At 32.6% G+C, this 72,089-nt stretch overlaps 1 protein-coding gene and 1 pseudogene across 1 annotated transcript; one reads left to right on the forward strand and one right to left on the reverse strand.

Annotated features, from left to right (window-relative positions):
* Positions 1 to 10,131: 10,131 nt before the first annotated feature.
* On the reverse strand, positions 10,132 to 17,011 carry LOC150031903 (zinc finger BED domain-containing protein RICESLEEPER 2-like; annotated as a pseudogene).
* An 11,195-nt stretch (positions 17,012 to 28,206) lies between these two features.
* LOC120092825 (glycosyltransferase BC10-like) lies at positions 28,207 to 30,413 on the forward strand. The gene is made up of 2 exons (XM_039051032.2): positions 28,207 to 28,928; positions 29,673 to 30,413. The coding sequence occupies exons 1-2, from the start codon at positions 28,443 to 28,445 to the stop codon at positions 30,321 to 30,323; spliced, it is 1,137 nt and encodes a 378-aa protein (XP_038906960.1). The 5' UTR covers positions 28,207 to 28,442; the 3' UTR covers positions 30,324 to 30,413.
* Positions 30,414 to 72,089: the final 41,676 nt, after the last annotated feature.

The following is a 72,089-nucleotide window of genomic DNA, read 5'->3' on the forward strand; positions in this document are numbered from 1 at the left end:
TGGACTATAGATTATTTGCTTATTAGAGGGATCGATAGTACCTAATAAGTTAAAATGTAACTACCCAGTTGTAGTTATGAGCAATTTATGAAGGGTCAACTTACTGTTGATTGGTTAAATGCATAGACACATAAATATATTTACAATGTGAAGAGTATAAATGTGGAGAGACCAACGATTAATGAATGTTGATTAATCTAATTAAAGAGTTTAATTGATTAATCTCGTATCATTGGAGCTTCTAATTTGTAGATCCATAAGGTTCTCTTGTTAGTTCATTAAGGATAAAAACAAAGAAATTTGTTTTTGAAATAATTTGAAATGTTCAAATTATTTAAGAAAATTTAAATTATTGATTAATATGACTAATATAAAATATAATGTATATCGATACATTATAATATATAGTTAATTATAAATATGATTTATAATTAAAACTATATAATATGCAAGAGATAAATATTTGAATGAGATTCAAATATTATTTATATAAATACTATAAGTTAAAATTTAATGTGAATCTGATTCATATTAAAACTATAGATTATAAGAGAGAGGTGCCATTTTAATATGATTAAAATGCATATAATATAATCAATTAATTAAGTTAATTATTTATTCAGTTATATTATGAAGTTTGTTATATAATAATATAATTATTATATTATAAAATTAATAATTCCCCACTACAAGGAAGTTATTCTTCACTTTGATGAGAATTAGCGTAACTTCCATCCCCTCCATTTCGAGATTTGTATTGAAAAGACAGATATTGTGTGGTTATTTTCTTTGTACAGAATGTAAAAAAGAAAAACTCTAATTCTCTCATCTCCTCTATACTCATTCCCTTCTTTGCAAAAACCAAAAAGATTTTTGCACATCCAATATCTTGTTAAAATTTTGTCAAGATAAACCAATATCCACATAATTTTTCAAATATTTTCGCAAAAAATTATCTTTCAAAAAAAAAAAGAAAAAAAGAAAAGACACTGCAAGATCCAATTTAAAAATCCATTTGAAAATTTAAAATTTCATATAATTGAAATAGAAATTGAGTGAAAGATTTAAAATTTTTAATATGATTTGGTAAAAATAACATAATTTGAAGAAAATTTGAAAATAGGTAAGATTTGGTATAAATTTTGGAAAGATTAAGTAATATTTAGAAAATTAGGATGATCTTCATTTCGCACTAGATTTTACCAGGAAAACCCAAAACAACCGATAAGATAAAAGGTTAACTTTTTATTCAAATCTTAGTGGTCAATCTTGGCCGAGATGTATTGAGAAAAACTATTTCAACGAGTTTTCAAAAAGGGTTCTAGTTTTGAAAGATGATAACTCGTGAGTGCTATTTCTAATAATTTTTCCTTACGAGCAATGCCAAATTTTGAGCTTGTTAAAGGATGATTGGACTTTGGCTTGTTGATCGAGTTGGATCGGGCCTTGGCTTGTTGATTTAGCTGAATTGGCCTTTGGCCTTTTGGATTTGGAAGTTGTCTGTTACTTAAAGTTTCAAGAGAGTTGTATTATTTAGAGCTTTCAATTTTTCGGTCTTCATATCTTTAGAACTTCAATCTTCAAGTCTTTAGAGCTTTTGGAGAGTTATGTTCTTTAAAGTTTCAATCTTTGGAATTTGAGATATTATGAGCTTTGAAGCTTCGATCTATAGAGCCCATAACTTCAAAGCTTCAAATCTTTGACCTTTAGTTCTTCTAACCTTCCCAAACGAAGAGGTGAGACCTCTATGTATTAAGGTTTCTCACGGGTCTTATATGGACTTGGTCCCAATGTGTTGTTGACCTTGGGCTAATGTTGGACTTGGGCCAATCTTTTTCTTGGCTCAAATTTTCATCGTAGTGGACCGAGTGACTTTAATTACTTAGCCCGATCCAACTTATAATTTTAGGCCCAACTGAGCTTCTAGCCAAATTAATCTATCGTTGTCCAGGCTCAATCATCATTGAATTGGTAAGGCTATCGTATTTTCCAAAAAAAAAAAAAAAAGAGCCTATCATTGCGATCAACTAATCATATTGAAGACACATGACAACTTTTAATTTGCCATTTGTTTTCTTCGAGCTTTTAATTTAAAGGCACAATAATTCTTAATTTACCATGAATTTAATAAAATGAGCATCCCTTGTGAAGACACAATGACTTGTAATTAACCTTATTTTTCATTATAAAAGTACAATTGGAAAAATATAATATTAGAAGGCATCATCATTATAACACAAAAAAAGTTCAAACTTCATAATGTATACATATCTAGAGTTAATTTTGACTTATATATAAATAATTATTAAAAAAATTATAATGATAGAATGGTATGTAGATTATGTTTTTAATTTGTCAATTTTATCATTTACTTTGTCATCAAAGTCTTTAAGTAATTTTTTAATTATTATTATCATATGCTTTCAAATTGTATCTTTTGTAACCCAATTTCTGGGTCTGATATTTAATGATAAATTTATGGTTGATGATAAAATTTGAAAATATTTTTAAAAATTAATAATTAAAAACCATCAATTTATAATCAAGAATTGCATGCAAACATAGGATCATAGAATAGTTAATTAATTTTAAATTGGTTAAAATTAATTAGACATAAGATCACTTTAATTCTAATAGGATTGGAGTTATTTCTTACTTAGTTTTAAAATAGTTTTAATGAACTAAGTAGGAAAAGCATTACTATGATTATAAGGAAACTCTACCAGTTAGGTTTTGTCTTGGCTGGAGGTATTTAAGTTGACAGTTTACGGAATATCTTCTACCTAAGAACTGACCTGGAACTTGAGTTGAATTAATCATAGTTTAATGTTAGCATGCAATGTCACTAAGTTAATTAAAGTAGTCTAGTTCATCTATAACATTGGAAAAAGACCTTATTAAAAAGAGTTATAATAGGCATAGACTTAGATAGATTGACTTAGCCGAATTTATCTAAGTTAAATAACCCAAAAATGCGGTAGGACACTTTAGTGGGAGAAAAATTACAAAACGAGATATTTATATCAAGTTGTGCTCTTACATCCCTATATTTACACCGTGAGATCCATGCCCGGCTTTGTGTCGCCTTGGCGACGGCCTTCCTTGGGAAAGTGTTTGCATGGGTCAATAACAAGGTGAATGGGGAAAGTGTCCATAATAAGTGGGAGCAGAACGGGTGTCAACATATCCTTTGGTCTCCACTCCTAAGTCGCACCGTGAAATTCTTATGATCTGCCTGCGTGTCGTCCTGAAGCGACCATCCCTTCAGAGGGACTGATCCTAGGTTTTAGAACACCGCGAACTCCTAAAAAGGATATGATCACTTAGGTTAATTACCAATAGTTGTCTTTCCTAACAGTAACTTGTTGGTGCGTACTTCTGGGATCTGAAAGTAGGAGGGTTACACTTATGGGGATGAGTTAAGAGTTAACGAATCCTTAACTGAACAATGGTGGCTAATATCTATAGGAATATAAGTTATTCTAACATTAGAGTTAGTTGAGAATTGTCTCATTTTAGAGGAGTAGCTTATTACTCTTCGGTGGTTGTTGCTCTAAACCTCTGAAGCATCGTTGCAAAAACTAAATCAATAGTTTATTAGAGTTTCTATGATTTATTTATTTATTTTTCTAAATGACTGGATTCCTTACAATTTGTTTGCTTGTGTGATGGGTTAAGGCAAAAATAGCTAATACAGTCATTGTTTATTTAGATTAACAATGTCTTCCTCAATTATCACATTGCTTGAAAAGTTAACCGACGAAAATTACTCTATATGGAATTCCAACATGAATTCGATAATAGTTGTTGATGATCTACATTCATCTTATTAGAGGAATGTCCTTCGGCCCCTACTCATAGCACATCCCAGGCTACGAGGGATGCTTATGACCGATGGATAAAGACCAACGAAAATGCCCGCGCCTACATCTTGACAAGCTTAACTGAAGTCTTGTCCAAGAAGCATGAGACCATGAAAACAACAAAGAAGATTATGGAAACTCTACGGGAGATGTTTGGACAATTGTCCTATCACCTCCACGATGATGCTTTCAAATACATTTACGACTGTCGAATGAAAGAGGGTCAATCTATTTGGGAACATGTCCTGAACATGATGGTCCAATTTAATGTGACAGCGGGAAATGGAGCGGTCATAGACTTGCGTAGTCAGGTTACGTTCATCATGGAATCTCTTCCGAAGAGTTTCCTACAATTTCGCAAAAATGCGATGATGACAAAAATTCAGCTACAGATTTACCGATCTCTTATGAAAAATAAGGGTCCAATTGAAGGAGAGAAAATGTTGCCCATTCCAAAAGGAAGATTCAGAAGCGTTCATCATCTGAAACTAAGTCTATTCCTCAGTCTTCTGCTTCGAAGAAGATTCAGAAGAAGAGAGGAGATAAGGGGAAGACTCCCACCACTATTGTTTGAGTCAAGGGAAAGGCCAAAGTTGTGGCTGACAAGGGTAGGTCCACTACAACGTGGATGGACATTCGAAGAGGAACTGCCCTAAATACCTCGCCGAGAAAAAGAAAAAGAAAGAAGGTAAATTTGATTTACTTGTTTTAGAAATATGTCTTGTTAAACATGATGAGTTTGCCTAGACACTTGATTTAGGAGCAACTTATCATGTTTGCTCTTCTTTACAGGAAAATAGTTCCTTTCAGCAGTTAGAAGAAGATGAAATGATGCTTAGAGTCAGAACAGGACACACAATTTCAACCCGTGTAATGGGAGCTGCAAAGTTATTTTTGGAGATAAATTTATTTTTCTTAAGGATTTGTTCATTATACATAGAATTAAGAGAAAATTCAATTTCTATCTCCTGTCTAATCGAACAATCTTACACTATTTCCTTTAAAAGTAATGAAGTGTTCATTTTCAAGAATGGTGTTTTTATATGTTCAGCTAGATTAGAACATAACTAATATGTATTAAGATCAACTGAAGCAAAATATATTTTAAATAATGAGATGTTTAAAATTGTTGAAACTCAAAGTAAAAGGCAACACATTTCTCTTATAAGTAACAACACCTATCTTTGGCACTTAAGACTAGGTTACATAAACCTTGATAGGACCGGGCGTTTGGTAAAGAATGGACTTTTAAATGAGTTAAAAAGATGATTCATTACCAACATGTAAATCGTGTCTTGAAGGAAAAATAACCAAAAGTCCTTTTAGTGGAAAAGGTTGTAGGACTAAAGAACCCTTAAAGTTAATACATTCAGATATTTGTGGTCTAATGAATGTAAAAGCTTAAAGAGGATACGAATATTTCATCTCTTTTATAGATGAGTATTCAAGGTATGGTTACTTATACCTAATGGAGCATAAGTTCGAAGCTTTTGAAAAATTCAAGGAATTCAAGGAGGAGGTTGAAAACCTATTAAGTAAAACTATTAAAACACTTCGATCTAATTGAGGTGGAGAGTATATGGATAAAAAAATTCCAGGACTATATGATAGAATATGAAATCTAGTCCCAACTCTCAGTTTCTGGTATACCTCAGCAAAACGGTGTATCAGAAATAATAAATAGAACCTTATTAGATGGTTCGTTCGATGATGGGCTATGCTTAGTTTCGTAACTCATTTTAGGGGTATGCAGTAGAGACTACGGCTCATATCCTGAACAATGTTCCCTCGAAAAGTGTTTTTGAAATACCTTTCGAGTTATGGAAGGGTGTAAACCTAGTTTGCACTACTTTAGGATCTGGGGTTGTCTAACATACGTGTTTGTGACATATCCTAAGAAATTGGAACCTTGTTCAAAGCAGTACCAATTTGTTGGTTACCCAAAAGAAACGAGATGTGGTTTTTTTCTATGACCCACAATAAAATAAAGCATTTGTATCAACAAACGCTACTTTCTTGGAGGAAGACCACATGAGGGATCACAAAACACATAGTAAGTTAGTATTAGAAGAAGCCACTGAAAAGTCAATAGGAGTTGTTGATGAAGCTGATCCTTCAGCAAGAGTTAATGAAGGAGTTAGTTCTTCAAGTCTGTCTCGTCCTTCTCAATCGTTGAGAGTGCCTCGATGCAGTGGAAGGGTTGTATCACAACTTGACCGCTACTTTGGTCTAGCCGAAACTCAGATCGTCATACCTAATGATGGCGTTAAGGATCCATTGTCATGTAGACAAACAATGAATGACGTAGTCAAGGACCAATGGGTCAAAACCATGGACCTTGAAATAGAGTTAATGTACTTCAACTCAGTATGGAAACTTGTAGATCTACCTAAAGGGGTAAAACCCATAGGGTGCAAATGAATCTATACGAGAAAGGGAGATGTAGTTGGGAAGGTACGAACCTTCAAAGCTGGACTCATAGCAAAGGGTTACACCTAGAGAGAATGGATTGACTATGAGGAAATCTTTTCTCCCGTTGCTATGTTAAAGTCTATAAGATTTCTCTTGTACATACCACATAATATGACTATGAGATATGGCAAATAGACGTCAAGAATGCCTTTTTGAATGGTAACCTTGAAAATAATATCTTTATGTCTCAGTCTAAGAGGTTCATAGCCCAAGGTCAGGAGCAAAAGATTTTGTGAGCTGAGTCAATCCATTTATGGGTTGAAATAGGCTTCCAGATCTTGGAATATTAGATTTGATACTGCGATAAAAAATTTTGGTTTTTCAAAAATGTTGATGAGCCTTGTGTATACAAGAAAATCAACAAGAATGAAGTAGCTTTTCTAGTACTTTATGTGGGCGATATTCACACATTAGGAATGATGTAGGGTACCTCATTGATATAAAGAACTGGCTAGTGGCTCAATTCCAAATGAAGATTTGGGAGAGGCGTAGTATGTCCTTAGGATTCAGATAATTATGGATCGTACGAACAAAGCGCTAGCATTGTCTCAGGCAACATATATCGACAAAATGTTAATTCGATATTTGACGCAGAATTTTAAGAAGGATTTATTACCTTTTAGGCACAGGGGTTCACTTGTCTAAAGAACAATATCCTAAAATACCTCAAGAAGTTAAGGATATAAGACTCATTCCTTACGCCTTAGCTGTGGGCATCTTAATGTATATTATGCTCTGCACTAGGCTTGATATTTGTTATGGAGAGAGAATAGTCAGTAGGTACCAGTCCAATCTAGGGTTAGACCACTAGACAACGATTAAAAATATCTTTAAGTATCTTTGGAGAACGAGGGGCTACATGCTGGTGTATGGGGCTAAGCATTTGATCCTTACAGGATACACTGATTCTGACTTTCAGACTGACAAGGATTTTAAGAAATCCACGTCAAGCTCAGTGTTTAACCTTAACAAGGGAACTATAGTTGGAGAAGCATTAAGTAAGGATGTATAGTAGATTCTACTATGGAGGCTGAGTATGTAGCTGTTTGCGGAACAACTAAGGAAGTCGTTTGGCTTAAGAAGTTCCTTACAGATTTAGAAGTTGTTCCAAATATGGACTTGCCCATTGCATTATACCGTGACAATAATGGGGCTATAGCCAACTCAAAAGAACCTTGCAACCACAAACGAGAAAAGAATATAGAGAGGAAGTATCACCTAATACGGGAGATAGTGCAACGAGGAGACGTGATCGTCATAAGAGTCGCTTCGGAGCATAACATCGTTGATCCATTTACGAAGGCTCTCTTGACTAAAGTGTTTGAGGGTCATCTAGAGAGTCTAGGTCTACAAGACAGGTATATAGTATAATCTAGGGCAAGCGGGAGATGTGTAATGGGTATAAGGATGCCCTAGTTTATTGTATTTGTATATTTACTTTTTCATGCAATGTACTTATACATTTGACTTCCAGCTTTGGATTATTTGTTGTGTATAGATCCCACTAACTACAGTTTTATTTCACGTGGGAGTTTGTTGGGTTTTATGCCCTAAACCTCGTAAATAGCAAATGTAACATTTAAGCGATCATTAGTAAAGTATTATTAATGTTTATTACAATAAATAGTAATTGTTTATCTTGTATTTATCTTAACTAAATAACCCTAATCCAATAAACTAACATCCTAGACTGTTATATGAGTCTTGAACTGTATGTGGAGGCAAAGGGGATCAATGTTCAAGATACAACCTAAAGGATCTACAGTATATGGATAAGGCTAGGTACCTTATTCTGGTGATACTATGGATACGACCCACTTTGTATTTGATACAAATGCAATGATCCAACGTGTTTGTGTAGAGGACATGCAAGTGAAGACATCCTATGTAATGAGTTTGCATAAGATCGGACTGCAAAATAGTAACCGCTAGATGTAACACTGTTGACTAGTTAGGTTTCTATTTCACTAGGATGACCTAGGTAGTTTAGTCTTAATCTTGAGGGAGTTATGGACTCATGTTCATGAGAGATTGTCCTTTGATTTGTATGGGTGAAAGTGACCAGTTCGCCAACTCAATAAGCCTACAATTTTTGGGATAAGACCGAATGGAGAGCTAGAAACATAATTTCATGAGATGGAATTCACTCCTTCCCGACTTTATGGTAAATAGATGAGTGTTCTCTTAAGTGGTGTCACCGATCTTGAACAAAGTGCCCTATCCTTTTATTGGCCCAAAGTTTCTGTTTAATGGTAGAACCATAAACAAGTTGTTCATTAAAGAAGTACTGGTACTTAAGAATGTAGAGGTAACCTAGGGGTAAGACACTAATTTGACCCAGCTGGCGTTATAAACACTTGTAAAGGAAAAACTTGCTATTATTAGTCATTATCCATGAACACAGAAATTTGCAGTGAGAAGAGTGCAACTGTGGGTCCATAGTGGAGTGTACCCCAATTAACGAATATTGATTAACTTGGTTAATGAGTTTAGCCAATTAATCTCATATCATTGAAGCTTCTGATCTGTAGGTCCATTAGGTCCCACATGTAGCTCATAAAGGGTATTGAGGTCATTATAGTAATTTGAATGTTCAAATTTACTAAGGGAAATAATATAATGTTTAGAGATACATTATAATATAAAGTTTATATTTTAATTAAACTTTCTAATATAAATCTATTTTGAATTTGGTTCAAAAATTAATTTAAGGGAGAACTAAATATTTGAAGGAGTTCATATATTAATTTTAATACGAAGTGAGTTCATATTAAAACTATAGGTTAAAATTAATACGCATTATATATACATTAAAACTATATGATATGAGAGAAAGATAATTGAATGTCATTCAATTATAGGATTAAATTAAATATATGATATTCAATTTAATAACTAATAAATTAGAGAATTAATTAATTAGTTAGTTTAAATTAAATAAATTGAATCAAAACTATGGGTTATGTAGGAGTTGTTCATTTAAATATGATACAAAATGAAATAGTTAATTAAATATTGATTTAATTAATTAATTAAATTTATTTACTTAAATTAAATTAATGATCAGTTAAAGTAGAGGTGATCATCAGCCGGTCGGAGTCGGTTTTCCGACCAGACCGACCTTGAACCGACCAGGATCGGTTTGGAATATATCCAAACCGGTCTCGCCCGACAAATGAGCTAAAACACGACCGGCCGACCGGTCAATCGATCGGTCGGTTTTGTCGGGTTAGAGGTATCTATATATATATATATATATATATTTGCCTTTTTTCTTCCTTTAAAAGAAGTTATATTTATTTATTAAAATTCTAAGAAAAATTGCAATTATAAATTATAAATTGTTATAAATTTGTTTGGCTATTAAGTTGAAGTCGTTATAAATAGAAATTTTTAATAATAAAAAAAAATCAACTATTTATTAACTTTCTTATCAATCATGTTTAGTTTTCTCTTTTAATTTGTGATTGTGAGTCAAAATTCAAGATACTATTTCACATTTTATTTTTTTAATACTTATGGAATAGAGCTAGTCTAGAGGTATTAAAAATAAGATATTGTTGATATAATTTGATTTGACAACCCGTAATATTTAACAATTAATATGTATATTATTTGGGATTGTGTTACTGCTTGCTTCGCTTAACTGCTTATAGAACCTTTAATACATATTACATATATAATTGAAAACAAAACTAATATGAGAGTCGAGAGTGTACGTCACAAATAGAAATGTCACATGACACATAATCACACTCACATATAATATAATCAAACTAGAAATTACAACATAAAGTCAATTGTCAAATACAAGCCAATTACAATAAAACATAAAGTGAATTGTTAAATACAACCCAACTATAATAAAATCAAATGATAAATGCTTAATGTTAATGGACAACTTTGCAAAATCTGGAAGGTCTTAAATGTCTTTTTCATTGTCCATAACCGCTCTGAATCCTATATAATTAAGATTAAGAAGAGAAAGACAACCTCATTAAGATTTTAATCTAACAAGTTACAACTACAAAATACAAATGATGAATAAATACCTTCTTCAAATAATGAAGCTTCTTCCATGTCATGCTGAACTTCAAGATCTATTGGACCAGAATTTAGCCAATTTTGAGTACCAATGAGAGCCTCCACTGTTTTTGGAGCCAATGAACAACGTGATGAATCAACAATACGTCCTCCTGTACTAAAAGCCGACTCAGACGCTATAGTAGATATTGGAATTGCCAAAATATCTCTAGCCATACGATTAAGAACCTCAAACCGATGACTGTTCCTCTTCTACCATTGAAGTATGTCAAAATCACCTTCATTCTTAACATTCGCTTCCAAAAAATAAATATCAATCTCTGACCCCTGTTCGAAAGGTGTAGTCTCATCGCCTTCAAAATCAAGATCAATTGTATCATAGACAAAATCTTCACCCACCTTTTCAGTTGGATCACAATCAATCATGGTCTCCAAGGCTGGGACAATTGGTGTATTAGTAGCAATACTACCACTCCCACTCCCACTCTGAGTATGAGTAGTACTGTACTCATGAAAGAGACATCTACAACATTGTTCCACTACATTTCCCATAGATTTGGCAACCTCTGGCCCAAAAAAAATTTTAAGACAAAAAGATACAAACCTTAGCTTTTTTCGAGGATTTAGCAAAATAGAAACATACAACAACAGATTATTTTTTTCATTGTTCCCTCAATACTTCTCAAATTTGGCCTTCATGCTATTGGTCATTCCAACTAGCATTGCATTTGCACTACTAGCGTTCAAACGTATATAATTCTGAACCACTGTAATCTGATGAAAAACCATATTCGAAGTGGTGTACAAAGACCCTAAAATTTTCAATGTCACATCATAAAAGACCTTTAAAAACCTAATCAACATCTTAGCATTTGTTCAATCTTCCTTTTTTGGTGACAAATCGTGTCTATAAGAAGCATTTTCATCTTCTAATCTATCAAAAGACTTTTTTAAACTTTACAGCTGCCTCAAGCATCAAATATGTAGAGTTCCATCTAGTGGGAACATCAAGACACACATAACTTTTACAAGAAAAATTTTCAATTTCAATGCACTTTTTAAATTTCAAAAAACGTGCAGGAGAAGATCTTATAAACCGTACAACATATCGAATCCTTTCAATGCAATCATTATGTTTCTTAAAAGCATCACATACTATGAGATTTAATATATGAGCATAACAACGAACATGCAGAAATTCTCCACCAAACAATAATCCCTTATTGACTCTTTTCAAAAGATAAGCAATGGCAATATCATTTGAGCTTGCATTATTAACAGTCAAAGTCATTACCCTTTCAATGCCCTAATCCTTCAAATTATTTTTGATGGTTTTACAATAGTATCGCCTTTATGATTCTCAATTGGACAAAAACTATGTATTCTTTTATGTAATCTCCAATCAGAATCTATGAAATGGGCAGTTAGGACCATGTAATTTATATTTTGTCGCGATGTCCAACAATCCGTAGTAAGAGAAACTCTACTTCCTATTCACAAACATGTCTTTCAAACGCTTTTTCTCATTAACATACAACTTAAGCACATTTCTAGCCATAGTAAACCGAGACGGAACAACAAATCTAGGTTGACTTGTACATGTTAATCAATCGACAAATTTCTTAAATCCTTTACCCTCCACAAACTTGAATGGCAATTCGTCAACAATTACCATTTTCACCAACGCTTCTCGACAACTCTCTAAACTATATGACTCACATACAAGTTGTGACATATTATCCCCAATATTGTCTTTGGCTCTAGTTTTGAAAGATAATGTCATTTGGGTTGGATCTCTCTTTTTCTGGTAAGGGCATTTTTTATAATTTTCCAAATGATTCTTCATAGTCCCAGTACCATGACGTTTGAAATGACATACATAGATAACTCCACAGTACTTACATTGAGCATGAGGGTCTTTAGGATCACCTTTTAGCTTCTCAAAATGATCCCAAACCATGGATTTTTTCACCGCCTTCCTTCTTTTCGATGGATTTAGAAAATCTGATGTCTCATTTGCTGAATCAACATCAATGATATTTGTATTGGCATCCATTCCTTCTGCATCTCGTTCATTTTTTGAAGCATCAGTTGCAGTTCCATCAAACTCCATATCCATTGAATCCATGTAGCTGAACCATAACATGACAGACGTCGTCACTCGTTAGTATCACACAATTCACAAAAATTCAAAGGATTTCAGCTTTACATAAGCATCAGTTTTAGTTCCATCAAACTTCATATCCGCTGCTCTATTTACAATTTTTTTAATAGTTATACATTTGATTATTAAAATGTTACTTATTGTAATTCCATTTTTTAAAAATTAAGCTAATGTGTCAAATTGGTTAATACTGTTGCATATAATATTTGAGAGTAAAAGAAATCTATTCTACAGTTTTGTTTTTTTTTCTTGAGACTTTCTAGACACACAAAAGATCCTATATGTAGGGATATAGTTTTCTATGCCATATATATTATATATATATATATATATATATATATATATATATATATATATATATATATAATTTTCATATTTATTAGGTAAATCTTCCAATTTCATATTTATTAGGTAAATCTTCCAATTCTTAGTTCAATCTCTATAAAATTAGAATACATTACAAAATGTATTGCAAATCGATAATGAAAACGGACTTGCAGTTGCAAAAAAAAAAAGGACCTGAGGCTGAAAATCGAAAACGGCTATGAAGGTCTCTGCCAAATCGAAACGGCTACAAAGGTTCAATAAGTAAAAGTAGTTCTAAGAGACTCTCTGGGACTAAACTGAATTGAAAACGACGAGCAAGGAAGAACCGAAGAGGACAGCGAGCAAGGAAGAGCCAAATCGGACGGTTGCCTAAAATCGAAAACAGATAAACGGACCTGGGACTGAACTGAAGCACACACGATTGCCTAAAATTGGACGTCGGAAGAAGACGACGAGTAAGAGCCGAAGAGGAACAGAAGAAGGAAGAAGAAGAAGCGGCGTGCAAACTGCGAAGAAACCCTTAAAGTAAAAAGAAACCCTATACAATATACATTATCTAATATATTAAACAATAAATTTAATATTGTTTTATTTTTTTTAAAATGTCGGTCGGGTCGGGTCTTGGTGCCCAACCGAAACCTAAATCGGCGATATTTAACCAAACTGACCCCCGCCCGATTCGTTTGAATTTCCGATCGGCCGACCCTATTTTGGCCGATTTAGGTCGGTTTATTGGTCTACCATGCTTGCCTTTAAGTTAAAGTAACTGATATTTCACACGTGGAAGGTTGAACTTTGTCTTCTCTCTCCCTAACCAAATGCCACACGTTGAGGGAAGTTTTCTTTATTATTCTTTCATTATTGTCGTGAAGGGGGTGGATCTAAAAGGGATCAACTCTGAGTTTTTAATTCTCTCAATGGTTTTTCTTTCTAAAAAAAAAAAGAGTTTTTTTTTCTTCCAATAGAAGACTCCCACAAGTCTTATACTTTCAACCCCAAGAGAATACCAGTGAAACCATAGTGATGATGTTGCTTGGATTGAAGAGATCGTGATCTTGATGCTTTGTTGAGAAAAATTGGTGAAGCCCTCAAGAGTCACAACTGGTTTGTTTCGCAGTTCCTATTCTCTGTAGATTTATTCATTTTTTTGTAGCATATTTTAGCCTATGTTTTTATGGTAGATTTATCTGAAATACTGTAAAATTTGCCAGTATATAGGTATTTTATTTATTAATTAAAAATGAGGTTTGGTTCTATGATTATCTTCCGTTGCGTAGGGCTTTAAACCCTATAAACCACTACCTAAATTCACTTGTGGAACTTGTCCTCCATATGTCTTTGTGCACCTAATATACAATTTATAAGCATACATTCGTCTATACACTCTTTGCAACAAAAATGCAGCCAACTCAAATGCATATGCTATATGTACGTATATCAGAAAGATTTACATAGTTACACATTAGTGGTTCCCATTTCGAAACTACCTCTGTCCTTATTATGTACATGGAAGATTAATTTAGAACAAACAAACTTAACCACCTAGGTTTTTTCAACTTTTGTTCTACTTTAGGCTCTGAACTTTGTGTGGTAGACTGATCAGCTAGGCTCTGGGGGGTTGACCATTACCTTGGAAAAGAGGGAAACATCGGAAAGGGTGAACTAAATACCCAGTGAGTGACTTTTAAAAATGAAACATGCTATTTAATAACTATGGTATGAGAACAAAAGATTTCAATAACGTAAAATTCTTAATCTCAGGGTTAAGCAACATTAAAAGCAAATAGAAACATAATATCTTGAAAATGCTTTTAGATACTCAGCAAAACTCGAATAATGTTCTATTATTTGAAACCCATCATTCTCTGGCCTTAGTTGAGGGAGAGCCCTTTTACTCGATCTCTCAACATTGAATTTCTTAGCTGACATAGAGTAATCTTAATACGTTCAACGTTGAAATTATAGAACCTACGTGCACGTGGTCAAGCCCTAAAGGCTACTTATATGCCTTGGATACCATCATTTATTTGGTATTAAGGGATCCAGATACCTTCATACCTTTAGTATTGGGTTTCCTCGATAAATCATTGTAAAACCTATTTAAGTAAAACTCAATATCCTCAAGCAATAAGCATTCCAGTAGACATATACCATAAGCATATAAATTATTGAATAATAGCTTAACTCATGGAATACTAGTTAATTCACGATCTCATGCATCTAAACTTGAGTATGCTTCATAAACCCCTTTTAAAGTTTGTCATACATAGGCTTTAAGTTTGGGTTTGAAAACTAGATTAAGCATACTTTAAAACTCACAGTAAAACTGATTAAGCCATGCTTCATTTCACATAAAACCTTAAAGCTTTTAAAAGAAAGGGGCTATGTATCCATACATCAACCTCTAAGCTTAAGCATACATTGGGAAAACTTCTTAATGGAATTCATGTTCTGAAAATTAGACATCATCGTAAAGTAAACAACCATGCAAAAAAAATTCATTAAAACTATGTCTTAACCCATGGAAAGCAATTCAAGTTCAACTTAGTGAAAACTAGTCACTCATTGTCTTTAAGTTTCTTCTTCAGAGGGTTGTAGGCTTCCCCTATATTTGTTTGCCCTGTGACAATAATAGGAATCCTTGGTTAATGCTTCTAGCTCCCTCTTGAGCTTAACTACAACATTTAATCTTAATATTACACATAAAACTTACTCACAATACTCTAACGTCTAGACCTAGCTCAACGCATCACCATATTTAGCCAAATCCAACGCATCACCACTCTTAACCAAATTTACATTACAACTAGATGGAGTGGTGGCCGCACGTACACAGGCGTTCACTAGGCGCTAAGACACACCTATCTTGCTTAGGCGTTGGGCGTGCTCCAATGCGGCTCCTTAGCATGCCCTACTCGTTGGCTTCTTCCTCACGCATAGTCATGTGCCCACTCTACGACCAACTCTTGATACATCACATGCTCTTGCCATTGTGCGCTCGTCTATGCACAGCCCCATCCGGCCAGCTGCCTGCTTCTTCTGGTGTTGCAGCTACCTGCTTGTTTATCCAGCCAAATTTCCAGATTCAACTTTCTGCATCAATAACTAATATTCTAAACATTTTCTCACAAAACTTCCTTCTAAGAACCTATTTCTAAATATCTTAACTATATTACCTTAAAATTTGGGCCTATAACTCTTCTTGGTGAGCTTGGAATGCTTCAATCCTCCTAACCTGCCCGAACAATCCGAAAACCTTGGAAACTTGTGGAATTCTTCAATTTCCAACTCCCATCTGTGTGAATTTTCTCTTGGTAGCCTAGGATCGCCTTTGCACTAATGAATTTTTAGACTGGCAGAAATTCTTTCCCTTTTGCACGAGAGAAATGACCAAATTGAGCTATTCTTCCCCAATTTCCCTTTTATACTAAGAATTGCATGATCAGTTGGCCTATTAGGGTGAAACGTTTGCTTAAGGCCTAATCAGGACACTTAACCCACTAATCGGATGACTAAGCTAGGTGTTTCAATGTTACTCTCAACGCATAGGCTGGTGTCCTTTCAAGCCTTCCTCCTCAATCAACGCCTCATCAATGCTCACTTAACCTCTAAGGCTCGCCTTAGTGTTCTACATGTCAACGTCTGGGCTTTTGGCCGCCACACTTCTAACCTCTAAGTCTTTCAGCCAATGTACATCTTGTTGTTGCCTATCATTTTAGCATAACTCCTTCGATGCATTACCTTATGTCTCGTTCTATGCCCACATTAAACCTCTTTGGCATCACTTGGTGCCTTTTGAGTGCCACTCGCCCATGCTTTTTCCTAAACCTTTAGGCAGCCTCCTTAGCGTTTCATAGGCGCTCACCATGGCGCCTGGTAGCTCGTGTGCCACCCGTCTTAGGCCCACTAACCTTTAATGAAACCAACATGCACTTCTTTGCTAGCCACGACCAGCACCTCACTCGACAGGCACCTACCACTCGTCTTAGGCCACACTAACCTTCAATGAAACCAACATACACTTCTTTGCTAGCCACGACCAGCACTTCACTCGACAGGCACCACTTGCCTCCACATGGCCCTTCAATGCATGCCTTAAGCCACAATTAGCCAAATTTCCCCTTTGAATCCTTGGGCGCATAATATGGTCAAACCTCCATTTCCAAGTTGTTCTATATTCTCCTAAGTGCCAAGACTTCCAATTCTCTCGAGAGCCTCAAGTACCATCCTTGAAGAATTTCCTTCCATCTTAGACTTAACTCCATGTCTAGCTTCCTTCGTGTCTACATCTCAAAATCTCACTTAGTGTGGAATGCCTCTTCATAGTACCCGAGAGCATGTTCGCCTTAGTACTTAGAAAAGTTCATCTCCTTCTCAACACTCCTAAGTATTCATATTACCTACACATAGCATGCAACTAGGTTAACAGACATAACATCACATAATAGCTATAAATGCTTAATAAAGTAAATTTTAGGGTTTACAATAACTAAGTGTTCATTAGAGGGATTGATAGTACTTAAGGAGTTAGATGTAACTATAGGCGCAAAACGGTAATTTTGGCCCAGTTGTACTTACGAGCAATTTGTGAAGAGTCAACCTACTATTGATTGATTATATCCAATGGACACATAAATATATCTATAATGTGAAGAGTGCAGTTGTCGATCTTTAGTGGAGCGAGACAGTTAATGAAAGTTGATTAATTTAATTAAAGAGTCCAAATAATTAATCAAATATCATTGAAGCTTCAATCTATAGGTCCATAAGGTCCCCTCATTACTCAATTAGGATTATTGAGAATCAAATTAATTTTGAATTAATTTGAATTGTTCAAATTAATTTAAGGGAATTAATTATATGAGATATAATTAATATAATGTATATGATACATTATAATATAAAGTTTTAATGAGAGAAATAAATATTTGAATATGCTTCAAATATATTAATTATATGAATACGATTCATATAAAAAGTATAAGTTAAAATTAATATGAAGATGATTCACATTATTACTATAGGTTAATTGAGAGATTAATAAATTATAGGTTATATTATATGTGATATAATATAAAGTATAGGTTATATGTTATATATGATATAACATATGGTTGAATATTAATATATAATAAAGTTGGTTATTATATATTTTATTTAAAATTCAAATTATGGTTTTTAATTTATTTTGAATTTTAAATTTGAGAGAGAGTTATTTTAGAACTTCTCCCTTTAATCTCTCAATCTAAAGGACGTGAAAGGAGTTCCACGTTTTTGTTTCACAAAGTGGTTTTGATTCTTCATCTTCTTCTTCCTCATAGGTTTAACTTTGAGTGTGAAAAACTCTCTGAAGACCGTGATTCTCTCATCAAAATTCTCTCCATTTCCCTTCTCTCAAATTTGATCTATAGCGAGCCCACAACTCCGCTTTGCTTCTAATCCTAAAGAATAACAAGGAAGCCCTCATGCTGGTGTTCAGGTTCTTTGTTGTTGTTGTGTCTTTGTGTTGCTAAGATCGGGGAAGGATCGATCTCGTGCTGTGAATCGAGAGAGAAAGTGAGAAGAATGTAATTCTTCAAGGGTGAGTAGAATTCTCTTTCTTTTCTCCTCTTTATGCATATTGTTTTTTAGAATGTTTATCTCGTGAATTTAGCTTCGTGTTCTTCTCTGTATTTTTGTTTTAAAATCAAATTAAAATTGAATGGTACGACTTTTACGTGTTTCTGCTTAGGATTTAATTCCTTCAGTTTGGTTCAAGGAGTAGGAGTTAAGAGGAGTGAAGTTGTTAATTCTACTCAATATTTAGCCCAAAGATTTCTTAAATTCACTGTGGACCAACGACTTACAAACATCAATTTCATGGCTTATTGACTCTTTATATTGCACGAGAAAGAAAGGGAAAAAAAACTTTACATTGTGGGTCCAATCCCCCCAAATGTTCCTAAAGAAAATGTTTGAATTAAGGGTGTTTGAAATTTCTAATGCATAAATGCTATTGCAAAACTAATGCTCTTCAAAGTAACTAGGTACATATTTGGTATGCAATCTGAAAATATAAATTTGAAGATAACAGATTTAATGAAAACAAAGTTGTGTTTCATGTTTTCAGACGTGTTTTGTAGCTAATTTAGAAGTTAAATTCCAATTTAAATAATTGTTTAGAATATGTTTGATAATATATTATATTAATAAATGGGAGATTTTCAAAAATAGAAAACTAAGGGAAATTATTTACATAGAATAGCAAAATTTAATCATCTTTCTCCTCCATAAGTGATAGACACTAAGTCTATCAGTGTATATTAGTGATAGAAACTGATAAAAGTCTATTATTGATAGAGGCTGATAGAAGTCTATCAATGTCTATCAGTGATAGAAACGGATAGAAGTCTATTATTGATACAAGTCAATCACTGATAGATGCTGATAAAAGTCTATCAGTATCTATCAGTATTTTTTTTTTTTTGCTATATCTGTAAATAGTTTGACATTTTTTCCATTTTTAAAAATTTTCCATTGTTAAACCATAAAATTAATTTAATTACTCACTTGAATATAAACTACTATTAGTTTATTTATGAATTTGGTTTATGTTAAAAAATTCATATAAATTAATATTTTGTAATATCATATAATTTATGATATATTATATAATACATTAAACAAAAATAATCGAGTAGTTTATTATATAAAATATTGTATTGGTTAATCTTTTTATTTTTTAAACATAATTATGCATTTTAAATTCTCAAATTCAAAATCTAAACAAAAGCATAAATATATTATTTTGAGATTTCAGATAGTTATATTTACGGTCGACAAAGTGGAAGTCTTGGACTAAACCATGATGTTAAAAGATCACCAATGAATCTAACAAAAGACCCTCAATAACATAACAAGTTTTTCAAGTTAAGAGATTCTAAAAAGAATTTTTACAAAGGCAAACAAAAAAAAAACTTAGGTGTCGTTGTTCTATATCCATTTAAAAATTGTCACGTGATAATTTATTTTAAGAAATTTTTTTTGATAGGTAGAGAAAGACGGAACACCTAAATATTTCTCTTTTCACAATTTGTTGGTACATATTACATTAAAGAAGTACACTATTTTTAGTTTTAAAGAAAAGTATACTATGTTTGATTATTTGAGTTAAAAGTAAAAAAAAAAATATATAGTTTTTTAATTCAAAATAACCTGTACTTATTATTATTTATTTTATTTATTTGAGCAACTACTTTTCTAAAAAACTATAATCGAATAATCCATGGAAATCTAGAATGTACACTAATCATTTGAAAAAGAAAGAAACCTAATTGGTTTCATCAAATATTTAGCTTAGACTTGGAGTAGCCTGACTTCAATTTTGATAGCCTTCAAAATATTTCTTTTAATTAGAATGGCTAGTAGGCCACCAACAAATTGCTTTCATATTTATAAAACTGAAAATATTTAGGTCACTGCCTTTTAAATGAATTTTGACCTTAAGACCAAATTGTCATAATTTAAATCAACTCATCTGGCCTCATTTTTCTCAAGGAACAAGAAATACATTAGAAATATTTTCAATTTATTTGAAAATGAGACTGATTCTCGAGGACATTCCTTGAAAAAAATTCGACGAAGAAACAAGAAATACTAAGAAACAGAATGGGGCAACTCGCAAAGCATGTTATTTTACGTTCATTTATCAAGAAATGATGCATAAGTTTTGTGTTTGTCTAAGATGATATGAAATTAAATTTACGTTCATTTATCAGCTTAAGCTTTAATTTAAGATGGTATCAGAACGGAAGGTTCTATGTTCAAACTCATATATGTTATTTTCTCCCAATTAACATCGATTGATATAATATTAAATTTAACCTCCATCCATCGACTTAAGTTTTTAGGTTAACCGATGATTTAAGAGTTTGTCACAATTCGTAATTAATCAGCTTGAACTTGTGGCAACAATTAGGGTTTGTAAGTACGCCTTTAAGATATGTGTCTCTCGCCTTTCTATTTATGCATAGTAAAGTTGGGGTTTCCAGAGGGGCCAATGTCAAAGCGAACAAAATTGAAATAGGTTTAAAATATGCCTTTAAATTTATTCTATTTTGTTAATTTTTGATTTATTGGACTTCCTGTTTATGGAATCTACTTTGAAAAATTAGAATTTTGAATGTAGTGGATAAATTAAATTTCTTTAAAATGTTGGGAAAATATAAATTTTTAAAAAATTAATATATCACTCCTTTTATGAGTTCAATCCTCCAAAATCTATATACTTCAAATAATCCATATTCTCGTCCAGATCATCAATTTAGCTCTTGTTGATCAAATCCTATAAAATGACCATACAAGCATTGTGATGGCACTTACTTCAACCAAAAATTGTGGAAGCTTTTGATTCGATCAAATAATGTTCCGTTTTCTGTTCTAATGCCATAGTATTAGTGTAGTAATAGATGGATCCACAAAGAGTCATTCAATTTTCCGCTTATATCTAACCAGAGTTATATTGAGGATATTCCTAATTTGTTGCTCAATCATTGATTAATCATACAAATTATTTATAATTTTGTATGTGTAAGCTTAGCCTATCGCATTTAGAAAAGCTAAATGGATGTCCTATTAATCAAATTGACCTTTGTGTTCAGATGGAAAGTATCCTAAACAAGCAAATTAATTAGCATTAAGATCTAGGGCATTTGCTAAGACGAACAAAATAATTCGGAATTGTCTAATTAAGTGTACGATGCGAAATCTCACCTAGGTTAGTTATATGAATGTTAATGGTTTGGAATTGTCAAATCAATTTACAACCCCAACTTAACTCTTTCACACTTAATGATCTAAGAACCTAACAATTACGTATTAAATGTAGATTTATGGCAAATAACTAGACATAATTGGCTAATTTGTCAGATAATCCCAAACATATTCAGTCAATAGAATAAGAACAAGATGAGAAATCATTAAACTGTATAATTACAAGATAAAATTGTTCATAACTTCATGAGTTTGTAAATCAAGAATTAAACCTCAAATCCCGAAGTAGACTAATTGTATCTTAGTCTAGATACATGCTTGAAATAATCCCACAATAATCGATCAAGGTCTCAATTGAACAAGAAAGATAAAATATAGAAGAGAGGAGGAAAGGCTAGAGAGAAATCTGTGTCAAAATCGTGATCCTTTTGCAATATGATTAGAGTTTAATTTAAAATAACGTGATGGCACCGCGTCGATGCAAAGAAATTTGCTCTCAGGTTGAGGCACAGTGCTACAGTATAGTGTTATCGCTACAACACTGCTGGGGTTTGGACACCTGATTAGCACCAACCTACTTTTGCTCTAGTTTGTGTTTTTTTATCCTTGTTGACACTTTAAGTCTCCAAATAAGCATGTTTTAACTCGAAATTGGTACTAAGGGTTAGTTCTATCTAAACTATTCTCGATACCTATGAAATTAGAAAATAAACACGCAAATGACAAGAACAATCCTGAATTACACGAAGTGAGATAACACATTTTCAGTGCTATCACCTTCATTCTAAACTGCCAAGAAGCACATTAAACAAACTATGGTACTTGTTCACATACGGAGACCACAAGCTTTCAATTGAAGTTCGAGCCCTTATGCAAGCCTTTTGTCCGTCTATTGCTTGACATTGCTCTCACGGCTGTATTGATACTCAACCACCGATTTTTGCCTTCTCAGATACATTCTTGCATGCATTAACGAATAAAGAAAGGTTGATTCTCTAAATTCGTTCTTGTATGCATCAACGAAAAGGATAATCATAAAAGAAGTAAATATAAAATTCATTTTAAAAAAGAAGAAGAAGAAGACAACGACTAATGAGATTTTAAAATAATTGGATAGTGATTTTCAAATTTCAAAATGATCAGCAATATCTTTAAAGATCACGATTGAAGTCCAATATTTGGACTGGATGGATCACATGTAGGGTAGGATGCTTGCCATTTTACTCATGAAACCTGAGTTTTACTATTTTTTCCCAAAATGTTTCTCAAAAAAAGAAAAATTAAAAATGGAAGTCCAAATGTTGTTATAGACCATAATTTCCCAATCTTTTAATATTAAGAAGCCAAATCAAAATAGCCCACTTTTCTTCCTTAATTACCCCATGCAGGAACCTTCCTCTTTTTCCTTCATGCATGGCTCCTTCCTTGGTTCCTTCACCCAATTTTCACGGCCCTTTCTTCGGCAACTATGAAAATATTTGTAATATTTTACAATTTTTTACTTCTATAAAAATATTTAGATTCTTAATGAATTTAAAGAACAAAAATAATTTTGAAAGTAATATTTGATAACCATTACTGAATTATTTTTAAATATAGAAAAATGAGCTAAAATATTTACAAAATATAGCAAAATAATAGACTACATCATGAGAGACACATAATAGTTTATCGTAGATAGACAGTGATATTTCGTTAAATATTTTCAGTAGTTTTGTCATTTAAAATAATTTTTCTTTTTAATTTTTTTTAGTTTTAAAATATATACTTATTGCATTCTTTATTGATTATGGTTTTCACTTATCTTAAGGAAATACTTGAATTCCTAATCAAATCTAAACAAAAAAAAATGTTTATATATATATATATATATTTATTGATTTTTCAAAAGTTAGCTTGGTTTTTGAAACCATGTGTAGAATATAAATGACAAAATATTGCAACTTATAAAGTAGTGTTTATAAGTTTATTTTTTTAAAAAAACTAATAATTTAAATAGTTACACACGATAACTAAGTATTATGTTATATTTTTCAAAACTTGGCTTAAATAAAAAAAAAAATTAATTTGAAAACATTGTTTGAAAACTTAATTTTCAAAATTAAAATCAAAATGATATATATATATCATATAGGAAACGAACCTTAAACTTCGAAATAGATAGTACAAGTTAGTGTTGGTTGAATTGTGCTCATATTGACAAAAACTCTACACTATTAAAGCTTTATTTTTTTTTTGTTTTCTTAGTCTTTCTTTTGATATTATATGAATTTGTTAGCCAACTTTTGATGTTAAAATTGATAGTACATATTTGAGGTTTAGGGGTGTTCAAAAAACTCGATGATCCAAAAAAACTTATCAACCCAACGGTTTGGGTTGGATTGGGTTCAAATAAATGAAAATTTTATGGGTTGGATTGGTTAGTGGGTTCATCTAATATAACCCGAAGCAACCCGAATTTATTATTAACTTTAAAATATATATTTTTTATTACATATAACACAATTATAGAACACACTCTAATTCATTTTTTTTTCTACAAACCTAGGCACTTAACGCCACTTTTCAATGTTAACCTGCTTTGCTTCAAGGAAGAGTGGATGATCTGCTTATACATATATTGATTTTAATTTTATTTAATTCCAAGATTTTTGTAATAATTTATTTTTCAACAATTCTTAAAAGTAGTTTCTTTGCATTTTAGAAAGAAAATTTTCACTATATAAATTGAAATTGAGTTGTTAATTCAATATATGAAAATAATTAAATAAGATTTTTATATATTTACCTTGTGTTTATTTTTATAATAAAATTTTAAACAAATAATCCGATTAACCCGAACCAACCTAACCCAAATATTCCATAGTTGGGTTGGGTTCAATTTTAATAAAGATTATTTAGGTTGAAGAAATTTATATTCTGCACAATTAAATTAGGTCTAAAACGTCTTTTAACTTAATCCAACTCAATTCATGAACATCGAGGTTAATTGATCTACATCCCTATTTTATCATATTTTTTAATTCTTAAAAAGGTCCTTAATAACTATAATTGCGATGTAATAGACGGAATCTTTTTTTCTCACACTTTGAATATGGGGTCCGCAGAAATTGACGTGGAAACATCCAACACGTGTCAATACCGGTGGTCGGGCGGCGGCGTGTGGCGGTGTCGTTTGTGAGACTAAAAAAAAGTACTAATCAAAGCGCGTCAGATGCCGGAGATTTTTCCACACCGGTTTTCAAGTCCAAACTTACACGCCATTCACATAAAATTTCTACATATTTTTATTTCTTCCAAATTCTTCTTTTTTCCCCTACATATAACTCGAAAATAAAATTTTCAAAATTTATTTTTAATTTATTGTTATATTTGGTTATAAGAACTTTTAGTAAGAGCCTAAGATAAGAAGAGTATGGTTGAATTGCTTGGGGGAAAACTATGGATTTATTTGGAGTGATATTACTTTTTTAAAAAATCATAATATTAATTAATTACCTTAATTAAAAAGTTGAAAGTGAACTAATACGGGAATTCTATTTTATTTTGTCTTCATTCAATTATTTCACATTACAAGAAAAAAAATATTTAATTAAATTGAGATCTTCCTAATGAATCAATGATAAGAGACCTCCAAAATTTAATCATAGATGCTAAAATTATGGAAAGTCAATGCACAAAATACAACAAGAGGTAAAATGGGTACAATGAAAAGTTTGGGTAAATTTTTGTTAAGTATCTCAAGTTTTTATATGGATGACCTGTTTTTTTTTTTTTTTTTTTTTGGAACAATGAAATTACATTGACTTTTTTTTTTTTTAAGAAAAAAAAACAACGAAGTATCTAACTTTTGGTTGGTTTCGCCAAACCTTTTTCTGAATTATTTCTCTTTTCTCGCACCTGTTCTAGTTTTTATTCACATTCTCACTTTTAGCTCAACACATGTTTCATTTGGCATCCGAAAAAATTTCGTTCGTTATTTCTGACCTTCGAACATTGTTGGAGAAGTAGAAACTATTGGAATTGATGCTCTAAATCTCGTGAGTCATGTAGTTTGTAATTGTGATGTATAAACAAATTATTTATCCAAGAAAATAAGAGGTATTTTATTTGACATTTAGTAGCATTAACCCACGAAACCAATAAACTAAGATCTAAGGTTATCTTCCGTAACTTAAACATGTATGTGGAGACCTACAAGTGAATTATGTTTAAGAGATAATCAAAATGGTCGATCTGTAGTAGATGGATAAGGCTAGGTATATTATCCTATTGACACTAAGAACGTGTTCTGCTTTGTAATTGTTACAATTGTTATTGTAAAATGCTATAAATAATATGATCTTAATCATTCATGTGGAGACATGTGAGCGGAGGTGTTCTATACAAAGAGTTTGTATAAGACCGGACCACAAAATAAATAGTCTCGCTATATAACCCCATTGATAGGAGAGACTTACATTTCACCAGGATGACCATAGGTGGCTTGACCAGAATCCTGAGTGAGTTATGAATTTTTGTTTATGAAGACAGTCCTTTGACCAGCATGGGTGAGAGTAGTTAGTTTCGCTGACTCAATATGTCTACCGTTTTGGAGATTCGTCTAATTGAGGAGTTGATAACGCAACTTCACAAAAAGAAATTCACTCATTTTCCATAGTTAGAGTAAGTAGAGAAATTGCTCCTTTAAAAGTTGATTATGGGGGTTGAACAATGTGGTATCACACTCTCTCCTGACCCAAGAGGAGTTTGGTCATGATTGGACTATGATTCATTAGAGGGATCAATGGTACTTAAGAAGTTAGATGTAACTACAGGGGCAAAACGGTAATTTTAGTATAGCTGTACTTACAAGCAATTTGTGAAGGGTCAACACACCGTTGATTGGTATATCCAATGGACAGAAAAGTATATCTATAGTGCAAAGAGTGCAATTGTCAGTCTTTAGTGAAGTGATCGATAGTTAATGAAAGTTGGTTAATTTAATTAAAGAGTTTAATTAATTAACCAAGTATCATTGGAGCTTCGATTTATAGGTCCATAAGATCCCCTCGGTAACTCAACTTGGATTATTGAAAATCAAATTAATCTTGGATTAATTTGAGTTGTTCAAATTAATCGAGAAAATTAATTATATATGATATAATTAATATAATATATTTGATACATTATAATATAAAGTTTTATTTGAGAGGAAATATTATTTGAATATGATTCAAATATTAGTTATATGAATGTGATTTATATAAATGCTATAGGTTAAATTTAATATAAATTTGATTCATATTAAATACTATATGTTAAATAAGAGAATATCAAACTATAAGTTCTATTATATGTGATATAATATAACATACAGTTTAATATATAGTATATATATAAAATAAGGTAGTTATTTATATATATGTTTATATATTAAATTAATTTAAAACTGAAAATTAATTTAAAATTTTAAATTATTTGAAAAACGTTATTGGAGGTATTTTTTATAATTTCCTCTCTTAATTCTCTCTTGATCGTGTGAGTGGAGAAGAAGAGAGATAAAAACACTTATCTTATTCTTCACTGGTTAATGGAAAACACAAGGTTCATCCTTTCTTTTTCTTTTCTTTTCTTCTTCTTCTTCTTCTTCTTTTTTTTTGTGTGAAAATCTCTCTGCAAATTTCCTCTCATAATCTTCCCTCTCCCTCTACTAAAATTAACATGAAGCCCACCCTCTCATACTAAAATTAACATGTTGTTTGAATGCATATTTTTTGTTTTTTTTTTTTCTTAATTTCAAGGTTCTATATGAAAAAATAAAATTGGGATCTGATCCGCTTCTGTTGCGGATGTTCGTGCATCCTTCAGAAACAACTTCACTCATTATTGTCGTGGTCGCCATTGGAGGCAAAATATATCGAGTGAAATACTGTTGTTATTGGAGACCAAATATAGAGATGGGATCAAGAGAAATAAGACATGATGGAGAAGATAATAGTAGGAAAATTTAGAGGAGAAATGAAGAAACTAAATAATTAACTAATGGTGTCTTGTACATGTATTTTAGATAAAATAATATTTTGGTCTCTATAATTTTCTATATACGACACTCTCCATATATTTTCAAGTGCGTAATTTCATATCTATTAGTGATAGATGATAGTAGTTTATAAGGGTCTATGATTGATAGACAATGACATTTTGCTATATTTATAAATATTTTGATTCATTTTTCTATATTTAAAAACAAACCTAATTTAACTTAACCATAAAAAATGTGTGACCAAAAGTAGTTTAACCATCTTTTTAATTTCAAATTAAAAAAATGTAAGGATTCTATCAAGTGACATTTTAAAATTGGTTACTTGTTTGTGTTCCTTTTTAATTATTATTTATGTACCATTTAAAAATAAATCAAGAAAAGAAAAGAAAATTTGATTGCCGACTAATAGGTAAATTTTATTCCTAAATGAATCCTCTAAAAATGTTTGAATAATGTCTTGTATGAGAACAACAATTTTCATTATATTTTTTTTAAATATTTTTAAATTAATAAATAAAAAATAGCTAATTATAAATATAAATACATAATATAATTAATTTGAGTTGAACCATTTATTCAAACCACCCTTAAATTCCACAGGAAAAAAAACCGATATTTAAGCTTCGAAAGGGAATTAGAACCAAACTTGCCCTTCCCCCACATCGTCTAGAATCAGCTTCAGCTCCCTGTGATTAAAAACCCACTGCCCTCCGCCGCCCTCTCTGTCGCAGCCTCACCTCCGACCTAGCGCCGCCCGGCCAATTTCCGATCTGGGTATTCGAAAATTTGGCCCAAAATGAAAAGTCAAATTCAGAGCCCGAAGCTAATCCAAATCCATCTTAGTTTCTTCAACGTCGTCCCTTACGTCCTCCTCTTCACCGCCGGAATCACCGCCGGAGTTTTCTTCACTTTCTATCTCTCCAATTTCTCCATCAGCTTAAACCTGACTCAGATCCCCTCTTCGAGTTTTTTTCCGGTGACCGGTGGCCGGGTGGGGTTGGAAGAGTATTTGAAGCCGCCGGAAGTAATGCACGATATGGAGGACGAAGAGCTTCTGTGGAGAGCATCAATGGCAGCCGAAATTAAGAAATTTCCGTTCCGGCGGGTTCCAAAGATAGCGTTCATGTTCTTGACGAAAGGGCCGGTGTATTTGGCTCCTCTTTGGGAAGAATTCTTTAAGGGAAATGAAGGGCTTTACTCTGTTTACGTTCATTCTGATCCTTCTTATAATCATTCTTTCCCCGAATCCCCTGCCTTCCATGGCCGCAGAGTTCCCAGCAAGGTTAGTATTCTTACAATCAACTATCACATAAAAATTAATTTAAACCATAAAAGTTTAAAAACCACTCGTTTAGATAAAAGTAACAATTAGCTCATAAATTTTGTTTATAATGATTTAGTCCTATATTTTTTATTTTATAACCATTTAATTTATGAACTTTTTTTTATAACAATTTAATCTAGGTTTGTATTTTAAATTTTGTAATGGTTTAAGTTCTTTATTATAGAAATTAGTGTTATTATTTAATGAGATTTGTTACATATTGATTAATTAGAGACTCAATATTTTAATAAATTACAAAATCTATATTATAAAATAATAAAAATTAACACCTAGTTTTGATGAATTTTCTTCTACGTTAGGAACTAACTTATTATATACTAAAGTTCAAATACTAAATTGTTAAAAAAAATTGAAAGTATATGGACTAAATCATTATAAACCAAACTTCGGAGACTAAATTATTATTTTTATGAATGTTTAAGAATAAAAATGTTTTGTAACCATTAAAGATTAGGGTTGTATCAATCAAAACTTTGAACTAGTAATTATATCAATTTAAATCTCGAACGTTTGTAGGTGTGTCGATTTTACCATCCATTACGTTCTATTTGAAAATCTCAGTATAAATTCAAGCTTTTAATTGATAAACTCCCAAAGTTTAGGTTATAAATTGATATTTGTAATAAAAATTAATCAAACCTATTGATTTGTTTGTTTAATTTTTGTTAATGTGCATTACAGAAAGTGGGATGGGGTAAGGTGAACATGATTGAGGCAGAACGTCGCCTACTATCAAACGCACTCCTTGACATTTCAAACGAGCGATTTGTTCTCCTCTCAGAAGCTTGCATTCCTCTCTTCAACTTCTCCACAGTCTACTCCTTCCTCATCAACTCCACCATGAAAAGCTTCATCATGAGCTATGACGAACCTGGAAATGTCGGCCGCGGCCGATATAGGAACAAAATGTTCCCACCCATCTCCCTAAAACAATGGCGAAAAGGCTCACAGTGGTTCGAAATGGACCGAGACACCGCCATAACCGTTGTCTCCGACAAGAAGTATTTTCCTGTCTTTCAGAATTACTGCAAAGGCCAATGTTACTCCGACGAACATTACTTGCCAACCTTGGTCAATGTTTTAGGTTGGGACAGAAATGCCAATCGAAGTTTGACTTGGGTTGACTGGTCAAAGGGTGGCCCACATCCTGTGATATTCTCGCGGTCAGACATCCACGTGGAGCTTTTTCAGAGATTAAGGAATCAAACCGAGTGTACGAAAACTAAAATGGAAGGGACAGGTGTCTGCTTCCTATTCGCTAGAAAGTTTGCTCCAAACACATTGGAAAGGCTGATGAAGATTGCACCAAAAGCCATGCACTTCGGGAGATAGATAGATTAGAGCAATTGAAATTTATTTGTTTATTTATTTATTTAGAATTAGGTTATATAATTTATTCATATAAATTTTGATTTTTTAAAAGCACGTTTTTCTTTTCCATAATGTTTGGAACAATTTAATAACTTTTAACTGCTAAAAAAAACTTTATAACCACTTGAAATGAATCATTTCAAACAAGTCACTTAACATAGTTTAAAAACAACCAACTTATAAAATATTTCAGACTTAGCCAAACAATTTAAAAGAGTTTATAAAATAGTCAAACATAAAATGTTAAAAAAAATTGGTTATTCACCTTTGTTGAAGTAATAATAAAGGGCTCTTTTGTTTAGGATGTTGGGTTGTGAGTCTTAATTGTCCCGAATTAATATATATGTAGAGTTAAAAGTAGTCTAATTTAGGGTGTAAAGCTCTTTCATCTAGAGTAAGAATGTTTGTACTTGAGGCACAACATTGAGTTATTAAATCAAAGATATATGGTACAATTTTTATGATAAAAAAATAATTTTCAAGTGGTCTTTCTTGCTTACTTAATTTTTTGTTTAATCATTCAATTACATTTTCCCATTTTTCTTACACTCTATTGAGATGTCAACTTAAAAACTTCACGTATATTTTATATTTTTCTTACATGTAACCATTGTATTTGAGGTAGACAAAATACTCTTGTTTCATACAACAACAAAATTACAATATAATTGCACATTAATAGAATGTATAAGTGTAATATGCACACCAAAAAGTAGGTCATCAACAAGTTTAGGGCTTTTTATGACATCTTATGTGAAATTGTAGGTTAGGGTTTATTATACATGTATGTTGGTGTTGATAGTGTGACCAAAGTCCCACATTGGCTTGATAAAAAGATGGTCGATCATGAGTATATAAGGGAGGACAACTATCACTAGTTGTATGAGACATTTCAAGTGAAACCAAAACTAAAGTCATAGGGGTTAAACCAAAAGTAAAATTAAAGTTTGATCGGTGAATTGTCGCCTAATACTACTACAAATTTGACATTTCCTAACGCACAAGATTTTTGTTTTCTGATGGTCATGAAAAAAACCATCAAGAAAAATACATTTCTTGATACAATTAATTTTTATATTTAACTTGACGTACATGAACGTCAAGAAAAATATCTTTCTTGATACATAAATTTGTAAGTCTCGTAAAAATGGTGAATTTCCAGTTTTATACTCGCTGATGGTCAAAACCCATCAAGAAATGTCTTTCTTGATGGTCATCGCCCATCAAGAAACATTAAAGCCTCAAGGTGGGAAAAAGTCAAAATTACGCGCTGGATTGATACTTATGTTAACAGTCAATGTCTATCAAGGGTAACGATATTGTTGATGGTCGAAAAAGAAAAACAACCAAGATGACGTCGTTTTGGCCTTAGCTAAATGACGTCGTATTGCCATAAAATAAAAATGACATCATTTTACTAAATCCAAAACGACGTCGCTTTGAATTAAACCAGAACGACGCTGTTTTGGCCTTAGCAAAATGGAATCTTTTTACTTTAAACAAAAAATGACGTTGTTTTGCTAAAGCCAAAACCATGACGTTTTGTGTTTCCCAATCCTTTTTGTTTTCTTATTTGTAGAAAATAACAAGTTTTTAAGTGGTTTTTTATTGGGTTGATGGAAATTTAAAGGCTTAATGGTATTATCGTAATTATTGAGCAGTGGTATTTTTGTAGTTACCCTTTCTTCTCCAAAATAGGGTATGTATTCGTGAGACTCTTGATGCGGCCGAATTGAACAGAAGAAAAAAAGAGGGAGCAACCGTTTAGGCTTTTTTTTTTGGGCTGTGAAGTTGAAGTCGCCGCGCCTTGGAGCTGAAGGAGACCACGAGCCGCCTGAAGCAAGAGATAGTGCCACAGCCGTCTAGGTTGAGCGGATCGGGAGGCAGTCGGTTCAGGTGGCGTGGGTGTCCAGCGAGATTGATTTTCGTCCGGCGAGCGAGGTCGACGACGAGGGCGTGGGTTTCGCGCTGGTTCTTGCGTGGAGCGGCAGTGGTGAGGGATACGTTCGGGCCTGCATGTGATTCGCTGCTCAGAGGCGATAACACACTATTTTTGGGCTGTTTTGCAGTGGGTTGTTCTCAGTTTTCAGAGACGACATTGTGTGTGGATCTCTCGGTATCAGTGGATACAAAAATTACAGATTGGTGATTTCGTTGATTAACTGTAATTTGTAAAATTCCTTTATTGCTCATTAATAAATTAATTCAAGCTGGTTCTCAAAGTGGATGTAGACCAACTGGTCGAACCACTATATATCTTGGTGTTTTTTACTGCTTTCGATTTATTTCTGCTGATTGTTTGCGTTCAGTTTGACCATCTAAGTTAGGTTCAGAAACTCTCACAAGTGGTATCAGAGATCCAGTTGATCTAAGGAGGGTATGTGGTAGTGTTGCTGGCATCTTTGTTTAGGATTTTTGTTGGAATTAATTTGACAGATGGCTTCGATGTCTACACGGTTCGAAGTTGTTAAATTTGATGGGAAAGGTGATTTCGGGTTATGGAGAAAAACGATTAGAGTTATTCTGGTACAACAAAAGGTAGCCAAAATCTTAGACGTAGATAACCTTCCACCAAAAATTACAGAAGCTGAAAAAAGGGATATGGATGAGATGACCTATTCGACAATAATTCTGTATCTGTTTGATGGAGTGCTTAGGCTAGTAGATGAGGCTACTACTACAGCGGAGTTGTGGAAGAAACTGGAAAGTCTTTATTTGACTAAATCCTTGCCAAATAAATTATATCTAAAGGAGAAATTCTTTGGATATAAGATGGACTCAAGTAAAGGCTTAGAAGAGAACCTAGATGAATTCCAGAAGATTATAGTTGATCTCAATAACATCGGTGAGAAGATGTCAGATGAAAATCAAGTAGTTATTCTTCTGAATTCTTTGCCAGAATCATATCGAGAAGTTAAGACAACTATTAAATATGGACGAGATTCATTGTCCATGGATATAGTGTTGGATGCCTTGAGAACGAGAAATCTTGAGATTAAAAAGGAACGCAAGAATGAAGAGTTACTCATGGCCAGAGGCAGAAATGAGAAAAAGAATGGAAAAGGAAAAGAGTCGAGATCCAGGTCGAAATCAAAGGGGAAAAGCAAAAAGTGTTTTCTATGTCATAAAGAAGGACACTTTAGAAAGAATTTTCCTTTGAATAAGAGCAATGAAGCATAAAGTAGCAAGCATATAGGGGATTCTAGTGCAACAAATATTACTGATGGGTATGATTCAACAGAGGTTTTGATGGTGTCCAGCAGGGACATTCAGAACGCTTGGATCATGGATTCAGGGTGCACGTTTCACATGACTCCTAATCGGAATTTCTTGATTGACTTTCAGGAAAATGATGGGAGATCAGTTCTGCTTGGTGATAATGGTGTTTGTGATGTAAAAGGAATTGGGTCAGTTCGAATTGCAACACATGATGGTATGATCAAAATTCTTACAAATGTAAGGTATGTTCCAGAACTCAAACGAAATCTAATTTCTTTGGACGAATTAGATAGAGCAGGTTATTCTTATAAATCTGAGAATGGAGTTCTGAAGGTTATCAAGGGTACTTTGGTTAAGCAAAAGGGGACCTTGAGGAATGGTCTTTATGTGTTGAAAGGTACTGCAGTTTCAGGTAGTGTTGTTATTGCATCTGGGAAAGAAATGGATAAATCTATGTTATGGCATAACAGATTGGCTCATGTGAGTGAAAGAGGTCTGCAAGCTCTTTCACAACAAGGTTTTCTTGGAGGAGTTAAAGACATTGAACTCCCATTTTGTGAACATTGCATAATGGGAAAGTCTACCAGAGCGAAGTTTGGGAAATGGAAGCATTCTACTAAAGGAATTTTAGATTATATTCATTCAGATTTGTGGGGTCCTACAAAGGTACCTTCTATGGGAGGTTCGAGATACTTGATGTCAATCATTGATGATTTTTCAAGAAAGGTGTGGATATATCCACTAAAACAGAAGGATGAAGCTTTTGGGAAATTTCTTGAATGGAAAAAGCAGGTTGAGAACCAGACAGGCAGAAAGGTAAAATATCTGAGGATAGACAATGGTTTAGAATTTGTGAATCATAAATTTGATAAATTTTGCAAATCTGAGGGAATTACGAGGCATTTCACTATTACGTACACTCCACAGCAGAATGGTTTAGCTGAGAGGTTCAACAGAACAATTATGGAGTGTACAAGATGTCTCTTGACAAATGCTTCATTACCCTTGAAATTTTGGGGGGAAGCTGCCCAAACAACTTGTTGTCTTATTAATAGAAGTCCGTCTTCCGCTTTAGGCCTAAAGACTCCTCAGGAGATATGGACAGGAAAAGCTCCAAGCTTGGATCATCTCAGAGTGTTTGGATGTTCAGCTTATGCTCATATTAAGGAAGGGAAGCTGAACAAGAGGGCACTGAAATGTATGTTTATTGGCTATCCTCAGGGTGTTAAAGGATATAAACTTTGGTGCTTGGAAGAGGGCAGAAATAAATCCATTATCAGCAGAGATGTGACCTTTAATGAAACAGAGATGCCATTTCGTGTCAAAAAGTAGCAGAAATAGCAGACAATTGATCAGGTTGAGGTAGAGGTTAGAATTGATTCTAAAGCACAACCATCGGTTAGTTCAAGTGATTCCAGTGATCAGTCATCCAGTTCTGATTGTAGACAGCCTCATCTGCAGAGAACTTTGATTGATGAGGGAACATTTGGTGAAGAAAGCTCAAGTAGCAGTGACCTACAGAACCATCAGCTTACATGTGACAGGCCTCAGCGGGTGAGGCAAGCTCCTACGAGGTATGGTTATGGTGATTTAATTGCTTATGCTCTTACTTGTGCAGCTGACAGTATTGAAGCAGAGCCTCTTACTTTTAAGGAGGCTATTGTATCTGATTCGAAAGAACAATAGAAGGATGCTATGGAAGCAGAGTTGTTCTCGTTGCAGAAGAATCAGACATGGTCATTGATTCCAAAGTCTCCTAATCAGAAACTCATTCAGTCAAAATGGATTTATAAAATCAAGCCAGGTACAGGAGGTGACAGCAAGCCTAGGTATAAGGCTAGACTGGTAGCCAAGGGCTACACTCAAAAAGAGGGAGTTGACTTTCATGAGATTTTCTCTCCGGTGATGAGGCATTCGTCCATTCGATTAATTTTATCTATTGTTGTTCACTTTGATATGTTTGTTGAACAGATGGACGTCACCACAACTTTCCTTCATGGTGAATTGGAGGAAGTGATCTACATGGCTTAACCTAAAGGCTATGAGGTGAAAGAAAAGGAAGACATGGTTTGTCGTCTTCACAGGTCCATCTATGGACTGAAGCAATCGCCGAGACAATGGTATATCAGGTTTGACACCTTTATTCTGAAGCAGGAGTTTCACAGGAGCTCATATGATGCCTGTGTGTACTGGAAACTTTCTCAGAAAGGTACATATACTTATCTACTTCTGTATGTAGATGATATGATTATGGTGTCTAAGGATTATTCTGAAATTTGTGGTCTCAAGAAACGATTGAGTAGTGAATTTGAGATGAAAGATTTAGGTGAACTGAAAAGGATCCTAGGCATGGATGTGAAAAGAGATAGGGAGAAAGGTTTGTTAACAATTTCGCAGGAAAGTTATGTGCATAAACTGCTTGAGAAGTATAATATGTCTGGTTGTAAGGCAGTTTCGACACCCTTAGCATCTCATTTTAGGCTTTCTTCATCTCAGTGTCCTATTACTGAACAAGAAAGGTTAGAGATGACTAATATTCCCTATTGTAACGTTGTTGGAAGTATTATGTATTTGATGATTTGTACTAGGCCTGACTTAGGATATGTTATGAGTATGATAAGTAGGTTTATGTCAAATCCTGGGAAGGAGCATTGGAATGCAGTTAAATGGGTGCTTCGATATTTGAAAGGCAGTGCCAGTGTATCATTGTGTTTTAACAGGGATTGTGATAAATCAACACTGTTGGAAGGCTTCACAGATGCAGATTATGCTGCAGACCTTGACAAAAGAAGGTCTTTATTAAGTCACATTTTTCGTTTGTTTGGTAATGTGGTCAGTTGGAAGGTTTCTCTATAGTCAATTGTTGCCTTGTCTACTACTGAGTCAGAGTATATTTCAGTGGGTGAAGCTGTGAAAGGGGCAATGTAGTTGAAAAGGATAGTTGGTGAGTTGTTGTCGCAGGAGTTCATTCCTATCGTCCGTTGTGATAGCCAAAGTGCTATTCATCTTGCGAAGAATCCATCTCATCACGAACGGTCTAAGCATATCGATGTCAAATTTCATTTTATCAGAGAAGTTGTGGTCTAGAAAGATGTTGAACTGGTCAAGGTTCATACAGTTGAGAATTTTTCAGATATGTTAACTAAGGTTCTTCCAGCCCATAGGTTCAAATATCTATTAGATGGGTTGAATATTAAATCTGGATGATAGGAAGATTAGAGAATCAGCTTGACACTTAAATATTCATTCTTGTTATGAGGGAGATTTGTAGAAAATAAAGTTTTTAAGTGGTTTTTTATTGGATTGATGGAAATTTAAAGGCCCAATGGCATTATCGTAATTATTGAGCCGTGGTATTTTTGTAATTACCCTTTCTTCTCCAAAATAGGGTCTGTATTCGTGAGACTCTTGATGCGACCGAACTGAACAGAAGAAAAAAAGAGGGAGCAACCGCTTAAGCTTTTTTTTTGGGCTGTGAAGTTGAAGCCGCCACGCCTTGGAGCTGAAGGAGACCACGAGCCGCCTAAAGCAAGAGATAGCACCGCAGCTGTCTGGGTTAAGTGGATCGGGAGGCAGTCGATTCAGGCGGCGTGGGTGTCCGACGAGATTGATTTCCCTCCGGCGAGCGAGGTCGACAGCGAGGGTGTGGGTTTCACACTGGTTCTTGCGTGGAGCGGCAGGGATACTCGCGGGCCTGCGGGTGATTCGCCGGTCAGAGGCGATAGCACACTATTTTTGAACTGTTTTGCCGCAGGTTGTTCTCAGTTTTCAGAGGCGATATTGTGTGCGGATCTCTCGATATTAGTGGATACAAAAATTACAGATTGGTAATTTAATTGATTATCTGTAATTTGTAAAATTTCCTTATTGCTCATTAATAAATTAATTCAAACTGGTTTTCAAGCTGGTTCTCAAAGTGGATGTAGACCAAATTGGTCGAACCACTATATATCTTGGTGTTCTTTACTGCGATTTATTTGCTGATTGTTTGCGTTCTGTTTGGCCATCTAAGTTAGGTTTAGAAACTTTTACATTATTCTTTAACCAATTCCGATTTCTCCAATCCTAAATGTGGTTAGTCCTCTTCGTCCACCATTGAAATTGCCCGTCAGCCACCGGTCGTTCGTCGTTCATCGTTCGTCGTCCATTTGTCGTTCTCGATTTCCCAAGCCACCAAGCCGCTGTCGTTCATTGTTTCCATCCCAGGTTGTCGGTCTTCTTGTTCAAGTAATCGTCCGTCTTCAAGCCGCCGTTTATTATTCATTTTCTAGCTGCAACCTTAAATCCCATCTGCCAGCTGCCCACCCGATTGCAACTCATTTAGCCCTAAGTGAGTATTAAATATATTTATTGACATCCATTGAATCTGATTTTGTGATCAATCTTTTATTGAGGTCAAATATTTTTTATTTGCAAGTTTGAATTGATTATGTTTGTGGGAATTCAGTCAAATTTCGTTTTCAATTTTGATTTTGTTTCTTTGGTTTTTATTTTTATTTTTATTTTTAATTTGATGAATTTAAAGAAAAATAAAACAAAAATTATATTGGAAAACTTATGAAAAGGGTTTTTTAATTAGTTTCAAAGGAACTTCTAAATTTCCACAAACACATTTGAGTAAGTTTTGAAAACAAAAATGATCGATTCAATTGTGTTTGATTGCTTGTATTTTAGGAGTTGGTTAATTTTTTTTTGGTAAATTTGGGGGGGTGGGTTAATTTTGTTTTGATAAATTTGAGAGGCATGTTAAATATATTATGTTGATTACTTAATGATATGCTTTGCTTTTTAGGAATATTGAAAATATTAATAGTAATTATTATATTATCTATTTTGATATCTTAAAATCTCTATCGTTAGAGTTCAATTATATATGTTGATAAATTTAGATAAGGAATGACTTGCAGTTATGATAGTTACTTATATGCTTTGTTATAAGTCTAGTTTAAGTTAAAGGTGCCCTCCATCACTTTCTTATATTTTCTTATTGTCTCATTAGTATAATATGGCATGTCTCATTGACTTTATTTGCTTAGGGTGGGTTCAGTTATTATGTTGATTACTTTAGGGTAGAATGATTGTCATACAGCTATGATAGTCACTTAATGATATGCTTTGCTTTTTTTTAGGAATATTGGAAATGTCAATTATAGTTATAATCTATTTTGATATCTTAAAATTTCTATTATTGGAGTTTAATTATATATTAATAATTAAGATATGGAATCACCATCCTAACGTTATGATAGTCATTTAGATGATTTGATTTTTTTCAGGAATATTAAAATCCTTAATTGTATTTGCTATGTAATATATTTTAATAGCTTTTTTAAATCTCTATTATATTTTTTACATATTGAAGGGGTGGGTTAAGTGTAGTATATTTATTAATTCAGCTGTGGAATGACTATCCTACAGTTATGGTAATCTCTTAGATGATTTGTTATGAGTTTAGTTTAAGTTATGGATGACCCCACCCCTCAATTTTATTTTACTTCCTTATATTAGTATGATATGGTTTGTCTCATTGACTTCATTTGATTAGGTTATAACATAATGGATAAATCGTGGATGATAAAAGATAGTCTGTCTAAGGAATATGCAGAAAGTATTTATAATTATATTAAGTTTGCACAACAACATTTGAGTGTTAAAACTGTTATACAATGTCCTTGTGTCAGGTGTGGAAATTGTAAGATGCTTAACACTAATGAAGTCAGAAATCACTTATTAATATATGGTATCGACCAAAGATATGACAATTGTATCTGGCATAGAGAAAATCTTGCTAGGTATTCCCCATCAAATTTAGAGCCTAATGTAGACTACAATCTCAACAAACAGATTTTAAATGATAATTCTGATGACAATCTTGTTGAGATGGTTGAAGCGACACAACAACATAGTGTTGATGATCCAAAAAAGTTTAAGAAGTTACTTACAAATGCTAAGAAACCTTTATATCCTAACTGTGAAAATTTGACTAAGTTAGGTACATTATTCAAATTGTATCACTTAAAAGCAAAATTCAAGTAGAGTGATACTAACTTTACAAAATTGTTGACCTTGTTGAAAAGTTTTCTACCTCAAAATAACAAATTGTCAATATCTACGCACGATGTAAAAGATATTTTAGTTACTTTAGGAATGACGTATGAGAAGTTTCATGAGTGTTCCAACGATTATTGCCTGTATAGAAAAGAAATTGCTAATGCATCTAACTATCCTCATTGTAACGAATCGAGGTGGAAGAAGTGTAATAATTCATCTGAAGTGAAAAAATGAGTGTTGGCTAAAGTTGTATAGTATTTTCCACCAATTCCACGTTTCCAAGGATGTTCAAGAGTCCGATTCATTCAATGAATTTAACGTGGCATGCTAATGAAAGATTGGTTGATGGAAATCTATGTCATCCATCTGACTCTCCTTCTTGGAAATAAGTCGATCATTTATGACCTGATTTTGGAAGTGAGGAAAAGAACCTTCATCTTGCTTTATCAACCGATGGAATTAATCCTCATAGTGAGATGAATAGTAAATACAGTTCTTCGCTTGTGATATTGACGACATACATTCTCCCTCCTTGGTTGTGTGACGTAAATTTATGATGTTAACAATGTTAGTTTCTGGGCCAAAGTAATCGGGATACAATCTAGATGTATATTTGGCGTTTTTAGTAGATGAGTTAAAAATTCTTTGGAATGATGATGTACCTTGTTATGATGGATATCGAGATGAAGTTTTCACGTAAAAAGTAGTATTATTTTGGACAATTAATGATTTTCCTGCATATGATAATTTGGCGGGTTGCACTGTCAAAAGATATTGTGTGTGCCCTATATGCGGCCAGAACACATATGTATACATTTAAAGTTTGGAAAGAAGATGATATATCTTGGACATAGAAAATTATTGCCACCTAAACACCTGTTTAAAAAACAAAAGAAGGTGTTCAATAATGGAAAAGAACTTGGAATGGCTCCACTACCGTTGTTTGGAGAAAATTTTTTTGGAATGTTTATTAATAATGATTCTTCTAACGATGGTAATTCACCGAAATAATAGAAATCAATAAATTCTTTACGCAATTGTTGGAGGAAGAAATCCATATTTTTTTAACTTGAATACTGGAAGAAACTTCACATTCGACATTGTTTAGATGTTAAGCACAATGAGAATTATTGGGGTTGATACCCTAAATCTCGTAGAGTCCTATAGTTTTAAACATTGTTGAACAAAATCATTATGTATTTAATAAAATATTTGATACTTTATTCATTGTGTATAAAATATATGATATTTTAGTTGCATTAACCACAAACCAATAAATTAACATCCAAGGTTATCTTTGTAACTTAAACATGTATGTAGAGACATACGGGTAGATCATGTTTAAGTGATAACCTAAATGGTCTATAGTAGATGGATAAGGTTGGGTACCTCATCCAGGTGACACTACGAGTATGGCCCGCTTTGTAGGTGTTACAATTGTTGTAAAGTGCCACAAATGATTTGATTCTGATCATTCATGTATAGACATGCGAGCGAGGATATTCTATACAAAGGAGTTTGTATAAGACCAGATCACGAAATGTTTAGTCTCATTATATAATGTCGGTCATAATAAAGACTTACATTTCACCACGATGGCCATTGTTAACATGACCTGAATCTTGAGTAAGTTGTGAACTCCTGCCTATGAGGGCAGCCCTTTGATTTGTGGATGAGAGTGGCCAAATCACTTACTCAACAAGCCTACCATTTTGGGATTCATCTGACTGGGGAACTGGAAATATAGCTACACAAGATGGAATTTACTCCTTCTCTAAAGCAGGGGTAAGTAGATAAATTGCTCCCTTAAGAGCTAATTCCGAGTCTTGAAAATGTGGCACTACACTCTCTCCTGGCCCTTGAGGGATTTCGTTATAGTAGGACTCTGATCTATTGTTCATTAGAGGGATTAGTAATACTTAAGGAGTTAGATGTAACTACATGGGCAAAATGGTAATTTAGTCCAACTGTACTTATGTGTAATTTGTGAAGGGACATCGTACTGTTGATTTTTTATATCCAATAGACACAGAAATATATTTGTAGTGCTAAGAGTGCAGCTGTCATTCTTTAGTAGAGTGCCCGACAGTTAACGAATGGTGAATAATATAATTAAAAAGTTTAATTAATTATTCATGTACCGTTGGAGCTTCAATCCACAGGTCCATGAGGTCCCATTGGTAGCTCAATAGGATTTAATTGAGAATCAGTTTTTGGATTAATTTGAATTGTTCAAATTAATAGAGGGATTTAATTATATATGATATAATTAAATTGTTTCAATTATATGTGATATAATTGTCATAATGTACTTGATATATTATAGCAAATACATTATAGATTAATGGAAGGAAATAAATATTTGAATGAGATTCAAATATATTTTCTATGAATGAGATTCATAGTTGTTAAATTTAATATAAATAAGATTTATATTAAATGTCATATAAAAGAGAAAATAAACTATAGTTTATATTGTATGTGATACAATATTAAAACTATAGATTATATGTTATATTTGATATAACATATAATTTAATATGTATATAATATGATAAGTTAATTATCATATTTATATTTATATTATTATTGTTATTTTGATAATAAGGAAGAGAGTTACAACTCCATTCCCCATCTTTTCTCTCCACCCACATTAGTGGGTGGTGGTTATATTATGGCAAAGAGAATAAAAAAACATATTTTTTCTTCTTCTTCTAAGCAGTTGGTTCAACAATTGAGAAAGACAGAAGTGTTTCGTGTCTTTGAGTTTTGTGTGAAAGTTCTCAATCTTCTTCCTCTCACATTAAGCTTTCCTTATTAACCAAAACAGTCAGAATCCACCACTCCTGGATTCTCACCTTGAGAATACCAAGATATCCATTGTGGTAGTGTCCGATTTTGGTTCGAGGTCTATCTTGGAGAAGGTCTTCAGGTTGTTCGTCCTTTCAAGGGGAAAACACGAAGAAAAGTCTTCAAAGGTGAGATTTCTTGAAACCCTTTCTTTTAATGCATGTTGTAATTTAGATGTAAGTGCATATCTTGTTGTTTGTTTACTGTAAACTTTATATTCAATGAATTATGAAATTTGGTTGATCCGCTTCCGCTCAGAGTTCTCTTATTAGAGTTCCTTTAAGAATAATGTATGTATGAACTTGTTGGATACCTTGCTCGACATTCCTGGTAGGACAAAGGATGGATTGCAAACTCGCAGTGACTTGGAACAATTAGGCATCCGTCTTGAGTTGGCGCCAAAAGTTGTGAGGAGAAGGACATACATACCTCCACCTTGTTATACAAAAATGAAAAGCATACCATTTTGCAATAATTGTCAAAAATGAAAGTTTCAAAAGGGTATTCTTCTAACATGAAAAATCTTATATCAATCGACATTATGAAAGTTACTGAGTTAGAGTCTCATGAGTGTCACAAGCTCATACAACAACTGCTTGCAGTTGCACTTCGTGCTGCACTACCTAAGCACGTGAGAAATGCTATCACATGATCCTATTTGTTTTTCAACTCTATATGTAGTAAGGTTGTAGATGTCACACAACTAAGTGTCTTAGAACAAGAGATTGCTATAATATTGTGTTTGTTTGAAAAATATTTTCCTCCATCATTTTTCACCATAACGATGCATTTAATTGTATATCTGGTCAGAGAAATTCGTATGTGTGGCCCCGTGTATCTTTGATGGATGTATCCTTTCGAACATTATACGAAAGTTCTTAAGGGATATGTTCGAAATTGAAATCGACTAAGGGTTCTATTGGTGAGGGGTATATTGTTCAGGAAAGTATAACATTTTGTAAATTTTTATATGATGGAATGTTGTTGAACTTGGAGCGAGCGACTAAAGAACGAGATCAGAATGATGAAATTGGACGACCCCCATTTGCAACTCCCCACATGAAGCCCGACAAAGAACAAGTAATGCATGCTCATTTGTATGTTCTGGAAAATACATATGATGTTCAACCTGACATAGAGTATGTTGACTAAACTACTGCTAAAATTGTTTATTATTTTATCTATAACTTGGTATTTCTAACAATTAGGATGGATTACATACTAGTTTAGGAAACATATTGAGAAAAATGTATCCACCAAAATCAAGAAACCAAATATGGTTACAAGATTACCATAATCGAAGTTTTATTTCTTGGATGCATGACGACGTATGCTTCTACCGACACTGAATTCTATTTCTTTAGCTAGTTTTTTCCCCCAATTTTCATTTTCATACTTATGACTTATATTTATATACACATAGGTTGCTCGAGAACTTGAGTTACCAAACAACACAATATTTGATATATTGAGATAGGTATCGCATAGTCTTTCACCTACTATGATTATTTATTTTAGTTATGTTATGAATGGAATTTGCTACAATACAGAGCATTGTGATGATGTTTGTAATGTACAGAATAGTGGTGTGTGTTTAATAGCGAGAACGACGCAGATAGCTAGTGCAAAAGATAAAAATCCTATAGTGACAAACATGATGTTCTACGATGTGATCCGAGAGACATGAGAGTTGAGTTATATTAACCTTACGATTGTAATGTTTAAATGTAATTCGGTTGATATTGCTAGCGGTATTAGAACAAATGAGTTGGGGTTAAAATTAGTTAATCTCAAACATATTGAACATAAGTTAGATTGTTTTATCCTTACATCACAAACAAAACAAGTATTTTTTTTTATCAAAGACCCAAGTGATTCTCGATGGCATGTTGTGTTGCATCCTCCAAGTTGGGAGTACGAAGATCATATTAATGAAGATGAGTTAGGGGACATAACTTTAAATTATAGCAGTTCTAACAATGTTGCTACAAATGCATTTAAGGAAATGGACGACGAAGATGATTCAATCTACACTCTAACTGACTATGATGGCATTTGGATAGTAAATAAAAATGAAGAATAGATGGTATAACTTATGACAAGGCCAACTCCAGATGATATAAAATTTTCACTTGCATATTTTTTATAATTCAACAAATAGGATATTTTAGTTTTATAATAAATTTTGCTTATTACTTATTTATGTTTTTAGTTGCTAATAATATTTATTTTCATTGCAGGTTAGTTACTGATGGGCTCAGTAGTGATAACCATATCTCACTTGGTGGTGACAATGGTGATGTAGGATTGAATGATGTTTTACAGATACCGTTTAGTCAACGATTTGTTCGTAGGCCTACCACAATGATTCAGTTGACACAAATTAAATCAGATATGGATGGGCTGATTGTTGAGTACAATGAACGTGGTCAATGGACTCACTCAAATGGTGAGTTACATCGGGTCATGTGTACGCAAATATGTCTCGATTACATATGCTTCATGGATAGATGTGCCATTAGAGTTAAAAGTGTTTTTTTTTTTTTGTATGTATTCAGGTAACATGTATTCCATTATGAGTTTAATTCCATAAGATATGATGTATTTGAATTGACGTGTATTTCTATATATGTTATTTTATAATTTTTAGAAATCATTTGTGATAAACTCGAAATCCAAGAAGGATATTCTGAAAAAAACTAGGTTTGAGAAGTAGGTACGTTTTTCCATACAAAGACACACCAAAATGTTTAAAATTTCCACTAGCAGCGTATTCTACTATTGATCTAGTTGATCGGGAAACTTTTGTCACATTAGCTCTAATAGAAAGATTTTCAGGTTAGTGTTATAACTTATCTTATGTTTGAATAACTAAATATAATTATTAATCTGATTTGTGTTATATGTGTGTGATGTAGAAATGTAGCAATTTGCAGAAAGAGCGACGCAAAACTTACAAATACAATCATAAAACGTCTCGCAAAGGTTATGCAAATTTAAGTGAAGAGTTGGTAAGTTTTATATTCTAAAGATTAATAAATTACTAAATACATTATGCTACATTTATCAAAGTGCACTTTTATTTATGTCCACTTGTAGAAAAAACAGGAAAATTGTCACCAACGACAGATTGGCTAACGTTATGTAAAAAAGGAGAATTCTTAATGTCCAAGAGGTTGCAATAAAAATTATAAGTAAATTTGGTCATTATTTTATTATGGGTGTATATGACATTGTTAAAATGACTTGAATCTGTTTGCTAGCGCTTCGAACAACCTATTCAATTTTTGTATTCAATATATTTATTTATTTACAATTATTTACGATTTTGATTTTAGGGTTTAGAGCAGACCAATATATAAATTCTCTAAACTAGAGGTGCCGTTTTTTATGTGATTCTGAAAACATTCTCTCGAAATAATATTGTTCTCCCTCTACCTGTAGACGTAGCTAACATGTACGTTCCTTTTGTGTTATTTAATTATCGATTTCGCAAAAGACATATTTCAATTTGTTTGAAAATAAAATTTTTGACTATTTAAATTACCGGAAGAGGTACTGAAAGATGTTGTGAACAAAACAAGTTGTTCAGATGATATTTTGACCTAGGCGTTGGGAACACCTGAACATCGAGGATGAATAAGAGGTGTAGGCTAGGCTTGTTGATTACACCCCTGTTCTACTTTCACAAACACATTCCATCAATATTCACAGGAACTCAAATGAGTGTTGATTCAGAGAAGAATTGGAAAAAAAGAAAAAACACAGATTTTGGCAGAATACAGCTTAATGTCCAAACATATGCACTAGTTGAATTCTCAGAAGAAGACTGAGGAAGCAAGTCGAGATGCACACTCTGACTGCGATCAGAATTCTATTACAAAACAATAAGTCTCAACGTCCTTCATTCATGAGGAAAAGCTGGATCAGGTGAATATTGTATTTAATTCTTTTTTAAACTTGGTTCTTGAATTACATGACATTGGTAATAAGTTGAGCATCATAAATGTATTTTTTTAGGGGAAACCTTGTAGCCACTATTGGAAGTATTGATAACATTGTGGCATCATGCACTATTTTGTTCTTTTTTAAAGAAAATGTTATAACGAAGTAGTTTATGGGGTATCGCTTGGATCGAATCATGTGCAGGTTCTCATTGAACTTGTAAGTGATACCCATTCTCCATTGCCCATACCTGTTGTGGAAGCATTCGTAATGTATATGATGCAATTGGATCGAATGTTTCATGGTCAAAGCATTTGGTAGTTGCAGAAAAAGAAGGAAGGGTAAAGTTTTATTTAGAAACATGAGATACATCAGATAAATTCGCATGGTCAAAGCATGGACGAAGTAGTTTTGTTGTTATTTTAATATTCGACATTTTTTGGATAGATACATCAGATAAATTCGCATGGTCAAAGCATGGACGAAGTAGTTTTGTTGTTATTTTAATATTCGACATTTTTTGGATAGATACATCAGATAAATTCTCGTGAGTTATCTACTTTGAAAGGAAAAAAACCGAAGACCGATGCGTTAAAATTGCCAACAACAATAAGGTCCGTGTTGGAGCATGTGAATGACGAAATGGAAGATGAATATCTTTGTATCCCACTTCCTGAGCAAATTTTTGGGTATCAAATTAATTTCAATTTGATGAAGGATAGCATCAAACAGTTTTTTCAGATGGAGGAATTAGCACTTTCAATTATAACGGGTTACATACTGCACGTACTAAGTGCTAAAGTAATTTTTATTACTAATTTATTTAAATATTTCTTTTTCTTTTTCTTAAATGTTATCAGATGGAGATAACAAATTTTTATTACTAAAGTAATCTTAAATGTTTTTTTCTTTTTCTCTGAGATGTTTACGCGAATTTGACCCGGGTATCATGGAGGAATATGCATTCATACTTCTTGCACAAATTTCAAGTAGTTGAAGATTGATGAACAGGGATATTGATTCCTGTGCAATAGGTTGGTGTCGATGAAGAATAAGTTATTGATATGTTTGTGTAATCCCAGGTAAGTTTATAAAACAAGTATTCTTTTTGTAGTTTTTGAATTGTGAATATTTTTATTTAACCTTATTGAGATGTCTTTTATATAGGTATCATTGGACAATATTTGTTATCTCCATCTGGACTAATACGGTATATTCAATTGATTCTATGAGACATGGTATCAAGTTATTGATATGTAAGTATTTAATAGTTATTTCACATTATATATGTTATGTAAACATTCTGATATCTTGTTTGTTTGTTTTTTTAGGGCCATAAGATTGTTTTATGCTCGAACAAATATGAGAGCACGACCTCTTACTTGTGTCCTTGTTAAGGTAAGCATTTCAATTTTGATTAAATGATAACATAGGTTTGATTAAAATATTTGTTCTTTTATACCGTGGGTTGAAATATATGTGTACATGTAGTGTGCTCAATAACCAGGTAGTACAGAGTGTGGGTACTATATTATGAAGTCCATGTGCCACATAGTAAAACATATAAACAAAATAATTACAAACACAATATGCATTTTCTTAGACTATCTTCTTTAGCTATAATGTTTACACTTAGTATAATTTTGTCAATAAATTACATTTATTTGTTTGTGTACAATTGACGAGTCAAACACCTTATAGTTAATTGGAATTAGATGCAGTGAAGGTTGAGTATTGTGACTTTATAGGACGCTACATATGATGAATCTTTGTTATACAATGCATCAATAGTTTAGCACTATGAATTTAGGATATGAGGTTCGATGTCAATTTTGGTAGGGTAAAGTATTATATGATCTTATTTTAGATATTTATTGTTTGTAGAAACGTTGTTTTACTCGTTGATTAATGAAAAATACTTAGTTGATTCATTGGATAGTAAATTTATTATATATATTACCTGTTTCAATGAAATGGTCTCATAATATGAATTTAGATATGTGATATTGAATATTTAGAGTTGTGTATAGTTGGTGGTATTGGGTTTTATACCCTAAAACTCATAGATAAAAATGTAAATAATTGACTACATCAATAAAGAGTTATCGATGTTATTTCAATGTGTTATTGATTGTATTGTATTTTTTTTGTCTGAATGAACATAAATCCAATAAACAAACATCCTAGGCTATTCTATGAGTTTTGAACTATATGTGGAGACATACAGGGATCAATATTCAAGATACAACCTAAACGGTCTATAGTATATGGATAAGGATGGGTACCTTATTCTAGTGACACTATGAATAAAACCCAATTTGTATTTGATACAAATGCAATGTTCCAACGCGTTCGTGTAGGTGACATGTGAATGAGGTATCCTAACAATGAGTTTGCATAAGACTGGACTACGAAATAGTAACCACTAGATGTAATTCCGTTGACGAGTTAGGTTTATATTTGAATAGGATGACCTAGGCAACTTAGTCTCAATCCTGAGTGTATTATGAACTTCTGTTCATGAGAGATTGTCCTTTGATTTGTATGGATGAGAGTGCCCAGTTCGCCAACTCAGTATGCCTACCATTTTGGGGACAAGACCGATGAGGGAGCTGAGAATATAATAATACAAGGGGGATTTTCTCGACTATAGGGTAAGTAGATGAGTGTTCCTTTAAGTGGCATCTCTGGGACTTGAACAAAGGGCCTACCCTTTTACTGGCGGGTTTTTGTTTAATGGTTGGACCATAAACAGGTTGTTCATTAGAGAAGCACTGGTACTTAAAGATAAAGAAGTAACCTAAGGGTAAAACGATAATTTTGACCCAATTGATGTTACGTACACTTATGAATGACCAACTTATTATTATTGGTTTATATCCGGGGACAAAGAAATATATTTGTAGTGAAAAGAGTGCAGCTGTGAGTCTTTAGTGGAGTGAACCCACAGTTATCGAAAATTAATTAATACAGTTAATGAGTTTAGTAAATTAATCCCATATCGTTGGAGCTTTTGATCTGTATGTCCATTAGGTCCCTTCCTAGCTCGAGGGAAATTGTATAATATATTATGATACATTATAATATAAAATTTATATTTTAATTAAACTTTATAATATAAACTTAATTTTGGATATGATTCAAAATTGATTTATGAGACAATTAAATATCTAAAGGAGTTCAAATATTAATTTAATATGAATTGGATTCATATTAAAACTATAGGTTATAGATGCACATTAAAACTATAAGTCACGAAAGAAGTACAAGTGAATATGATTCAAATGTAGGTTAAATTAAATAAGTGATATTCAATTAATTAATTAATTAATTGGAAGATTAATTAATTAATTTTTAATTTAATTTGATTTAATTAATTGAATTGAAACTATAGGTTATGTGAGAGGTGTTCATTTAAATATGATTTTAATTGATTTATTAATTAAATTGGAGTTAATTAATTTAATTTATTAAATTAACTAATAATAAAAATAACTCTCACACATGAGAGTTATCAAAAGAACATGGATCACTGCCCATGTTTAACAATTTCTCTCTCTCTAATAGGCTGTCACACATGATATACTTGAGAGATGAATAGGGTTTTTTTTTGGAAGAAGATCGATCATAGAAAGTGATTCGGTGCAAAAAAAAAAAAAAATCTTATTGAAATTCTCTCCTTTTGCCAGTTTGAGATTGGTTCCCACAGACCAATAACCCCAATTTCTCAAAGAATAGGGAGGTTCCAAGTGGTGGTGTTCGTGTATTACATCCCAAGGAGAATTGGTCTTTTCATCTGAGTCTTCAATGAAAGTAAGCGACGTTTTCTCATTCTCTGTAAGATTAAATTCCTAAAAAAAAAGTAAAGCATACTTAACCTAATTTATACAGTAGGTTGAAGGTTTTTATTATCACCGTTTTAATCTATATATTTTGCCATTGTATTGGTATTTTGAATTCTAGATTAATTTTGAGTTGGGTCTTGGTTCTTCCGTTGCGTTAGGGTTTTTGTCCCTACAGTTGGTATCAGAGTAACTTGTATAATTAATTTAGAAATTTCAAAATTTGCACTAGGGGTGGGTTGAATTGCATTCTAGAATTGATTTGCAAATGAATGTTTACGATATAATTTGGCCTTAGATTTATATGTTTTGATTTGATCAATTTGTAAAGGTCTCTACATTTTTGGATGTTTTATCCTAAAGATTGAGTCTTTTATAAGTCAATGTCTAGAATTAAGGGTGTTTACAATGAATATCAAGACCAATTTTAACCAAAATAGAAAAACACTCGTAAATCTGCCCAGAGCTGCTTCCAGACGCCGTAGCATTGCAATGTTGTTCCTAAGCATTGCAACATTGACACAATTTCATGAGGGTTAACTAAACGCATCCGGTTCGACTGCAGTCCAGGATGGTCTGGTCCGGTTCGGGTGGTTCAAGCTGGCTAGGTTTGGTTTTATGTTGGGTTGGCTTGGTTATAGTTTTGGCGTTTGGTTGGTTTGAGTTGGTCTGGTCCAGTTCTGGAGTGGCAAAAGATGTTTTTTCAGGATAAATTTTGCAAAATAATGTAATTTATTGCTTTATTTTATCTCAAGGGCTAAATTACCGATTCATTTATTGTTTAAATGTTTTATGATGTCATTTGGATAATTATAGGACTAATAATTTATTTTGTATTAGTTATAAAATGAATATTTAGTAACCATCAACCTAATAAAAAGTTGCGTCCAAACTTAGGATCTTAGGGAATTAGAATTAATTTTAAAATGTTTAAAATTAATTTAGACCTTTGATCACATTAATTGTAATAAGATTAGAATTAAATCTTTTTTTTTTAATAGATTTAAAAAATGACTAAGTAGGATAAATAGGACTTTAGGTTATAAGTGAACTATACCGGTGAAGTTCTGTCTAGGCTGAGGGTATTTAAGATGACGGCTTAATCTTCAAAAATTGTCTTTCCTTACGGTAGCCTATTGAAGCGAACCTTTGGGTTCCTGAAATGGTAGGATCACACTTATGAGACGAATAAGCTAGTTAATGAATCCTTGCTCGAAAAAATGGAATCTAAAAATTATGAGAATAAGAGTTATTCTGGTATTAGCAATTAGCTGAGATTGTCTCAATTCGGGGAGGGGGGATAGCTAATTACCTTTCGCTGGCTGTTGAGCTAAAGATCTAAAGTATCGTTGCAAAAACTAAATCAATCGTTTAATTAGGATTTTCTGATTATTTGTTTTTGCTGAATTGATTAGATGCTTGTATTTTGTGTAATGGGTTAAGACAAATATAACTAATATGGTCAATTATTTGTTTCAACATGTATTCCAAAATTATATCTTTGCTAAAGAACAAAAATTTAACCAGTTAAAACTATGCGACGTGGAAATCTAACTTGAAGACGATTCTAGTTATAGATGATATGTGGTTCATTTTAACGGAGAAGTATCCTCTAATCCTTGCTCAAAATTCATCCCAAGTGAGGTGGGATGCTCATGACCGTTGGACAAAGGCCAATGACAAGGCCTGAGTATACATCTTGGCAAGATTGTCTGATGTTCTTACCAAAAAACATGAGGCTATGATCACTACACATGAGATCATGGAGTCCATCCAGGAGATGTTTGGGCAACCGTCCACTCAGATTCGGTATGAGGCCTTTAAGAACGTTTATAACGTATAAATGAAGGAAATCCAATAAGTGAGAGAAAATGTTCTTGACTGATGGTCCACTTCAATGTCGGCGGGATGAATGACGCGGTCATTGAAGAGTAAAGTTAGGCGTCCTTCATTCTGAATCTCTTCTGACGAGTTTCCTCTAATTCTGTAGCAATGCGGTTATGAATAAAAGAGTGTACACCATAACTACCCTTCTAAATTAGTTATGGACTTATCAGTCTCTTATGAAAAGTAAGGGACCGGTAGAATGAGAGGCAAATGTTACCAATTCCAAAAATTTTCATAAGGGTTTACCCTCTAGAACTAAGTTTGTTCCCTCATCGTCTAGTCTTAAGAAGATCCAGAAGAAGAAAGGAAGAAAGACTCCCATTGTTGGGAAAGACAAGGGGAAGGCCAAGGTGGCCGACAAGGACAGGTGCTTTCACTGCAACGTGGATGGTCACTAGAAACGCAATTGCCCCAAGTACCTCACTAAGAAGAAGAAAGAAAAAGAAGGTAAATATGATTTATTGGTTTTAGAAACTTGCTTAGTGAAAAATGTCCATAATGTTGGATTTAGTATCCTAAATCTCATATATCTTGTAGTTTGTAAAAACAAATTATATATTTAATAAAATAAGAGGTATTTTACTAACTTTTAGACTGCATTAATTCAATCCCATAATTTAAGATCCAAGGTTATATGATGTAACTTAAAAATGTATATGGAGACATACAGGTGGATCATGTTTAAGTAATAACCTAAACGGTCTGTAGTAGATGGATAAGGTTGGGTACCTTATCTTGGTATTATGGATGCAATCAGCTTTGTAGTTGTTATAAGTGTTATAAAATGCTGCAAATGATCTGATCATAATCATTCATATGGAGACATGTAAGCGGGAGTATCCTATATAAAGAATCTGTATAAGACCGAACCACGAAATAAATAGTCTCTCTTTATAACACCGTGGCTAGAAGAGACTTACATTTCACCAGGATGATCATAGGTGACTTAACCTGAATCCTGAGTGAGTTGTGAACTTCTGTCTATGAGGGTAGTCCTTTGATTTACATGGGTGAGAGTGGTCAGTTTCGCCGACCCAATATGCCTACCATTTTGGGGATTCGTCTGATTGAGGAGCTGGGAAGAAACTACATAAGAAGGAATTCACTCATTCTCGACCTTAGGAAAAGTAGATAAATTGATCTTTTAATAGCTAATTTTGGACCATGAACAATGAAGCCTCAACCTCTCACTGGCTCGAAAGGTGTTAGTTTATAGTTGGACTATAAACTGTTTGTTCATTAGAGGAATTGGTGGTACTTAAGGAGTTAGATGTAACTACAGGGATCAAATGGTAATTTGACCGAACTGTAATTAAGAACAATTTATGAAGGGTCAACTCATTGTTGATTGGTTATATCTATGGACATAGAAATATATCTGCAGAGCGAACAATGCAGCTATCGGTCTTTAGTGGAGTGACCGGTAGTTAATGAATATCGATTAATTTAAATAAAGAGTTTAATTATTAATCTCATATCATTGGGGCTTCTAATCTATAGGTCCATAAGGCCCCCCCTGTTATCTTGCTAAGGATAGTAATGAGAAATGATTTGAAATATTCAAATTACTTAAAGGATTTTTATATTAATATGATTAATATATAGTGTATTCTGATACATTATAGAATATGCTTAATTATAAATATAATCTATAATCCAAACTATATAAAAGAGATATATTTGAATGAAATTCAAATATTAAATTCATATGAATTGGATTCATATAGAATTACAGTATTAGATAGATGTACTTAAAAGAGATTCAAATATTAGATTCATATTAATTGAATTCATAAAGAGATGTATGCATATAAATATGTGATATTTATATGTTAAATAATTAACCTTATATTAAATATGATTTATTATATAGTTATTTAATTTATATTTTTATTGATTAATTAATGGTTAATTAATCAATTAACAAATGATGAAAAGTGGGAAGATTTGGAGAGAGGGTTTCCCTGTCCCTATAAATATACCATTATAAGCCTTATAGGGCAAGGGATTTTTGAAAATTACCCTAGTCTCCACTCTCATATTCCTTCTACTCTACTCACTCAAGAACATTCCCTCTACCTTCCTTCTCTCTTCCAAAGTGTTAGAGCTCATACATCTAGCTCCTTAAGATCCTAAAGCATAACAAGGAAACTCTTGCGGTGGTGTCTTTGTCCGTTGAGAGGTTCGAATTTGTTCGTGTGCAAAGGAGAGGAAATCGCAGTAGAAAAATTATGTATCAAACAGAAAATTTACAACATGCTAAAATAGAAAAGATTAGGGAAGAAATTTGCTTACCTTTGAACAAAAACTTCTTCGCGTAAATCCTCCTCGAAGGTCATGAACACTTCGAACCACGGATCTTCTAGAAAAATACATCAAACCAAAGGGACACCACCAAGAGGTAATCCTCTGTATTCTCTATAAAGGATGAGAATTACAAGAGGAGTGGGCTCTATGTATTTTGGGAAGAGGGATAATTGTTTTTTAGAGAGATTTTTTTTCTTTCTTTTCTATGAGTTTGTTCTTTGGAGAAAACCTCAGACAACTAATTCTATATCGCAAGAAGCAACAGGAAGAAGATCAAATCTTCTCCAACTCTCCAAACACATGTCTTCCACCAGAGAAAAAAGAGGGGCATAGAGTTACAACTCCTTCCTCAATTAATTTCAAAAAATTAATTGAATTTAAAAACAAAATAATTTAATAAAATAAGTTAACAAACTATTTTAATAAACTATTTAATATATATATATTTAATAAAACAACCATCTTATCATATAATATATATTCAACTATATGTTATATCAAATATAACAGATAACCTATAGTTTTAATATTGTATCAAATATAATATAACCTATAGTTTGTATTTTCTCTTACGTGTATAGTATTTAATATGAATCACATTTATACTAAATTTAATTATATGAATCTCATTCATATAATTAATATTTGAATCACATTCAAATATTTAATTCCTCTAAAAATAAATTATATTATAATGTATAAAATATATTATATTAATTGTTCACACGTATAATTAATTTTAATTTAATTATATCACATATAATTAATTCCATCAATTATTTGAATAATTAAAATTAATCCAAAATTAATTCTCAATAATTCCCGTTGAGCTACAGAGGGGACCTTATAGACCTGTAGATTGAGGTTCTAATGGTACTTGAATAATTAATTAAATTATTCAACATCTATGAACTGTCGGGTACTCCACTAAAGACCGACACTTCTCTTCGCACTATAGAAATATTTTTGTGTCCATTGGATATAACCAGTCAACAGCGTGATGACCCTTCACAAATTGCTCATAAGTATAGTTGGACCAAAATTACCATTTTGCCCCTGTAGTTATATCTAATTCCTTAAATACCACTGATCCCTCTAATGAACAATAAGTCATTAACTATGACCAAACCCCTCTCGAGTCAAGAGAAGGTGTGGCATCACATTGTTCAAGCCCTAGAATCAACCCTTAAGGGAACAATTTATCTACTTACTTTGATATTAGGGAAGGAGTGAATTTTGTCTTGTGTAGCTGTGTTCTCAACTCCCCAATTAGACGAATCCTCAAAATATTAGGCTTATTAAGTCGGCGATCTGGCCACTCTCACCCTACAAATCTAAGGATTGCCTTCATAGGCAGGAGTTCACAACTCACTCAAGATTCAGGTCATGTCACTTATGGTCATCCTTGTGAAATGTAAGCCTCTATTATTAACAACATTATATAAAGAAACTATTCATTTTGTGTTATGATCTTATACAAACCCTTTTGCATAGAACACCCTCGCTCATATCTATATGAATTATCAGAATCAGATCATTTGTAGCACTCTACAACAATTATAACATCTACAAAGCAAGCCATATTTGTAGTGTCACCAAGATAAGGTATCCAACCATATCCATCTATTACAGACCATTTAAGCTATCACTTAAACATGATTCATCTGTATGTCTCTACATACATGTTTAAGCTACAGAAGATAATCTTACATGTTAGTTTATTGGTTTTGTGGGTTAATGCTACTAAAATCATTTGTACATTATTACAATTACAAACTATAGAACCTACGAGATTTAGGGCATCAACCTCAATAGTTTTTTAGAAATAGATATTTATTTTAGAAAACTTATATATTGTTCCTAAAATTAAAAGGAACCTTGCATCTATTTCATGTTTAATTAAACAAATGTACTCAATCTTCTTTTCTATTAATGAAGTGTTCATTATGAAAAATGATGTATTTATTTGTTGAACTAAATTAGAAAATAACTTGTACGTGTTAAGACCAACTGAAGCAAAAGCATTGTTAAATCATGAGATGATTAAAACTACTAACACTCAAACAAAAAGGCAAAAAATTTCTCCAAGTAACAATAATACATATCTTTAGCATTTGAGATTAAGTCACATAAATCTTGAATGGATTGGGAGATTGGTAAAGAATAGACTTCTAAGTGAGTTAGGAAATGATTCATTACCTCTATGTGAATCATATCTTGAGGAAAAGATGACTAAAAGACCTTTTACTAGAAAAGGTCATAGAGCCAAAGAGCCCTTATAGCTCGTACATTCGTATCTCTGTGGTCCAATGAATGTAAAAGCTCAAGGAGGGTACAAATACTTCATCTCTTTTATAGATGATTATTCGATGTATGGATACTTATACCTAATGGAACATAAGTCTGAAACCCTAAAAAAGTTCAAGGAGTATAAGGCTGAAGTTGAAAACAGTTAGGAAAAACAATTAACATGCTTCGATCTGATCAAGGTGGAGAGTACATGTATTTAAAATTCAAGGACTATATGATAGGAAATGGAATCTAATCCCAACTCTCAGCACTTGGTACACCTCAGTAGAATTGTGTATTAGAAAGGAGAAATAGAACATTGTTAGAAATGGTTCGTTCTTATGAGTTATGCTCAATTTCCTAGCTTCTTTTCGGGGTATGCAATAGAGACTACAGTTCACATCTTGAACAATGATCCCTCGAAGTTTGTTTTTGAAATACCTTTCGAGTTATAGAGGGGCATAAACCTAGTTTGCGTTACATTAGAATTTGGGGTTGTCCTACACATGTGCTAGTGACAAATACTAAGAAATAGAAATCTCGTACAAGGTTATGCCAATTTGTTAGTTACCCTAAAAAAGGAGAGATAGTATTTTCTACGACCCACAAGAAAACAAGGTGTTTGTATCAACAAATCTTACATAATTAGAGGAAGACCACATGACCATGGAGAAAATTAGTATTAAATGAAGCTACTGAAGAGTCAACAAGAGTCATTGATGAAGTTGGTCTTTCATCAGAAGTTAATGAAAAGGCTAGCACTCTAGGCTAGTCTCATCTTTCTCAATCATTGAGAGTGCCTCGACGTAGTGGGAGGGTTGTATCACAACCTGATCGTTACTTGGGTTTAACTGAAACTCAGGTTGTCATACCAGATGATGGCGTTGAGGATCCATTGTCCTATAAGCAGGCAATGAATGACGTAGATAAGAATTAATGGGTCAAAGCCATGAACCTTGAAATGGAGTCTATATACTTCATTCAGTATGGGAACTTGTAGATCTACCTGAAGGGGTTAAACCCATAGGATGTAAATGGATCTATAAGAGAAAGAGAGATGTAGCTGGAAAGGTACAAACGTTTAAAGCTAGACTTGTAGCAAAGGGTTGTACCGAGAGGGAAGAGGTTGATTATGAGGAAAATTTTTTCCCTGTTGCTATGCTTAAGTCTATAAGAATTCTCTTGTCCATAGCCACATATTATGACTATGAGATATGACAATAAGATATCAAGACTGCTTTCTGAATGGAAATCTTGAAGAGAGCATCTTTATGTCTCAGCCGGAGGGGTTCATAGCCTAAGGTCGGGAGCAAAAAGTTTGCAAGCTTAATCGATATATTATAGGTTGAAGCAGACATCCAGATCTTGGAACATTAGATTTGATACTGTGATCAAACCTTTTGGTTTTGACCTAAACATTGATGAACCTTGTGTCTACAAGAAAATCATCAATGGTAAAGTAGCTTTCTTGGTACTTTAGGTGGATGATATCCTACTCATTAGGAATGACGTAGGATACCTTACTGATGTTAAAATTTGGCTAGCTGTCTAATTTTAAATGAAGGATTTGGGAGAGGCGTAATATATTCTTGGGATCCAAATCATTAGAGATCGTAAGAAAAGAGCGCTAGTTCTATCTCAAGAAACTTTTATCGACAATATGTTAGTTCGGTATTCGATGCAGAACTCTAAGAAGGATTTATTACCTTTCAGGCACGGGGTTCACTTGTCTAAGAAACAGTGTCCCAAGGCACCTTAAGAAGTTGAGGATATGAAATGTATTCCCTATGCCTCAGCTGTGGGCAGCTTAATGTATGTTATGCTCTGTACTATGCCAGACATTTGTTATACAGTGGGAATAGTCAGTAGATACCAATCCAATCCAGGGAGATCACTGGACCACGGTTAAAAACATCCTTAAGTATCTTAAGAGAATGAGGGACTACATGCTAGTGCATGGAGCTAAGAATTTTATCATTACATGATACACTAATTCTGATTTTCAAACAAACAAGGATTCTAGGTAATCCATATCAAGACTAATGTTTACACTACATAAGGGAGCTATAGTATAACGTAGCTTTTGAAGTTGGTGCTCTAAATATTTTTGGGTACTATAGTTTGTAATTGTATTGTACAAACATCTTATTTATCTAATAGAATATGTGATGTTTTATTTGATATTTAGTTGCATTAAACCTATAAACCAATAAACTAATATCCAAGGTTATCTTGTAGCTTAAACATGTATGTAGAGACAAACGGGTGGATCATATTTAAGTGATAACCTAAATGGTCTATAGTAGATGGATAAGGTTGGATACTTTATCCTGGTGACACTACGAGTACGACCTATTAGAATTTTTGTAAAGTGCTACAGATGATCTAATCTTGATCATTCATGTGGATGCATGTGAGCAGGGGTATTCTATATAAAGAAGTTTGTATAAGACCAGACCACGAAATATTTAGTCTTATTATATATCATCGTTAATAATAGAGACTTACATCTCACCAGGATGACCATAGGTAACATGACCTGAATCCCAAATGAGTTGTGAGCTCTTACCTATGAAGGCAATCCTTTGGTTTGTATGGGTGAGAGTGGCCAGATCACCGACTCAACAAGCCTACCATTTTGGGGATTCGTCTGATTGGGGAGCTGAGAACATAGCTATACAAGAAGGAATTCACTCATTCCTCAATGTTGGGGTAAGTAAATAAATTGCTCATTTAAGGGCTGATTCCGGGGCTTGAACAATGTGGCGCCACACCCTCTCTTGACCCGAGAGTGATTTGGTCATAGTTGGACTATGATTTATTGTCATTAAAGAGATCAGTGGTACTTAAGGAGTTAGATGAAATTATAGGGGCAAAACAATAATTTTGACCAAACTGTACTTATGAGCAATTTGTTGTGAGCTCTTACCTATGAAGGCAATCCTTTGGTTTGTATGGGTGAGAGTGGCCAGATCACCGACTCAACAAGCCTACCATTTTGGGGATTCGTCTGATTGGGGAGCTGAGAACATAGCTATACAAGAAGGAATTCACTCATTCCTCAATGTTGGGGTAAGTAAATAAATTGCTCATTTAAGGGCTGATTCCGGGGCTTGAACAATGTGGCGCCACACCCTCTCTTGACCCGAGAGTGATTTGGTCATAGTTGGACTATGATTTATTGTCATTAAAGAGATCAGTGGTACTTAAGGAGTTAGATGAAATTATAGGGGCAAAACAATAATTTTGACCAAACTGTACTTATGAGCAATTTGTGAAGGGTCATCGTACTGTAGATTGGTTATATAATGGACACAAAATATATCTGTAGTGCAAAGAGTGTAGCTATCGGTCTTTAGTGAAGTGTTCGACAGTTAACGAACGGTGAATAATTTAATTAAAGGAGTTTAATTAATAATTCACGTACCGTTGGAGCTTCAAGCTACAGGTTCACAAGGTCCCCTCTATAGCTCAATGGGAATTAATGAGAATCAATTTTTGGATTAATTTGAATTGTTCAAATTAATTGAGGAAATTAATTATATGTGATATAATTAATTTAATTTAATTATCTATGATATAATTACTATAGTGATGGAACATACAAGCATGCAACGGAAGCAATGAGAATCAATAAGAACCATAATTGCATTCAATTTGAGTTCTAAATGCATGCATGAAAAGAATTTCAAAGAAAAGAGTTTCAAAACTTATACCTTTGATGAATCCTCTCAAATCCAAGCTGCTCTCCACGAAATTGACCTTCAATTCAACAGTTGACCACCAAGAGTGTCTTCTCTACTATTATCAGTCTTGGATTTGAGTGATGGAACTCAATATTCAAATGAATTGAGTATGGAATAGGATAAGGTTTTAAAGAGAGAGATTTTTTTGTAGAATTTTCTCAAATTCCAGGCTTCAGCTCCTACAATCTGAGAAATTTCTTAGCTTTTATGTAACATTTACATGCAAGCACTTAAGGAGACAACAATTGAGACTTCAATTGCAAAGAGAAGGTGGGCTAGGTGTTTAGATTGAGATGAAGACACCACACAATCCAAAAAATTGGATGTTTCCACTATCTCAGACTTATTTTTCAATTTTTATTGATTAAATTTAAAAAATAATAAATTCCAAAAATCAATTTCTAAAATTGAATTGAATAATTGAAAATTTAATTTGGTTTTAACTAATTAAATAATAATTTAATAACAAATATTAAATTAACCAAACATCTAATTTTAAACATGAATCATATTCATGTAATCAATATTTAAATATTTTAAACTTTTTGTTTAATTTTTTAAAAAATTAAATGTTAATTATATCAAATATAATTATCCAAACCCTAATTTGAAATTAAACATTTCAAATTCAAACCCTAAATGGAAATTTGAACACTTCAAGTTGAAAACCGTAAATTCAATTTGAACATTTCTAATTGAAAATCTTAATTTGATTTTGAACATTTCAAAAACACTCAATTCACTAATTCAAGGTGTTAATGTTTTACGAGCTAGTAGAGAAATCTTATAGACCTACAGATCATGAGCTCCAACGATTTGAGATTAATTGGCTAAACTCTATAAACCGAATTAATTAATATTCGTTAACTATCGAATCACACCACTATAGATCGATAGTTGCTCTCTCCTCACTGTAGATATATTTCTGTCCACTTGATTTAACCATAATTAGTAAGTCGACTCTTCACAAGTTGTTTGTAATAATGGTTGGGTCAACATGTTGTTTTTCCCCTAAAATTATATCTTGTTTCTTAAGTTCCACTAATCCTCTAATGAACTAATTGGTTTGTGATCCAATCACTAAACCGAATCCTTTTCGGGCTAATGAGAGGGTGGGGCCCCTTGTTTAAGACCCGGATTCAGTACTTCAAAGAACAACCTTTCTACTATCGTTAAATCGGGTAGGTGTGAATTCCGTCTTGAACCTTATGTCTCAAGCTATCTACCCGATCTTACCCCTGAAATGGGAGGTTTATTAAGTTGGCGCTGTTGAGCCAATCCTCACCTATGCAAATCTAAGGATAATCCCGAATAAACAAGAGTTCATAGTTAGCTCAAATTAAGGTCGAGTTACCTAGATCATCTACTCGAAACAGTCAGTCTTAAACATTAAACAATGTTTTAAAGTAAAAGTGACTTATTTCTTAGTCCGATCTTATGCAAACTTATTACATAGGACGCCTACACTTCTCGTATCACTACATGAAGGAATCAGGTTCATTTCGTTTATAGCACTTTACAACAAATTGTAACAACTACAGAGTGAGTTGCATTCGGTAGTGTTACCAAAATAAAGTACCCAACCTTATTCATATACTATAGACCGTTTTGGCTATTTACTGAACTTGATCCACTCTTATGTCTCCACATAAAGTTCAAGTAATCATATAATAGCCATGGATCTTTAGTTTATTGGATTTAGTCTTTACAAGTGCAATTTACATATTCAACAACAGTTTTATTGAATAAACATCAATAACATCTTTATTGATAATAGAAAATGTTTAACATTACAAACTACGAGTTTTAGGACATACAACCCAACATATAGTATATTTGATAGATTATAATATAAAGTATATATTTGAGGAAATAAATATTTGAATATGATTCAAATATTAATTATGTGAATTGGATTCATATAATTAAATTTAATATAAATGTGATTTATATTAAATGTCGTTGGTGAGAGAATAGAAACTATAGGTTATATTGTATTTGATACAATATAGTAACTATATGTTATATATATTATATATGATATAACATATAGTTTAATATATATATATATATATATATATATTATATGATATAACATATAGTTTAATATATATATATATATATATATATGATAAGGTAGTTATCATATAAATATATATTAAATTATTTATTAAAATAAATTATTCTAATTTAATTTATTTCATTTGAAAAATAATTTTAGGGAGTTACTAATTCCCCCCCTCTTTTTCTCTCTACTACGTTAGTGGGAAGTTTTGTTTTTGCAAGGGGGTTATTCCTTTTTCTTCTTCCTGAAGAAAATTGAAGAGGAGTTCAGTAGGTTCCAACTTGATCGGGGTGGGGGTTTGGGGGGGGGGGGGGGGGGGTGTGGGTTGTAGGTTCCAACTTGATCGCTATCATCCTCTTTCTCACCTCTCTCTAAAATTCCCTCTTTTCCAAAATAGCCAGAGTCCACAAAACTCCTGGATTCTCATCCAGATGCTACAAAGGTAACATTTGTGGTGGTGTTCTCATTGACGGTTAGAGGGTTCGAGATTGTACGTGACAAGATTCGGAGAAGGAATTTCGTGAAAAAGGATTCTTCAATGGTAAGATTTCTTAAACCTATTTTCTATTCTGTAATCTTTGTTTTAAGCATGTTATAATTATCTCTTAAATGCATAACCTGTATGTTTTTATTGTAAAATTTATGTTCTGTAAATTTTGGGTTTGGGTTCGATCTTGTGTTTCGCTCAAGGACCTTCAATGGTTCTTTCAGTAGCATCAAACAAAGATGTGTTACAGACTCCATTATGGAGGTTGAGTGTGTAGCTACTTGTGGTGCATAATAGGAAGACGTTTAGCTTAGGAAGTTCCTAAGTGATTTGGAAGTCGTTCTAAACTTGGACTTGTCTATCACCTTATACTGTGAACAGTGAGAAAGTGACCAACTTTAAAGAGCCTTGTAGCCACAAATGAGGAAAATATATTGAGAAGAAATATCATCTGATATGGGAGATTGTGTAACAAGAAGATGTGATAATCACAAAGATTGCTTCAGAGCATAACATTGCTGATTCATTTACAAAGGCTCTTTCGGCTAAAGTGTTTGAGGATCATCTAGAGAGTTTAGGTCTATAAGACATGTACACTGTATAATCTAGGGCAAGTAGGAGATGTGTAAATAGAAAATGTAAATAATCAGTTGTCATCAATAAAGAGTTATCAATGTTATTTCAATAAGTGTTATTGATTATATTGTATTTGTCTTGTCTTAATGACCCTAAGTCCAATAAACTAACATCCTAGGTTGTCTTATGAGTCTTGAACTTTATGTGAAGACATACAGGGATCAATGTTCAAAATATAACCTAAAGGGTCTATAGTATAGGGATAAGGATAGGTACCTTATCTTAGTGACACTATGGATATGACCCACTTTGTATTTGATACAAACACCATGATCCAACTCATTCATGTAGGTGATATGCAAGTGAAGGTATCCTATACAATGAGTTTGCATAAGACTGAACCGCAAAATAGTAACTAATAGATGCAACTCCGTTGACTAGTTAGGTTTATATTTCAATAGGATGACCTAGGCAATTTAGTCTCAATCCTGAGTGTATTATGAACTCCTGTTCACTAGAGATTACCCTTTGATTTGTATAGGTGAAAGTGGTCAGTTTGTCGACTCAATATGCCTACCATTTTGGGTATAAGACTGAGTAAGGATCTAGGAACATAATAATACAAAATGGATTTTGCTTCTTCCCGACTATAGGGTAAGTAGATGAGTGTTCCCTTAAATGGTGTCTCTAGGACTTGAACAAATGGTAATTTTGACCTAACTGATGTTACGAACACTCATGAAGGACTAACTTGCTGTTATGGGTCTATATCTATGGTCACAAAAATATATCTATAGTGAGAAGAGTGCAGTTGTGGGTCTTTAGTGGAATGTACCGACAATCAACAAATATCGATAATGTGGTTAATTAGTTTAGCCAATTAATCTCATATCGTTAGAACTTTTGATCTATAGGTCAATTAGGTTCCCTTCCTAACTCGTAAAGGATATTGAGATAATTATGTCTTGAATAGAGTTTGAAATGTTCAAATTTACTTAGGGAAATAGTATAATGTAAAATGATACATTATAATATAAAGTTTATATTTTAATTAAACTTTATAATAAAATTTAATTTTGTATATGATTCCAAATTAATTTATGAGAGAATTAAATATTTGAAGGAGTTCAAATATTAAATTAATATGAATTGGATTCATATTAAAACTATAGGTTACAATTAATGCGTATTAGATGCACATTAAAATTTTAGGTTATGAGAGAAATACAATTGAATATGATTCAAATGTAGGTTAAATTGAATATGTGATATTTAACTTAGTAATTAATTAACTAGAAGATTAATTGATTATTTTATTAAATTAATTGAATTAAAACTATAGGTTATGTGAGAGATGTTCATTTAAATATGATTTAAATGGATTTATTAATTAAATTGGATTTAATTAATAATTAACTAATTAATTGTTATTATTATTTTAATTTAATTTATTAAATTGAATAATAATAAAAATAACTCCCATACGTGTCTTAAATGAGAAATTTTGGCCAATTAAATTTTGCCACGTCACACAACAGAAGCTCAAGCCTAGTATGGAAATTATAAATGGATTGAGTCAGGTAATTAAAATTGCTCAGGTCGAACCTAATTCAAGACCATGACAAAAATTTGGGCCAAAGGAAATATTGAGCCCAAGCTCAAAATCAAATAGGCCCAAGCCCATGTAAAACCCACGAGGAACTCCTATAAATAGAGGCCTTACTTCTTCATTTGGAGTGTTGAAGAATTGAAGGCCAAAACTCTCTGAAGATCTGAAGTTCTGAAGCTCTGAAGATCTAAAGAACACAACTTCTTCGAAGCTCTGAAGATCAGAATATATACTAAAGCTCTAAAAATCAGAAGACATATTAAAGCTCTAAAGATTTAAGCACCCAAGATCTGAATACTGAAGCTCCCAAGATCCAAATACCGAAGCTCCTAATTCTTGAAAACTAACGCTCTCAAGCTCTCAAGTGTTGAAGATTGAAGCTTTTCAAGTGTCAAAGACTGAAGCTCTCAAATTCCGAAGAAGTAAATATCTAAACTATTTGAAGCTTCAAAGATTAGAATACTTCAACAAATTAAATGTATCTTCATAACCTACAAGCTGAAAATTCAATCTCCTCAAACTTAAGAAAAAGATCACAAGCCGCACAAGCTTAAAGGTTGCTCCAAGAAGATCAACAAGCCCAAGGGTCGATCCTGTAAGAAGATCATCAGGCCTAAAGGTCGATTGTCCAAGAAGATCAACAAGTTTAACATTAGAGTTTACTTTTTGAGAGAAAGCATCAAAGGATTATGTATTAAAGATTGTACTCACTATACTGAAATTAATACAAATACAATTTTCAGGAAATATCGCATGAACAATTTGGCACACCTGATAGGACAATCTTTACCTTTCATCTCTTTCTCTACAACAAAAAGAAGTCATGACATCTAAAAACAACACTTCCAAAACTTCAAGTGATGTTTACACGAGAATAAGAAGTTGTTCCAAGGAAAATTTAACGATCTGAAGAGCTACTAAGAAGTTGTTCCAAGGAAAATTTAACGATCTGAAGAGCTACCACCCTTTAAGGTCGCAAAGAATATATGGGAGAAATTGTTGAAATCAATAAATAGCAAGATTGTCACCAAAGAGAATCCCTTGTCTAATGAAGCCACTTCATATTCTAAACAATCAAGCGAAGAAGCTTCAGAACATAATCTAATCTCAATGATGATGATAGGCATGGGTACAGATGAAGAAAGAATGGTTGAACTAGAAAAGAAGGTGAGCATGTTAATGAAGGTAATTGAAGAGAGAGATTATGAAATCGCGTCTCTAAAGAATCACATTGAATGTCGTGATGTTGTTGAATCAAGCCAAGCTCAAGCTATAAAGGATAACGATAAAGGGAAGACAATCTTGCAAGAAAACCAACAACTACAATCAACTTCAATTGCTTTGTTATCAGTGCAATAATTGCAAGATATAATCACAAACTCCATCAGGGCCCAGTAAATTGGTAGTTGAGTTTCGTCTTGTGTAGCTGAGTTCCGTCTTTGTTATTAGTGAATTTCGTCTCATGTAGCTAATTTCCCAGCCTCTCAATCAGACGAATCCCAAAGTGGTAGGTTTGAGTCGGCGATCTGACCACTCACACCCATGTAAATCAAAGGATCGCCCTCATAGGTAGGAGTTCACAACTCACTCAGGATTAAGGTCATGTTTCCTATGGTCATCCTAGTGAAATGAAAATCTATGTCATGAACGACGTTATATAACGAGACTAAACATTTCGTGGTCTGATTTTATACAAATTCTTTTGTATAGAGCATCCCCGCTCGGATGTCTAATACATTAATGGTCAAGATCAGACCATTTGTAGTACTTTACAACACTTGTAACATCTACAAAGCGGGCCACACTCGTAGCTTCACCAGTATAAGGTTTCCCTCCTTTATCTATATACTACAGACCATTTAAGTTATCACTTAAAGCACGATCTACTTGTATGTCTCCACATACATGCTTAAGTTACAACAATAACCATGGATCTTAGTTTATTAGTTTGTGGTTAATGCAACTAAAATATCTCATATTTTATAAACTGAAGTGAATAAAAAATCTCATATTATAAACCACAAAACTTTTTGTTCATACATATGTTACAAACCACAGGACCCTATGAGATTTAGGGCATCAACGCCCACAATCTAGTGGAAAAATGCTTCATTCTAAAAGAAATAATTCTAAGATTAGCTCAAAAAGAAAATTTTGAACTAGGTTTTGATGAAACAACTCAGTCAAATCATGTTGCAATAGCAACAAATAGTTGCAATCAAATAAACTTTACAAGTTTATATTGTATCAATGTCGAAGAAGCCAATGATTTAAAAGAAATCGAGCAAAGAACATCTATTTTCGATCGTTTTAAGTCTTCAACTACTCGATCTTTAATCTTTCAAAGATTGGGTATAAATAGAGGAAAATTAGAAAATCAATGTTTAACGTCCACTTCCACTCAAACTTCAGTTTTCAAAAGGCTAAATATCTCCACATCAAAGAAGATCGAACTTCGCCATCTTCTTTTGACCATTTCAAAGTGACAAGCGATCTATATGAAACAAAAATGAAAACCTTGAAGGCAAAACCATTTCATGAAGCAAGTAGTGACGATAAAATTCACAATATTGTCCTTTTACGCATAAAGAGAAAATTGTCTGTAGAAGGTTCCTTAACGGTGAACCAAAACTCGTCATACTGACAAATCCCACAAATGAAGAAGAGGATGATAGCCATGGCGAAAATAAAGGCTTTTGAAATACAAATGTAATAACCTTTATCATAAGAGTATAAACTACATGTCTCTCATGGCCGACATGAGCTTAAAAATGAACGACCCAATTTTTTTTTAATTACGTTATGACTTGATCCCTTATTTCAAGGGTACGTAGGCTATTTAAAGAAATTTAAGTTCAGTCTATAAAATATTATCACAAAAAATAGGAGTGTCACAACCACCTAACTGTGACATTACAAAATTGGCATTGTTCATCCTCAATGAAAAATGAAACTTCAAATTGAAGATTTTCATCTTTAATGGGAGCATCCCAACAAATTGGGCAGAGCAACAAATTCAAGATGCCCATCCCTAATAAGACGAGATACAGTAAATTGAAGAAATATGATGCTTGAGACTACAAAAATAAGATGCATACAAAAAAAAGTCTTCATTAAAAAAAAAAAAAAAATCAATCTTGTCAACACTATCTTAAATAAAGAAGTTTCAAATGTTGGGTGTTGCTTGCTTCAAGTTCAAGACATCGATTGCCTAAATTTAGATACTTCATCTTCAACATTGGGGCTTTGCTCACTTGAAACGACATTTAATTTAAATTCAATTTAAAAAAAAAAAAAGTTTGTCTAGGATACATAATCTTTTTTCTATTTTAAAAAATTAAGCTTCATAAAAGTTATCAAATAAATTATCTGCCGTTTTTTTAGGAAAAAATCAAATTACTTTTTTTGAATTATATTTGCATACATTTTAAGATAAGTAATTAGTAAACACTTATATTATATGTTCTTGAAGTTTAATGAAAGAAACTAAAAAGAATGATTTAGATACATAATCTTGTTTTGTTTGGAAAAAAAAAAAGGAATATTCATAAAATCGAGATACACCAAATAGTTTTTAAGTTATATTTACATGCATGTTCAAATAAGTTATTGATAAATAATTATATCTTAGGTTTGTTTTCAAATATGGAAAAATGAGCCAACTTATTTATAAATATAGTAAAATGTCATTAGTGACAGACAATTATAGACAATGATAGACATCTATGGATGTCACTATATTTGAAAATATTTTAAGCAGATTTGTCATTTAAAACAATTATCCTATATCTTATTGTATTTAAAAAAAAATAGAATTGTTTAGATAGATATGTATATTAATTAATTTAAAAGAATTACAATTATTAAGTTTTACTATTTTTCATCACTACTAAAATTAAATTTAACATTTCACTTCATAATTAGTTTAAATTAATTAATATACCTTGACTTCAATGATTGAAAATGAGTATTTAATGAAAAACCGAGGTTAAAAATATAAGTTCAAATGAGAATTTCAGAGAAACGTATTTCGTGGAGTTAAACTTGTGTTTATGTTGATTTATGTGGATGTGTTCAATCTCTAGTACCTAATCATAACTTCTGAAGTTTAGGGAGTCATAATTCTCTCTAGGTTATTTGGGACCTTAATTCAAATGATTTAGAGAACGTCTCCATTTATAAAATTCTCAAGTGAACTTTGTGGTTCATCTTCAAAGTTTAAGATCAAAAGTCGTTTTACTTTACCTTCAAGTTCAGTGTGGATGACTCTATTTTATCTTCAAAATATGGTATGGTTGGTTTCACTCACTTGAAGAGACATTTCATCTTCAAAGTTTAAGATCAAAAGCCATTTCACTTCACCTTCAAGTTTGGTATGGATGACTCTGCTTCATCTTTAAAGTATGGTATGGTTGGCTTCGCTTTGCTTGCTCAAGGGTGGAGGCTTCAATGACGCATCTTCAAAATCAAATGCGGAGCTTCAATGACTCATTTTCAAAATCAAGTATGGAGGATCCACCTACACTTCATCAGACTCAAGTATGGAGAATTCATTGATGCTCACAAAGCTCAAGTGTGAAGGATTTGCCGATGCTTCGTCAAACTTATGTTCGAAGGATTTTGCAAGGCTTCTTCAAGTTCAAATGTGAAGGGCAAAGCCAAGTCTGATGGGGAAAGTGCAAGGCCATGTCTGATGCGGAAGGTGCAAAGCGATGTCTGATGCAGAAGGCACAAAGCCATGTTTGATGCAGAAGGTGCAAAGCTCAATATGTTTATTATTGTTTAGATTTTGTTAACGTCAAATCTTGAAAACAAAAATATGTATCTAAATCATTCTATTTCTTTTTAATTTTAAGGATTATAGCTATTTAACGATAACTTATTCAAAATACTATTTGATTTTTTTTATTTTTTTATTTTTTTTTTACAAAATTAAGTGTTAGTAGATAGTTTATTATTATTTTCAAGACTATTGTTATTATTTGGGTAAATTACAAAAAATCATTCCTAAAATATGGTGATAGTTGTAATTATACCTTTAAACTTTCAATTTTAAAAATTGAGCCGTCAAACTTATATAAATATTAAAATTAAGTCAAATTGGACCTTTAAACTTACATATTTGTATTAATTGTAACATTTATATAAGTTTGAGGGTTCAATTTTTATGATCTTTGGGTCCAATTTCTACGATTATTATAAGTTTGCTGGTCTAATTTTAACACTGGTAGAAGTTTAAGGTTATAACTTTTACACTTGAAATCTTGAGAGTGTAATTGCAACTACCATCATATTTTAGTGATTTTTGCAATTTGCTCTTATTATTTTAATGAATAACAACCTCGATGTATGAGATATATGTATTAAATTTTATGAATGCTCAATTTTTTTAACTGAACCAAATTATGTATTTAAACCATTATTTCATGAAGCATTTGCAAATTTAGCAATCAGATCTAAAGTATTTACAAATATAGTATAATACAAAAGAATTTGTAAACTATGAGTGATAAGTCATATCACTAGTAGGGGTTGATAGAAAATATTACTAGTAGGCTATCAATGATAAAGTTTATCATTGATAGATTTTGCTATATTTACAATTTATTTTAAAATGGTGTTATACATTTAATTATTATCCTTAAATATTCCAACCAATGCAATTACCCATATTTCATTTTCTTTTTATTATTAAGAAAATATAATATAATTGTTAAAAATTAATTTTGAGTTTTTTCCTTCCAAAAAGAACTTACAACTTATTTGAAAATGTATGTAAATATAATTTCAAAACTACTCTTCGAGTTTTCTCTCCTAAAATTATGGATTAGTAGATAGTTTATTATTGCCATTTTCGACATATATGAATAATGATGGATATTTGTTAGGTTTTCTAATTGTTCAATACTTTTTTCAAACAAAAAATAATATTACTTATTTAAATTATTTTTTTATTTTATAGATTGTTTTCAAATATAACAAAATGAATCAAAATATTTACACGATATAGTAAAATTCCACTATCTATTTGCGGTCTATCGCAGATAGACAGTAAAATTTTACTATATTTGTAAATATGTTCAGTAATTTTATCATTTAAAATAATTTTTCTTATTTTTTAAAAACATATATATTATTTGTTATAACTATAACAAATAATATATTTTTATGAACGTAAGATCATATTTGTAGAAAATAGTTTTTTAAGCTGCTTTTTTTATTTTAAGTATGAGTATTTCTAATTCGAAATTCCATCCTTCTTATTTTGTTTCCTTCCAAAAATCAAACTATCCGAGTGAAAAAAAACATGACTCGGATAGATTGATTTTTTATTTTCAAACTATTTGTAAAAATATTGTTTTTTTAAAAATAAGTCGAGGGTTGAAAATTCGACCTATATAGGTCAAATTTTGAACCATCGACCTTCCTTTCACTTGTACATCGAACTTTGAACCCTCGACCTTGCCCTTCCTAACATTATTATTGAGTCTGTTTAATTATCATTCTGGAGACCTTCCTCTATCAAAAGATCGTATTTCTAAATTTTCATAAGGTCCCATAGAATTCCTTCCAAAGCTTGTTGAATAATTTTTACGGATTCTGTCATCTCAGCAAGTCTGACTAAATAACGAGCTAATGAATCTCCTTTTTTTTGCCACTGAATTTTCCAATCAAATTCGAGAGCGAGATTATGAAAGAGAGTGAGATTTTGAGAGAGCGAGATTTTGAGCAAGAGCGAGAGCGAAATAGCGAGATTTTGATAGAGAGCGAGAATACCGTACAAATTTCTTTTTTTTCCTTTTTAATTATTATACATTCCACCTTCTTCTTTCTAATCCTTTCTTTTTTTTTCT

The sequence above is a fragment of the Benincasa hispida genome, chromosome 12, assembly GCF_027475165.1.
Source record: "Benincasa hispida cultivar pf3 chromosome 12, pf3_genome.v1.1, whole genome shotgun sequence".
NCBI lineage: Eukaryota > Viridiplantae > Streptophyta > Magnoliopsida > Cucurbitales > Cucurbitaceae > Benincasa > Benincasa hispida.

Bases quoted from the DNA above. Each gene is read 5' to 3' on its own strand.
- LOC120092825 (XM_039051032.2), top strand. From the start codon at position 28,443: ATGAAAAGTCAAATTCAGAGCCCGAAGCTAATCCAAATCCATCTTAGT. The intron at 28,929-29,672 runs GTTAGTATTCTT...TGTGCATTACAG, and splicing joins GCCGCAGAGTTCCCAGCAAG to AAAGTGGGATGGGGTAAGGT.